Below are 72,089 nucleotides of genomic sequence, written 5' to 3'. Positions count from 1 at the left end.
TGGCATCTGAGACCTTTAAATGTATTGCATCATTACGTTGGGGAATATGCAACGCTTGTATTTCCTCTGCAAGAAATGGATGAACAAAAGCAACATGAAGACATTTGCATGTCAGCATATAAGTTTGATGATTTTCTTCACTGCATTAAACCATTCATCAAAAATCTGTAGGACGCAAATGTATCCTGTTGGAGCTGCAGTGCACCTTGCTGTCACATGCTGATAGTAAATAATGATGCTGATGTCACGTACCAAAATCTGAACACACACAGCACCTGAATTTTTCCTGGTACTGCAACTCACACACGCCTTGTATTAATTTCTGACGATGTGCTCAGAAGGTGCGTCAAAAGAACTGGGACGCGCAGGGCACTCATGATGCATGCACGTAGGCGTTCTGAGCGTGAAGTAAAAACTGCCCCTTACAAGTGATTGGCTGTCCTTAAACGGACTACTCGTTGATGCCACACTAGATGTAATTCTGTTTGTGACATTGCAGGCTTGCCATTTTTATAGGCACACCTGCCACTGGCTTTGAAGTGACTCCTTTTCACATTGCCAGCTCATACTAGGGTGGCACTCAGCTGTAGCTGATGTAACATGTCAGTACCATTAGGTACCCCCCATCAAAGCAGCTATTGCCATCAACAATTTCAAATGTCTTGAAACAGCGCACAAGATTTCAAAATGGTGAGGTGATCTTTGTTTCTGTTGTGATTGTGTGATCGGTGGCAAAAGCAACAAAGTGGGTGTCTTGAGCATTTCAGTGTTACGTGGTGCAGCGTGGATGTTGAGTGCTACGTTATTAGATGGGCCAGCAATGAAAACCTCCTTGTATGGAGCTGCAGATGTATTTCTTGGTTGTCAGCCCTCCTTGAACTGACAGGTCCAGATCTCGCTGTTGGTGTAACACATCTACATTGGGCCTTATCTTTTGCCTGCTCAATTTTACCACCAGTCATGCTTCACACAGCTCACCTGACAAATTGAACTGCAACACTTTTTCCCAGTTCCATGAGCCAGAAGCTTCACGACACATCCAGGCCAAAGCACCTTTGTAGACAGAGAAGCAATGGTGGAGCTGCAGAGTTAGCAGCCTCTCGGCCGTCTTCCCTCCAATGCTGATGCTGCAAATGGCACTCCAGGTCCCGGATGTCAGCCTTGAGACTCTCCAGCAGCTCCTCAGTAGAGTCAAGCAAGTCCATTGCAGGTCTACGAGACACTGGGCACTTGCTGAAGTGGATGGTAGGTCTTCTTTACATCCCACTGCTGACACCAATCTAGCATCAATACCGAGTGCCAGAATGGATTCTTTCTTTGCTCGCTATCCTTAAAAGAACTGCTCACCTTTGCCACACTAGATGGAATTATGTTGGCAGCATTCCGGGCTTCCCAATTTTATAGGTGCACCTGCCACTGGCTTTGAAGCTGCTCATTTGCATTACAGAATGCCAGCTGACACCATAGGTGACACACGCCTGGCAAATGCTACTTGTTAGTGCCATATCAATACAGAAGATAGCCTTTTGTATCAGATCACCCAATTGTTTAGGCAAGCAAAAAAAAGTATAGGAACATGTTACTGACAGGTGTGTCCTTCTGATTGATTGCTTAAACAATAAATAGCTTTGAAAGTGAATTATTGGTTTTAGCCTTGGGTTTCACCTGTGAAGACAGCATTTGCTGTTAAAAATGCTAAACCAACACGAATAACACAGAGCAGGGAGAAACATAAGCTATTCTGTAGCCATAAAAAAGAGAGAAAATCAATGAAAGCATTGCACAAACATTGAGCATAGTCAATACAACAATCTGAGATGTTCTGAAAAAGAAAGAAAGCACTGGTGTACTGAGCAACAGACATTGAACGGGTCGGCCAAGGGAAAGAACAATAGCTGATGACAGAACCATTAAGAGAGCTGTGAAGAAAACCCCAGAAACAACTGTCAGTGACATCACCAACAACCTCCCTAGTAACTTCCAAAAATGCCCACTAGAAGGGAAAACCATCAAACTAGCTAGTAACAAAGGCAAACACATAAGTTTATAAAATAAAAAAGGTCATTTCCACAAAAGTGCTTTGAAACAAAAGCAAGCACCATAGAGTGTAAAAGGCAAAATGGAGTTTTCCAGGCAAACACATTCCCAATGGAGAAATCCAGAGCAAGCTCAAAAATCCAGTAAAGCACAAAAAAAAAAGCACAAGTAAGCTACGTTCAAAATGAACCGCCAAGAACTGTGGGAAACCCCCTGGATCAGTAGAACAGAGAGCAGTTCCTAGCGGTGATTGGCAGGTGGCCCCGCCTCTTAGGAAACCACCCACAAAAAACATGGAAAATAATATAGGCAGCTTAAAGACACAATCAAAAACAAAGAACAATGCACATCATCAACAAAAGCAACATTAGTATAAATAAATGGCAGATAAATGAACAAAAAAGACATGAAACAAGACTATGAACCCCAGCCAGGGGATTCCCTGGCTGAAATATGACACACAGAGCAAGGGAGAAGATGTCATTTTCCACAGTTTGAAGAAGACTTCAAGAGCAGAAATATACAGTAGAGGCCATACCACTAATCAGTAGTAAGAATCAAAAAGCAAGACTGGAATTTGCAAAAAAAAAAAAATGGATAGCGATGAGCCACAAAAGCTCTGGAAGAAAGTTTTATGGACGGATGAGACCAGGATGAACCTCTACCAAAATATGAGAGAAGACAGGATCTGCTCACGATCTGAAGAATACATGCTCATATGTCAAGAATGGTGGAGGTGGTGTCATGGCTTGGGTGTGCATGGCTGCACCTGGAACAGGCTCACTGGTCTTTCTTAATGATGTAACTCATGATGGCAGCAGCAAGTCATCAGATATATTTTGTCTGCCGGTTTACAAAGAAAGGCATCCAAATTAGGAGGAACTTGATCATGCAGGAAGACAATGCTCCAAAACACAATGCAAACTCAACAGAGAATTTCCTCAGGGAGGAAATTAGAAGATTTTAGACTTGCCATGTCAATCACCAGACTTTAACCTCTTGAAGAGGCGACTGAAAGGAAAATAAAAATCAAACAAACAACAACTAAAAGTGGCTGCAGTAACAGCCTGAAAAAGAAGAACAGAAGAAGAAACCAACCATTTAGTGATGTCAATGAGTCGTAAACTATGCAGTTATTGCAAACAAGGTATATGCAACTAAATACTGTATTAAGTGCCATTTGCTTTAATTGACTTTAAGACTATCTGCTCCTTTACTTTTGCTCACCTAAAAAAAGTGGGTGGTCAGGTGCGAAAGCTGCCATCTTCTGCATTGTTTAATGCATCTAGATGTCTGTACCTGGAAATAAATGCCAAAATCCTGCACTCATATTCGTCTTTTGACCTCAGCCCCAAATGTCTTCAGTGCACAGTAAAAACAAATGAATCGGTCTTGCCATTCCAGTACTTTTGGAGGAGGACTGTATTCATGCAGTCCATCGGTCACTCATCTCCACTTTTGGCAACTCTGATGGCTCTTGGCCTTTTCTAAACAGTGAACAGTAGGAAGGGGCAACAAACCTTTCACACTAAGATGCAACATCACTTCACCCTAGAGGCAAAGTGGAAGACATAAAGGCTGCAAGCCCACCACTGTGTATCAAGGGATGGCTTGGTCAATGGAAGGAGAGAGAGAGGCAGAGGTTAGGAGTATGTGCTGATACAGTGCATTGCTGCACCCACCGCATGATGATCCAACTCAGGATCCCAGATTGGGACCCGAGTGTAGCCATGCAATGGGTGACACCTCAGCACCACACATGTTCAGATGCAAGGGAACCAGAGTGAGGTTTTTTATGGTGGCCAGAGTGCCAATTCTGCCACCAACCCAAAAAGTTTTTCCCTGCAGTTTGGAGGGCCTACTTGCAGGGCTGAATGCAGATTAATGTCATACCCAGGACAGACCAATTGCAGGTTAAGGGCCTTGCTCAAGTGCCCAATGAAGTAGCGTTTGGCGTGAACATTCAAATTACTAGTGCAAATCCCTAGCCTCAGAGCCACCACTCCACCCCAATGTAAGGAGTATACCTTAAAAATAAACCAAGCTTTCCCTGACAGGAATTTGTTACATCTCTGTGTAAAACTGTTTCCCATACAAGGCAGCCTAAGGACTGAGGAACCCTTCTCACTGTTCAGCCACTTTGGTAGCTCATCAGGCTACAAGGTTCAACTAGTAAATAGGATTGTCCAAAATGTTGGATCAGTGAACAAGTTTACAATGCAACAGGGCAGTTAACCAAGTAAAACATCACAACCAGCAGGGCAGCCCGCTAGTTAAGCATTTCATCAAGTAAGGCAGCACAACAAGTAAAGGAACTCGGCCAGCAAGAGAACAAATGAAACAAAGCAACCCACCAAGCACACCAATTTACCATGCAAGGCCCAATATGTAAACTAATCATACAGTCAGGCAGCACAACAAGCAAAGGTGCTTGCCCACTGTAGATGCTATACAAGTGATACGGCTCCCTTAACAAAGCAGCTTGTGAAACAAGGCTACCCACTAATATCCAGTGAGGAACATTGAGAAAAATCACTCACCCCTTAGGGAGGTGTGAAGCCACTTCCCGGTGTTGGGATTTGCTGGCACAAACATGACAAAAGGGTGTGAGCCCTCCTAAACGTCCCACAAGATAGATCAGGACTTTCAACATCCTGAACAAATATGGCCTCACCTCAGGCAGCCAGCCTCAACCACCACAGGCAGGATTCAATCCTGCACAGGCCCAAAATGTGGGTCTAGAATATATCTTAAATATATCAAAAACGACTTTCAATGGAGAGGAATAGCATAAACCTCTGGCCTGCTATATTAAGGCAAAGAAAGAATCTTTGTAAATAAATAACTTATTTGTATAAACAGAAAAGAAGCACAAAAATGAGGCAAACAGGTATGTCTAAATAAGCAATCCAAGGCCAAAACAAAATTCAACAATCAAAATCCAAAATCCAGAAGCATAATAATCAAAATATCAGAAAAATATAAAAAAAAAACAATTACTGGCAGTGAAAAACATTCTGTGACAATTAATAAACCACTGCTGAGACCCTCTCCCTCTCACCTGAGTAGAAAGGCTAAGGGTGTCCCCACAGCAGTGACATCAGGGTGGTCCCACCTTTTGGGGTTCCACCCACAAAACACAAGGAATGTAAATACACTTGAATACATAATACATAAATATTAAACAGTTGTTAAAGAACACACTGAAAAAAGGTTTGGGAAAGCCACCCGTATATTGTCCCTGGCTGCAAAAGGGCTTGTAAGAAAGGCACTGATGTGCATGGGTTGCGATCCAGATTGAACAGATGTGTAATGGAAAACACTTTTTAAGCTGAAACTAGAAGTGGCATCTTTTTGGGTGCCGGAAGTGTTGTCAGTCAGGATGCCAGGACCAGAAGTGAAGTCGTTGATATTGAAACAGGCAGGTTTTCCCATATTTGGCCTGTAGAGATAACAGAGGTAGGTTTAGTGCACTCTGCCACTCCCTGGCCTGGCAGAAAATTACCTTTACTTGGTCCACTCAGCTCCCTCCTAATCGCACGTGTGTGACACAGTGAATAAGCTTAACAATCAATATACATAAAATGCTAAAGTTTGTCCATCTGTCACACAATTACTCATGAACTAATGTAGTAATGAGAGAACCTTGATCTTGGCCTTAATCCAAAGGGTATGACCTGATACAATTTGGAAATTCAAAAAAAATTAGGAAGTAGCAATCTGGTAGCCACTTAACTGGTCACTAGAAGAGTTTAGTGCTTTTACGGCAAAGTGATCGAAAAACCAAGTAAGAACCACCATAATAGCAGAAATAGAAAAGCAGTGACATCTACTGAGTGTCAAGCAAATCGCAGAAGGTGATGAAGGAATAAAGAACAAGAAAGAATAAGAAGAAAAGATATTGAAGCACATAGACAGGCAATATATAATCCAGAATATAGCCAGGTGTGTTCAGGAAACTTAAAAAAATTTAGGTAGCAGCATCCTGGTGGCTGCTTTACCGGTGGATAGAAAAGTTTACTGTAATTGAAGCATGATCCACACAAGCCCATCTACTGATAATCCTCCAGAACACAGTACAGAATTTGTAATCAAATTGAAGAATTGTGTTTATGGATTATCAAATAATGAACTTTATGAAATATATTTAATGGAAGGCAAATAGGCTTGGACATCCGGGCTCAGAAACAGCTTCATCCCCAGAGCTGTCACCTTGCTGTACTCAGTTGTTCTCCATAAACAGACTCTCACGATGGCCAGCTCCATGGCACAGGTAGATTAAGATGCAGTCACCTTTCTCCTTGCACTACTGATAATTTTTGTGCCCACCCACAATTTCCAGCATGTATTGTACAATACAGTTTATTTTTGTATAGCCCAAAATCACACAGGAAGTGCCGCAATGGGCTTTAACAGGCCCTGCATTTTGACAGCCCCCCCAGTCTTGACTCTCTGAGAAGACAAGGAAAAACTCCCAAAAAACCTTGTAGGGAAAATGGAAGAAACCTCTGGAAAGGCAGTTCAAAGAGAGACCCCTTTCCAGGTAGGTTGGGCGTGCAGTGGGTGTCAAAAGAAGGGGGTCAATACAATACAATACACAGAACAGAACAATTCCTTAATACAGCATAATAAAAAAAAAATTAGAAGTACGGTTTAACATTAGATGATATGACATAATTAGGTTTGGATATTTTTAGAGTCCTGGAGACCTCATCCATCAAGCTGCCTCCCCATTTGGCCATTCCACGGATGAAAGGACCCCTTTTTCCCATGATTCCTGTGATCCTCCATCAGGGATGTCTTTACCATAGGCAGGCAAACAACTTGGCAGGTGGGCCATGGCACCAATTGCCACATTTGGGTACCGAGAACAGAAACAGAATAGGTCAGGGTTAGTATTCAATTATAACTATCATGTTACTTATGTTTTAGTTCTAATGACTAACAACAGAGATGCAGTCTGTACAGTTAATCAGCAGCTCTAGTCAGGATATGCTAAACTGAAGTAGTGAGTCTTCAGCTGGGCTTTAAAGGCTGAGACTGAAGGGGCATCTCTTATGGAAGCAGGAAGACCATTCCACAGTTTAGGGGCCCTGTAACTAAAAGCTCGACCTCCCACTGTTATTTTATTAATCCTTGGAATCCTAAGCAGACCGGCATCTTGAGATCTTAATGTGCGCTCAGGTTTGTAAGTCATGATAAGTTCAGACAAGTAAGCCGGACCTTGGCCATCTAATGCTTTATATGTTAAAAGAAGGGTTTTGAAATCTATTGTGTATCTCTTACTTGCACTACTGTTGCACTTTACTAAATTCAGCATTATATTTAACCTAAGTAGATTGTAAACAATATGTAAGACCACAATTACATACATCATGCTACATTTTATATAGTGTAATATAATACACTAGCCACATTAAATGTCAAAGACAGGTAATAGTCTCTTGCCCTAAGTGTCCCTTCAGCACCCTTCCTCTGTATCCTTGTACATCTGACCCTCTCTTGACTGGTGTTCCCACTATTGAGTGCTTTTCCATAAAGCCTGCTTCTCATATGCTGCCATTTTGAGACTCCTTGCTTTCCTCCTTTCCGATTTTATACTCCCCATCTTTGAAGATAACTCTCAGCATGTCTGTCATGCCTATACTTGTCTTTGTGTGTCGCACACTCGCACTTCCTTTTTTGATTTCATCACCAAAGCCAAACTGACCAATCACATTAAAGCCAGACTGACCAATCAGAATACTTTTGGGGACCAGACAAGAAGTTAATTAGATAATAGATAATGTTATGTAAATGTGTGCATGTACAGTGAATTCAGAAAGTATTCAGGCCCATTCACTCTCTGCACATTTTATTCTGTTGTAGATTTAATTTTAAACTGAAGAATTTGCCATCTTTGACCATCAATCTATGCTCAATAACCCATAATGACAAAATGAAAACACATTTTTAGAAAGGTTTACAAATTTCTTAAAATTCAAAGCCTGAAATCTCATTTATATAAGTATTTAGACCCTTTGCTGAGGCATTCCAAATTGTGGTCAGGTGCATCCTGTTTTCTTTAATTGTCCTTGAGATGTGTCTACAACTTGATGGGACACCACCTGTGGCAAACTGAATTGAATGGACATCATTTAGAAAGGCACAAGTGTACATCTGTGTTTATAAGGTCCCTCAATTTACACTGCATATCAGGACAAAAACCAAATCATAAAGTCCAAGGAACTTTTTGTAGACCTCTGTGATCAAATTATAGTGAAGCATGGATCACAGCAAGAGGATAAAGCCATTTCTAAAGCTTTGAGTGTTCCCAGGAGCACAGTGGCCTTGGAAATTGTGAAATGGAAGAAGTTTGGAATCACCAGAACTCTTCCTAGAGTTGGTTGTCAAGGCCAAATACGTAACTGGGCAAGTGGGGCCTTGATCAAGGATGTTCACCTCAACAGAGCTTCAGAAGTCCTCTGATGAGATGGAAGAACCTATCAGAAAGATGACCATCTCAGCAACACTCCATCAATCAGGCATTATGGTAGAGTAGTATGAAGGGAATAAAAGGCATATGGCAGTTTAAATGACTCTGAAAATACGAGGAGAATATTCTCTCATCTGATAAGACAAAACTTGAACTCTTTGGGTAGAACTCTGATCACTATGTGTGATGAAGACCAGGCATTGCTCATCACTCTGGTTTAGCTTGGTGGTGGCAGCATCATGCTATAGGGGTGCTTCATCTGCAGGAACAGGGAGAGTGACCAGAATTGAGGGAGGGATGAATGCAACTAAATATGGACAGGACTTTTTAGAAATCCTGCTTCCGAGTGCATGCAACCTCAAACTGGAGCATTAGTTCACCTTTCAGCACAACAAAGACGCAAAGCATACAGTCAAGACAATCCTGGAGTGGCTTCAAAACAAATCACCGCCCATCCTTGAGTGGCCCAGCCAAAGCCCAGACCCCATAGAACATCAGTGGAGAGACCTGAAGATATCAGATTACATACACTTTCCAGTTAATCTAAGAAAGCTTGAGAGAATCTGCCAGGAAGAGTGGGATAAACTGCCGAAATCCAGGGGTGCAAAGCTTGTAGAGACTTAACAAATACGACTCAAAGCTGTAATTCTACAAAGTACTAAATTAAGGGTCTGCAGCTTATATGAATGAGAGATTTCAGTTTTTGATTTTTAATAAATTTGCAAACCTTTCTGAAAACATTTTCACCTTTTCATTGTGGATTATTGTGTGGATAGATGGACAAAAATGGCAAATGTATCAATTTAAAATTAAATCTACAACACAATAAAGTGTGCAGAAAATGAAGGGCTCTGAGTATTTTGTGAATCATGTCATTGCAACATTCATCATGGATCATTGTAGTTATACAATTAACATTTGGTTTGTTTTTACATTTGTGGTCAGTCATAACATTTTGCAGCATTATTGCATGTCCTGAGAGCTCCCTGTGCTTGTTTCATTCATTCTGTTCTAATATATTTACTGTATATTTACAGTTTACAGGAGACCAACTTGAACAACAGCAAACAAAATCAAAATGTCCATTACAAATTACTCATGTTGCAAAATCCACAGTCATATATTCACAATGTCTCCAGCACTTGTATTTTTGCTAAAATATTGTTAAATAAACCACTTCTGGAAAACTGGCTTGTGAATGACATCAGGGCACATTCAAATGAGAATGAGCTTTTGAATTGAAGGCCCGCCTCCTCGTCATTCATTGGTCAGGAGTCCAACCTGGTGACAGTTTGCTCACTGGTTACAATAGTTGTTCATGTGATACCAACATTGCAGAATGTTGTCTGAGAGTGATGTACAGTAAGAGAATAAAAGTTAAAGAAAACTGAGTGAAGAAATGATCAGTGTAGTGCTTGCACAGCAGTTATGAGAAGGGGAATGCAATCAGGAAATGGCATAGATTAATCAGAGTTCAAGCAGATACATAACTGGGAAGATTTATATTAAATAATCTAGGGGGCTTTGCCCCCTGTACGCTTTGCTTGCCAACCCCTGTTTTTGGTTTTCTGGAAACACGCTTTAAAATTTTTTTTTTCTTTGAATTGTTGTTATTTCATTAGTTTCACTTTTATTTCAGAACTTCTGTAAAAACAATATTTGAAATCTTTCGAGTCCCAATATGCTGAATGTTTTAAATGAGATCAGTGAGACATGTGTTTAAAACAATTTTCATCATCAGCAGTTAATCATTTTTTTGCAAAGTAACCAATAAATGCATGTGCGGTAAACCACGTTTTTGAAATTCTCTGACTTAAACTTCAAAGCCTTACAAAATTTACATACTTCTGACATATCACTTACTGTATGTCCATACATTCAATCTCTATTCGCCTTTTCATTATTTCTCCGAGTAATAATTTCTCTTTCATTGCGCTAACGCAATGTTTACTTTCTTTGTTTTGACACAGTCGTTTTTTTCTGCTTTCATTTTCTGTATCTTGCTCTGCATGTGTATCAAGCCTACGTTTGTTTTGAGTCTTTTGAATTCCAGTTTTCATTATCTCTAACCTGCTCTGCATGTGTTTGAACCCTTGTTTTTTAACCTCTTTATGAAGTTTTACTTTGTTTTCTACTCTGTCTTTTATTTCTGACCTTGCTTTGTCCTGCTTTTTTTTCATTGTGACCTGGGGCCTCATGTATAAACGGTGCGTACGCACAGAAATATTGCGTAAGAACGTTTCCACATTCAAATTGCGATGTATAAAACCTAAACTTGGCGTAAAGCCACGCACGTTTCCATGGTACCTCATACCCTGTCGTACGCAAGTTCTCCACTCGGTTTTGAAGAATGGCGGCACCCAGCATCAAAGCAATGCTACTGTTCCTCTGTGGTTTATCTTTCTTTTTCAGATCCACTTTACTGACGCGGCTTTATAAATACACTGAAATTAACCACATATTGTTTATTAGTGTAATGCATCTGATTGTAATTAACCTGTAACAATATAATGGTCCACGGAATGGCCAAACTATTTAAAATACCATAATTGTTTTAGCGTTGTTACTCTCACTGCACCTTCTTTTTCTTCTTCAGCTGCTCCCGTTACGGGTTGCCACATCGGATAATCTTTTTCCATATTACTCTCACTGCACCACTCGGAGTATTTATATCACTGTATCTGAGTGGGCAATCACAGATCTACAGCAGCTGATCAGAAAGAGAATTATCGGTATACAGCATCAAGAACACGCTGCCTCAGCCATGCTGCCTATTTCAACTGCTCTCATCCGACCAACACTTCAGAGCCTTTCCTGTTCGGACCTCGCGGTTCAGAAACAGTTTCATCCCAAGAACTATAAACACACTCAATCAGTCCATTAAGTGCTCCTTGTACAACGCTTTGTACTTATAAGTACAGTTACTTCACTGTAAACTTGCGATACAGTTATAATATTGCACAACCTGAGCCACTTTGTAAAGTGTGTATTTACATATGATGACGATATCATTTTTAAGATGAAATGCACTAAAATATGTTGATTATATTTTACAGATAAAACTTTAACTTAATTTAAATAATCTATATTGTTAATAATTAAACATATGAAGACACGGTGCCGCAGTGCTAGCGAGGAGCTGGCGCTCTGTATACAGATTGTTCCTGCCTCGCGCTGTATTCCTACTGGGATTGGTGCGACACTGGAAGGATAGATTGATAGGATAATTAACATGCACTACGAAGATATTTCAGTGTTCCTTAAAAGTTTTGAAGAATCGGTGTTCTAAGCTTACAGATTGCTTAACGTCTATTACAGAGCTGATTGTGTAGCGATTGGGTATTTGAAGAAAGAAAAGTAAGGACAGGAATTGGAGGTTAGTATGTTTGAAAGAGACAGTACTTCTGTAATAAAACATTTCATTGCAGGTCACGCATGGCGCAGCAGGCATCTTCCATTGAGACATGAACAATCACTGCACCACCGTGTTCCCATGTTTAATAACATGCTTTAACTCCTATCATTATGAAAATTATATCACGTATACTTCTCAGTATTTTAATTATTCAGAGAGCTGTAATATCATGAATGTAATGGATTCTGTGTCCTGATGGACAAAGAGAAAGCCTGTTTAAGAATCGCGTAGTGATTCACACACATAGAGCACATAGAAGAACACATACAAAACAAAGCATTAAACGTGCTACTTTAGTTATGATGGGATTTGAGAAACTAGTAAATTAAACGATTTTAAGATGAAGTTTATGATATTCTACTTTAATGACAAAATAAACTACATGATTAAAGTGGAAATTTTTCCCCACTGTATGCCTTTTTTTTCCTCTGTACCCTAATAAGCTTTCATATGAAACTCAGACGGTGGGCTACGACTCGCCTTTTCACAGTGACTTTGATATTTGACAACTTCTTTTTTTATTTCGGGCACTGTGTGACTTTGTGAACTTCAGCTTTCGAGTTTCTCAGACACTCAATGTCATTTGATCAACTTTCTTTTGTTGTTTATACCACTGTTTAAACCAACAAATAATACATTTTTCCTTTGCCTCCACTTGGTATTCACTGAAATTCTTATATTTCCCCCCGTGCTTTTGCCATTGTCTTTTCACATTTGCATATTCAAAGAGGAATAATTCTGGGAGGAGATGGGGTGGGACAGCAGGTGAGTGCACGAGCATTACTTTTCACGCTGATTGGGATTTATGTAGCGGAAGAACTCGGAAGTTGGCGAAAGCACAGATTTATGCATCTGGATTTTTCTGTGCGTAAGCACATTTCGGCTTTTGTGCTTACGTCATGTTATAGTGCGAATTCTACGCATAGTGTTATGCATGAGGCCCCTGGTCCGTGGTGATTATTTTCCCTTTTAAGAGTAATAATTTCTGTTTGTTTGTGCTACTGCGATCTTTACTTTCTTTTTTTTATACTTTCTAATTTTCCTACTTTCATATTCTCTAACTTTCTCTACATGTGTAGCGCCCCAAGGTTTTTTGTTGGGCCTTTCGAATTCCACTGCTTTCATAATCTCTAACCTGCTCTGCATGTGCATAGCACCAATGTTTATGAACATCTTTCTGAAGTTCTACTTTGTCTTTTACTCTTTGTCTTTTAATTCTGAGCCCGATTGGATGTGCTTTTTTTCAGTTCTGAGCTGATTACCTTATTTTCTGAATTTGCACCTAGATTATTCTTTTTTTTTTGCATTTTTTTTCTCTCCAACACTTTTGAGTCTCTTTTCTCCATGCTGCTTTCTTCTTCACTTAGTCTTTGACGTTTCATTTATAACGTATTGTCCTTATATGCTTTATATGAGCTGAGAGCCCTGCATCTGCGTGTGCTCAAATCCTTACACTCACACGACTGAGTGTTTTGCTGCCTGTGCTCTTATTTCTTGCAAGAATCTCATGTTCTACGTCATCATGAGGCGGTCCTGGGTCAATCAATCTCTTGGCACAAAGTCTCATGTGTATGGTCCCCGCGAGACTCTCCGTGGCAAATCTCTTTCGTCTTGCAGGTCTTTTAAGTGTCTTTTGTGATCTTCACTTGAAGATCACGTCTCATATCCCTAGTGCTTCTCTCCAGGATTTTTTTTATAATAGAGAGACAAATATCAGAACATGTAGTAAGAGTCATGGTTAAGGAATAGAGCGATAACTCATAACTCAGAAAGGGTACAATAAAAAAAATCAAAAGTAAAAAAATAAGCTGTCATTTGTTCTCAGAGGGCAGAAACAGTTATCATAACCTAAACTCAGAAACTAACAATAGGAAAGAGGTGAACATCTTTAGATTTTAAAATTTGTGAATCCAAAATTAGGACGACCAGAAAATGTAAAATGCTGACCTTTATGCCATCATGTGATGACGTCACACATCTCACACTCCCATGTCATCAATACTAGAAATGGCATACTGTCCCAACCATCCACAATACAATCCCAGAATGGCGGCGCTAATGAGGAAAGCAAAATGATACTGTCCGAGAACATGAATATTTGAAACTGGTAAAAACACATAAGAACATAAAATAAATATTATCAATAGATTCCTTGACCTTCAAAAACGCAGATAATATAATTTCTGAAGACCAAGAAAACACTGGAAAAAACTTAAATTATAAGGCTAATCATGATAATCAGTTACAAAGTATACCTCGTGGGCATGCATATCTGAGGTGCTTCAACACGCAAAATGTCAATTCACCAGCGCAGTTTCACAAACCACCGGTGAAATGCCTGCAAATATAACAGACCAAATAACAAGGGGAGATTTGGTTCTTCTACAGCAGGGGTTACCAACCCTGGGTGCCCACTCCACCGCGACAAAGAAGAAAATTGAGTCGTGATTCACCAAAATTGAGTGAGGTGCAATGTCAGTGTCTCGCAGTGTGCCGTCATTTGTAGGTCCTTCTTTAGTTTATGCTCCCGCTCTACTTAGGATATGAAAAGAACCAAAAACTGAACCAACAATTTTCACCTGTGAATAAGCTGGAGAAATGTGTGTTCTTGTGGATTCTTTGCTGTGGGCAGAACGTTCATAAAAGTGAGTACTTTTTTTTTTTCAAGAGAATGGAATTTGGACCTTGCAAATGATTCATAGAGACAAGTGAGGTCTTTCTGTGCAAGCCCTGATCATGAAATGTTATTGATTTTGAAGTTTGTTTGACATTTTTTCCTAGGAGGACTGAATTGGATGCAACACCTCCTGCTTACACTCAGCCCATCTCTCCTGCTGGCGGTCCTGGCAGTAGCGCAGCAATTTTTACTGTGCAGCGCATCGGTTTTTGAACTGCAGTGAAGGTGTTATTGAGGGACAAAGCTCATCTACTGTGTTTTATTGTGTAGTGGTGCACCGGTACCCACTGCTTCACGTTAGTCTCCAATCCCTCAAACTCCTTGATCATTGTGTTTCATTTCCTGGTGGCGCTTGATGCTTCGCAGGATACCCCAACCCCTGGATCATCAATCAAGTGTTTCAGCTTCACAGGGGACACATTTACAAGATTATTGAGATTTCCATCCATCCATTATCCAACCCGCTATATCCTAATTACAGGGTCATGGGGGTCTGCTGGAGCCAATCCCAGCCAACACAGGGCACAAGGCAGGAAACAAACCCTGGGCAGGGTTCCAGCCCACCACAGGGTGGTTACTAAGATTTATAAATGTAAATTGATCAATTTATCTTTAAATTTTATGCACTGGGTAAAAGCTTATTTTTTTAGTTTGATTTGTTGACCCACAGTATTGTAGGTGGTTTAACTTGCATTTCAAAAACTAGAAATGTGACTTCTTCATTTTCAAATTTCGACATTACTTTTGCAGGGGGTGTGAACATAAATCAAACATCTTCTAGTAGTAAGGGGCACAGAAAGGGTTGGGAACCACTGAGTTCTCATTCCCATTTGAATGTGCTCTCCAGCCATCCCAAATGGATTTTCCCAAAGTGGATTATTTAACAATTTTCTAGCTAAAACACAAGGATGTATTGTGCATATGATTGGATACTTGACATCTGGATTATGCATCACAAGGAAAATGGAGTCAGTTTCATGAATATGTGGGTATTGGTTTCTGTTGTTCAAACCAGGTCTCCATTGAAGCCCATTGTATCAGGAATTTTTCATCCTCCATTCAAACATAAGATTTAAAGTTTTTCTCAGCCATCATTACCAAGAATGTGAGGGTCAGTAACATATTAGCCTCCATTTACATAATCTTAGGAAGTCGTAGACATCCCCAGTAACTCAGCCAGAGCACTCTACAACAAATCAGACAAAATCACGTGTTACAAGGACAATTTCCTATGTGTGTGTGACAGTTAACCACCAATGGGTGAACAGTCAGAAGTACAATGCATATAATGGCTACAAATTGAGAAGAAGACAATTAAATTGACAAGAAATGAACAAAGGAAGACTCAAGAAGTGATGGGAAACGGGTGTTCTGGAAAGGGCAGAAGCTCTTGGAACTTTGCTGCCAGCACCAATGACAATTTGATGTTTTATCTTTGTCGTACCACAACAGAGAGAAGAAAGAAAAAAATAGCTCTGTCTTCATTGACTGCCAAAATGCACTGACCTTGCCATGCATTCATGGCACAATTTGAAAATAGTGTTGATAAGTCATGAGGGAGTCACGTAAGCCCTTGTCCGTTGTAATTCCTACTTTTGTAATTTGACATCTTCAAGGCAATAAGATCCAGTCCTTAAATGTGACGTGCACTTTGACTCAAAATGGTGTAGTATGACACCTTGCTTTGTAGTCCCATCTCTCGTTCAGCACGTTAGGCAACCAGACCAACAAAGGTTATGTGATTTGCAAACCAAAAACTGACAAAACATTATTAAGAAACCCTATGGAAGATAGTTCAAACTAAAAAGGCAGTGTGGCATCCTAAACGGCTCACTAAGTAAGGCATCACTCTGGGGAAAAATTGTGAACCAACAACACAGCTTCCAGTGGGAAAACCTGACCAATATGACAAGTGCTGTGAGCAAAGGACTTGAACAAACAGATTAAAAAACTAAGATGGATCAATTACCTTAGTAAGGGAGACAATGGAGTTTAGCAGAGGAATGAATTGCAGGGCGACACATTGAGTAAAGCAATTTAACAAGTGAGGCAGCACTTCAAGAAGAAAGGCCGGCACAGCAGAGGAGACTTCCAAAATGCATTTAGTGAAGCAATGGGGTGGAGCAGCCTAGCAAGTCCAGTGGCTTTGTTCTTTTGAGGAAGCCTTCTGAGTGAAGAGGCTAAAATTACTTAACCAGTGGAGCAAAAGAGCTTACAAAGTGAACACACAGCAAGGCAGACCACCAAGTGAAAAGGATCACACAGTGAGGTAGCCCAAGGAACATAGCAGGCCACCAAGTGAACTAAACATATTTAACCTTGGAGTAAGATCACAGAGTGAAGCAGCTTTTAAAATGGGCTGGCTTTGCAAGTGAGGCTGAGAGACATAAGGAAGATTTTTGGATTTTGTTCCCATGACTTGCAGCAGCTTTATCCACTACCCCCAGGATAGGTTGTGACCTGCAGCCACAGGACGACACCAGAGGCACTTAAAACCCCTTGCCTGCCAAATGGAGGCCAATGAACTCCAGGGGATTACCTATAGGCTAGGAAAGTCCCCTGGGTTATGAATGAAATTCAGGAGGCAGACGTCCCTGGCCAGAAGTTTACAGGCAGCCCACGTGTCCAGTCAGTTCCCACGGATCCTAGGAATTAAAAGCTGCACTTCTCCACATTCCTCTTTAGTTGTCAGCCAGTCCCCCAGGATTTCAACACCCCCTTTTGTTCAAGGCCATTGTCATCCTGCAGGCTGCCAGGCAGTGGCTATTCAGCCGCGCACGCGGCTTTTGTCCCAGGCCCTCTTCTGCCGCTGGCCTCCTGAAACGTCTGTCCATCTGTCGTTTGCTCTTGAGACCAGCTGTTCCGCTCACTGCATTTTAATATTGGTAACAGGTGCAGAGTTCTACAAATCAGCTGAAGAAGGATCCGACGGCTTCTTGAAGTCCGTAGGTCTGCTCAGCTCACTCTGTCCATAACATTGCAGCAGACCAATGGAAAACCTGGGAGTGAATCTCATTTAACCACAAAGTCAAAAAAGGTCTGCAGATATAGAACCTTTCACAGCAGGACTCAGTACTTTAAAGGATGTTAGAGTTCCTTCCACAGTGATACTTTATAAAGGCATTATTTTGTAGTACTTTCATAACATACTTCATATAATCAATTTTTATAGCTCCCATGCAGGTAGACCCCACTAATAAAGCTAGGTAGGCAGGCAGTGGTTAACCCTTTGGACTTCAAACCCTGAGGTTGTGGGATCAAAAATTACTATCTAACCTTGAGCAAGTCACTTCACCTGCCTGTGTTCTATTTGGAAAGATAAAAAAAATGTAACACATTGCATCTCAAATGTTGTAATTCGCCTTGGATAAAGGTGTCCGCTTAATAATAATAATTAAGCTAGTAGCTTATCGAGTCAACATTTACAGTCCTGCTTCTTCAAGCATTTCATACAGTAGTTAGCTGCTTTCCATGTCATCTTCTCCCACCAAATTACATTAAATACTGAGCCCCAATTTTGAATAACACCTTTCACAGATGTTTCTTATTGAGCACTTGTTATTTTATTCAGGAGCTTTTATAGCCACACTCATGCAATTTGTATGCAGCAGCTTTCCTCTAACAAAACACTTCCCTCAGTATAGTGCCTTTCAACATAGCCACTACGTTAATGCAATCAGTCTATTTCATATGACGCCTTTGACAAAAACACTCACACTAAACACTTCAGACTCTTAATCTCATATAACACTTTCACACTCACACATAAGGCAGTCACACTTTTCACATGAGCACAATATAAAGAGAGATCAGTCATTGGCTGTGCCTTTCGCAGTATCTCGACACTCAGATGACAATTCACATAGCCTTCTCAAATATGCTTAATCAGGGTCTCAGAGGCCTGGCAGCATCAGGAAATAGACAGGACTTGCACACCCACCCTCCTATGCTTACACAATGACAATGTAATAATAATAAATAATAATTATTATTATTAATGACCATGTATAATCACAAGGCAACCTAATATGCACAAATAAAGAGCCGTAAGGGGGAAAAGCCACACATTAATAGGGAGAACCTACAAACTCCGTTTACAGAAAGTCGGAGTGCAAGATTCAAAACCAGGGGGTTGGACCTGCGAGATATGTTAATTCACATCTCACTTATCATCTGAAATGGTGGCATTCGCAGCAACACTTGGTCATAAGGCTGTTTACAGTGTTCTCATAATGTCTCTCCGAGCAGACTCATGAAGTAGTTAACACAACCAGTCATTATTTTATACAGAATCAATCCCAGCAGCAATTTATCACAAGGCTTGCCATACAGTATGCACAGTCAGTATTTTATAGTGATGCTTTCGCAGCATTCCCTGAGGAGGCAAGTCACACAGATGCTTGTTATTTAACATAATGGCTGTCATGTGGACACACATTTAATAAGTTTTGTTTCTTCAAAATTGGATTCATGTTATTTTTTTTAATGTATGTAGTTCCTTGTTTGACACATCCTTGCGAGGTACTTCCCATAATCAGCTGTTAATTTATAGCACCTTTAATACTACTTCTTCACATAACACTGCATGTAATAAGCTAGCGATCCATACCGCACATCTTATGACACTTCATGACAGAACACTTCAAATAATCAGCCTTTATTTTATATTTTGCGTTTTATTGCACCTTTTCAAAACATCTTCTATATAATGAGTCTGTAATTCATAGCATATCACCCAGCCAGTGGATAATTTATACTGCATCTTTTATTACAGTTCTTATCATCATTATTATTATTAACAAAGACTCAAGGACTGTTTTTCTAATGCAGATGTGAGTACCATAGGGAACAGTCCTGTCTCCTTTTCTCTTCACTCTGTCCACCTCAGACTATAAATACAACACCAGGTCATGTCGCTTGCAGACATATCAGATGATTTTGCACTTATGGGATGTATTGATAAAAGGGATGAGACAGAGTATAAGAGTCAGGTGGAGAACTTTGTTTTTTGGTGCTGAAAAAATTGCCAGCAGTTTAACATCAGCAAAACCAAGAAACTGGTTATTGACTTTCGCCACACCAAACAGCCTCTGCACCCCGTCACTATATAGGAATGGTCCACTCCTACTAGTACTTGCAGGTCCACATCAGTGACAGGTTGGACTGGTCTCATAACACAGAGGAACTATATGCAAAAAGACAGAGCAGGCTCTTTTTTTCTTTAGGGACGGTACTTCTTTAATGTGGGTACTGACATCCTTTACGTCTTCTATAACCCTGTGATGGCCAGTGGATTTTCTAAGCTGTGTTGTGTAGGGCTGGGCTGGTAATATCACTTCAAGACAGGCCCACCGAATCAACAAGCTAATTAAAAAGGCAGACTTGGTTATGAAATGCACTCTGGAACACAAGGAGGTAGCAGTGGAGGAGAGAATGAGGATGAAACTGAGTGCCATCTGCACATCCTCTCTCTGACACACTAACACTGATGACTTTCAGACAACAAATCATTCAGCAGAAGTGTGTCAAGAAATGCTGCTGATGCTCCTTTGATTGTTGGTTCACGTGTGAGCGCGAGCACCCAGACCATTTCTCATTGATGCTCTGGAGGATCATTAGTGAAAGCACCTGCACCAACAAGAATCAAAAGAAATCTGAGTAGGAAGGAGGGGATAGAATGAAACTGAGAACAAAGAAATTAAAACACTGGCAGAACTGGGCAGCATGTCCATGCTGAACGAAGGAGGCATAGTGGTTGGGTGGCCCCATGGTTCACTCCTGCTGAGCATTAGGAGCAGCGGGAGTAACCAAATGCTCCAGGGGTTATGCCAGACTGAAGGTAGGAGGCAGGATGAAGGAGCCCAGCACTAAGCATCCAAGCAGTTACCCACTGACCAAGACCATACTCGCTGGCACAGGAGGGTGAGCAGGAGAGACAGGGAAGAGAAGAAGACACACAGAGGATAAAGAATGAATTAAGTAGGTTCTGACTTTACTTTTTGCTGGATTTTCGTATATTTATTAGATTTACTTATTTGGTTCTTAACTGTTTTTATAGACAATTATTAATTGAAGACTTGCACTGTACTTGCTTGAACACTGATAGTTTTTGGAATAAAATGTACAATGCACTTTTGCAACCTATAACTTTGTTGTTTGTGTCCTCTTTGTCCTAGTCTATCCTTGGCTCCTGACTATTGATTTCCTGGGAAACAGGTGATACCAAGGCTGCAGGCACTTCAGGACATCTCAGGTGGGAGCTCAACATTAAGGTCCATGCTCTAAAACCATCTGATTTGGGTGAGCTGGAGCAATTTTCCGTGGAGGAATGAGCTAAGATCCCCCCAGAGATATGTGCCAATCTTGTTAGAAACTACAGTAGGAGGTTGCTATCAGTTGTGAGTAAGAAATAATTCACTTCTTCTTCTTCTTTTGGCTGCTCCCGTTAGGGGTCACCACAGCGGATCATCTTATTCCATGTCTTTCTGTCCTCTGCATCTTCTTCTGTTACACCCATCACCTGCATGTCCTCTCTCACCACATCCATCTTAGGTCTTCCTCTTTTCCTCTTGCCTGGCAGCTCTATCCTTAGCACCCTTCTCCCAATATACTCAGCATCTCTCCTCTGCACATGTCCAAACCAACGCAATCTTGTCTCTCTGACTTTGTCTAGCAACCGTCCAACTCTATTATCTATTAATTGACATAGGACTAATAATTTTCTCCAGACAACTGCTGTTTTTCTCCTTGTTTCAGTTCATTGCATCAATACAATATTTTTCTTAAACTTATCATGTATTTTGTCATTATTGTTTTGCAAATTATTACCTTATAAACACTTTTGGTACTAGTCACTTCCTTGGTAAAGCTAAAGGCTTTGTTTCATATCTATTGGGTAGATAATTGTTTCATCTTTAATGGATCCCCTCCTCGAACCGCCACCTTATCGTGGTGGAGGGGTTTGCGTGTCCCAATGACCCTTGGAGCACAAGGCAAACTGGTCCTAGGTGAGGGACAAGACAAACAGTGGTTCAATAAACCTCCTATGAAGAATAAAAACTTTGGACGGCATTTTCCCCCACCTGGACACGGTTCACCGGAGCCCCCCTCTGAAGCCAGGCCTGGAGGTGGGGCTCGATGGCGAACGCCTGGTGGCCGGGCCTGCACCCATAGGGCTCGGCTGGGCACAACCAGAAGAGGCAACGTGGGTCCCCCTTCCCATGGGCTCGCCACCTGTAGGAGGGGCCAAGGAGGTTGGGTGCAGTGTGCGTTGGGTGGTGGCCAAAGGCGGGGACCTTGGTGTTCCGATCCTCAGCTACAGAAGCAGGCTCTTGGGACGTGGAATGTCACCTCTCTGAAGGGGAAGGAGCCTGAGCTAGTGCGCGAGGTCAAGAGGTTCCAGGCTAGATATAGTCGGGCTCACCTCGGCGCACAGCTTGGACTTTGGAACCAATCTCTTTGAGAGGGGTGAGACTCTCTACCACTCTGGAGTTGCCCCCGGTGAGAGGCGCCGAGCAGGTGTGGACATACTTATTGCCCCCCAACTTGGAGCCTTTTCATTGGGGTTCACCCCGGTAGACGAGAGGGTTGCCTCCCTCCGCCTTCAGGTGGGGGGATGGGTCCTAACTGTTTGCGCAGTTTGGAGTACCCACCCTTTTTGGAGTCCCTGGAGGGGGTGCTAGAGGGCATACCTTCTGGGGACTTCCTCGTTCTGCTGGGAGACTTCAATGCTCACATGGGCAATGACAGTGAGACCTGCAAGGGCATGATTGGGAGGAATGAAGCACCCCCAACTGATCTGAACCCAAGTGGTATTTTGTTATTGGATTTCTGTGCTCGTCACAGATTGTCCATAACGAACACCATGTTCAAGCATAGGGGAGTTCATATGTGCACTTGGCACCAGGACACCCTAGGCCTCAGTTCGATGATCGACTTTGTGGTCGTGTCGTCGGACTTGCAGCCACATGTCTTGGACACTCGGGTGAAGAGAGGGGCGGAGCTGTCAACTGATCACCACCTGGTGGTGAGTTGGCTTCGATGATGGGGGAGGATGCCGGTCAGGCCTGGTAGGCCCAAACGTGTTGTGAGGGTCTGCTGGGAACGTCTGGCAGAGTCCCCTGTCAGAAGTAGCTTCAACTCCCACCTATGGCAGAACTTCGACCACGTCCCGAGGGATGGGGGGGACATTGAGCCCGAATGGGCCATGTTCTGTGCATCTATTGTTGAGGCAGCTGACCAGAGCTGTGGCCGTAAGGTGGTCGGTGCCTGTCGTGTCAGCAATCCCCAAACCTGTTGGTGGACACCGGTTGGGAGGGATGCTGTCAAGCTGAAGAAGATGTCCTACAGGACCCTTTTGTCCTGTGGGTCTCTGGAGGCAGCCAATAGGTACTGGCAGGCCAAGCAGAATGTGACTTCAGTGGTTGCTAAGGCAAAAACACGGGTGTGGGAGGAGTTTGGGGAGACCATGGAGAACGACTTCCGGATGGTTTTGAGGAGATTCTGGTCCGGTGTCTCAGGAGGGGGAAGCAGTGCAGTGTCAACACTGTATATGGTGGGGATGGTGCGCTGCTGACCTCGACTCGGGACGTTGTGGGTTGGTGGGGGGAGTACTTCAAAGAACTCCTCAATCCCACTAACATGCCTTCCAATGAGAAAGCAGAGCCTGGAAACTCGGGTGTGGGTTCCCCCATCTCTGGGACTGAGGTCACCGAGGTGGTCAAAAAACTCCTTGGTGTCAGGGCCCCGGGGGTGGATGAGATGCGCCCCGAGTTCCTCAAGGCTCTGGATGTTGTAGGACTGTCTTGTTTGACACACCTCTGCAACATTGTATGGACATCGGGGAGAGTGCCTCTGGATTGGCAGACCGGGGTGGTCTTAAAAAAGGGGACCAGAGAGTGTGTTCCAACTACAGAAGGATCACACTTTTCAGCCTCCCTGGAAAAGTCTATTCGGGGGTCCTGGAGAGAAGGGTCCGTCAGATAGTCGAACCTCGGATTCAGGAGGAACAGTGTGGTTTTTGTCCTGGGCGCGGAACAGTGGACCAGCTCTACACCCTTAGCAGAATCCTGGAGGGTGCATGGGAGTTTGTCCAAACAGTCTACATGTGTTTTGTGGACTTGGAAAAGGCATTCGACCGTGTCCCTTGGGGAAACCTGTAGGGGGTGATCTGAGAGTATGGGGTACCGAATACCCTAATAAGGGCTGTTCCTGTACAACCGGTGTCAGAGCTTGGTCCGCATTTCCGACAGTAAGTCGAACCGGTTTCTAGTGAGAGTTGAACTCCGCCAGGGCTGCCCTTTGTCACCGATTCTGTTCATAACTTTTATGGACAGAATTTCTAGGTGCAGCCAGGGCGTTGAGGGGGTCCGGCTTGGTGGGCTCAGGATTGGGTCACTGCTTTTTGCAGATGATCTTGTCCTGTTTGCTTCATCAGGCCGTGATCTTCAGCTCTCTCTGGACGGGTTCGCAGCCGAGTGTGAAGCGGCTGGGATGGGAATCAGCACCTCCAAATCCAAGACCATGGTCCTCAGCCGGAAAAGGATGGAGTGCCCTCTCAGGGTTGGGAGTGAGATCTTGCCCCAAGTGGAGGAGTTCAAGTATCTAGGGGTCTTGTTCATGAGTGAAAGAAGAATGAAGCGGGAGATCGACAGGCGGATCGGTGTGGCATCTGCAGTGATGTGGGCTCTGCATCGGTCTGTCGTGGTGAAAAAGGGGCTGAGCTGTAAGGCAAGGCTCTCAATTTACCAGTCGACCAGTTTAACCTATGGTTATGTGCTGTGGGTAGTGACCGATAGAACGAGATCGCGAATACAAGCAACTGAAATGAGTTTCCTCTGCAGGGTGTCTGGGCTTTCCCTTAAAGATAGGGTGAGAAGCTCAGTCATCCGGGAGGGGCTCAGAGTAGAGCCGCTGTTCCTCCGCATCGAGAGGAGTCAGATGGGGTGGCTCGGGCATCTGATCAGGATACCTCCTGGATGCCTCCCTGGTGAGGTGTTACGGGCACATCTAACTGGGAGGAGGCCCCAGGGAAGACCCAGGACATGCTGGAGGGACTATGCCTCTCGGCTGGCCTGGGAATGCCTCGGGATTCCCCGGAAGAGCTAGAAGAAGTGGCTGGGGAGAGGAAAGACTGGGCATCTCTGCTCAAGCTGCTGTCCCCGCGACCCGACCTCGGATAAGCGGAAGAGGATGGGTGGATGGATTAACTGGATCTCATCCTGGCAACATAACAAAAGCAGATGAGCCTGCCCACCCACCTAGAAGTGCAGACTGCTTCTACCACCCCCACCACCCTTTGTGCAACAGGTTGACTGGCCTCTTTGACCATTTATAGCTAGGTGGCTCCAAGCGGAAAGGGTCTGGGCAAGTGGTCATCGCTACTCAAACAATTGTTTATCATTACGTCTCTTAGTAAGACGCTCTGCCCCACTCCCCCTGGATTTACAGACGGCGTCTGCTGCCAAGGTCGGCAAAGAGGATTACTCACCGCAAGTCAGGTCGATGACATCACTGAAGGGAGCGGCACGGCACCCAGCCCACTCACAGCATCAGGGACACTATTCATGCAAGGTCTGAAAGGCATTCATGTTATTATCACAAAAGATCTAAACAAACCACAAAAACAAAAAGAATAAAAATGAAAAAAAGTTTCTAAATGTAAGACCTGGTGGCCATGGCAACCAAAAACAATGCAGCTACTAGCAGTACCAGGCAAAGCACAGGGATTTATTTCTGCTTCACGATGGCCTCCGTGAGTCAGAACTCCCCACCAGCCTGTCGTGTGAGCTCCCAGGCTGGATGGGACATTAATGCCATTGCTGTGCTCCAGGCGGCATACTCCGGGGTCAGGACCAATGCAAATGAAGCCAGCTGCTCTGCAGTCCTATAGACAAACGCCAACGCAGTAGCAAGCAGGCAGCCCTGTCTGTCACTCTCTACTGAATGTAGGCCGAGACCGAGTTCATTCCAGAGACAGCAATCCAATGCTGCAGCAAGGTGAACGAGGGCGGCAATAAATGCCAGGCTTGTAGGGAGAACAAAGTGCTTCAAGGACTTATCAGAAATTACACACTGTCAATGAAATGAATTGGGGTGTGGAGAATTTAAGAGGATGGACACAGTTGGCCCCGATCTGCTATTAGAGGGTCTAATTAATAGGGATGTCAACATCCTATCAGTTGAGCGCCTCCAAAAACTACTGAATGAGGAGTTTGGGGATGATTAGGTGGGGAAAAAAGAGCCATCGAAGGCTTTACTTCCTTTCGCGGGGGCCGCGGGGGCGGAGATGGCCTCCTGCGCCAACTCCTCTAACTCCTCTAACTGAATTCCTTTCGCGATGGGCGGGCGAGAACGAGAGGTTATTTGCATGAAAGGCAGACGCCTGTGTACCAAGCGAAGGAGGGGCTGGTAGTAGTGGGGGGTCGAGAAAATTCGCATTACGGCGAAAGTCATCCCGAAAGTCAGTCCACTTCGCCACGTTGTCCCGGGCCCGTTAGTAATCTGCGGGACTAGTTGACGAGGCGGAGGGTTACGGCGGCTGCCGCTGTTGCGTGGCGGTGCTGCGGGCGCCACTCAGCAGTGTACAGTTGAGCTGCGCGGCGCAAAGTTTCCGAGGAGTTTCGAGCTTTTTTTGCTTGTTGTTTTTCTTCTGAGGAGTTTCACCGTTTGTTGCTTTACTACCTGGAAGACGCCAGGGTCACTCTCAGGTCTGTCATCATGTCTTCCATCCTTCCTTTCACTCCTCCAATCGTGAAACGCCTGCTGGGCTGGAAAAAGGGAGAACAGAACGGCCAGGAGGAAAAGTGGAGCGAGAAAGCGGTCAAGAGCCTGGTGAAAAAGCTCAAGAAGACGGGCCAGCTGGACGAGTTGGAACGGGCCATCACGACGCAGAGTCGGGACACAAAGTGCATTACCATCCCAAGGTGGGCTGAAGCGGCAGGCCTGGGCGCACCGGGATCGGGAAAGTGCAGAAGGCCGGGAGGAGTTGTGGAGTGGAGTGCTGCGTTGGATGTTTGGTGGGCTGGGGTGGAGCGGTGCGGTGGGTGTTGAGGAGTTGGCGGGAGGAGGCGGGGGATCGTCCGCGGGGCTGCCCGAGAGCGAGAGGCGCCACAGAGCAAGCTGATGTGGGCGACTCCGTGTCACCGAGAAGTCGGTTGAGAGTTTGAGTTGTTTTGGGACTGTGACGGATGACACCTCATTCCCCAAACAAATCGTCCAGTGCAGGGGTTCTTTGCTCTCTGGTTGTTTGTCCACTTGTCGCATCCCGTTAGGTTATGCTGACAGTATTGAAGCCAGAGCACAAACGGCTAAGGCCTTGTTCGATCACCCAGCTTCTCTTATTGGCTGTACAGGCGCAAACATTGTGGCAAGCAATGTTGGTGTCGATGAACTGTGTACGAGAGCATGTTTAAGTCGGCGCTGTCAGTAATTGTGTGGCAGGCAATGCCATTGATCTAGTTGTGCTTGTAGTACAGGTCAGGGGCGTTTTAAGTTTAGATTGAATCACGGTATTTATCCTCATTTATGGTTGTTTAGTTGTGAACTAAAGGAAGTGGTGTCTTCAGATTTTGACTTTTTAAATATGTGCCTGCAACGGGGGGGTGGGGGGTGATATTGTTCATGTGCACAATACTGTTTATGTTGCTGGTGATGCTGAATGCTGCTGTTGTGAAGGTGGCTACTGTTGTAAATAGTGACGATTGTGGCTATATTCAAAATTTCAGTAGCTTGGCTGTCGCTGTCAATGTGTTGCTGTGAAATATGTACCCTGCATGAAAGAATGTTGCAATTGGTGCTGCCAGTACATGTGTTACAGGCAATACTAGCGTGTCTAGTTGTGCTTCCAGCGTTAAGTTTTGATTGTATCAGGGTCTTTAGACCACCTTATCATTGTCAAGGTATGAACGGAGAGTGAGGTTGGTTTCCATTGTGGTTTTGAGCAATTGTTAACAAATAAATATAACTTAAAGGAATGGGGAAGTGAGTGGGTTGGGAGAGGAATAAATAACAGGACAGAAAGATAAAGGGACTTAAAACTGTGACATCTCCCCAAATCACAACATCGCCGGTCAAGGCACCCTTCTGGTCAGTAGTTGACTTTGGTAGTACTGATCATCTAGACAATATTGTTTTTTGTTTTTCTGTGGTAGCACACGTTAAGTTCAAATGTTTGGTGCTTGCCTACATCGTAGTTAATGGGCCTGTATCTGCACTATATATGGAGACACTTCTGAGGTCCTATGCTCCTTGTCCACCACTCAGAACTGTTGTTGAATGGCCTATGCTGATGCTACCTCTGCGTAGTATCAAATCTCTGTCCAGACTCTTCATGTGAAGCTCTTGGCTTGTAAAATGAGCTGCTCACCAGTATTTGAAATTCTGACTTCCTCAGTGTGTTTAAGAAGCATTTGAAGACTCTCTTGTTTGGTGAATTTATGTCTTATATTAGCTATTACGTTTTGTATCCTAGGAATTGTAAGTAGCTTGTATTTTGTTCTGAACTTTTCACTTGTGATCAGGGCTGCAGAGTTAGTAAACAATACCTTTGACCCCGACTCCTTAATTAATGGTACCTCTGACTCCTCTATTTTTAATTAGACTAATATATTTACTATGTTGATTGACAGCGCCCACAAGATACAAGGTGTTTAATCACTGCCAGCACTATGTTTTAGCCTCCTGACCTGTTAGTGTTTGGGTATAAAGGCTTCTGTGATGCCATTGTGGCTTTTTTAATATTATTTATTAAAGATGTTACAGACATTGAGCAGCATTAAACATAAGACAGACCTTACAAAGTTTAAAAAAAAAGCTGTATTTTTCTCAAAGGGATAGATGAAAAAAATAGTTTAATCGAATTAGTATATGTGAAATTGGGAATTTTAACACATTATAATTTGTTTAGTTGAGATTGGAACTTTTTTATCAACTGAGATTCAAGCAAGCCAACAGTTGCTTCTGACTCCACAGTCCTGTTTGAGATGATCAATTTTGTTATCTCTGTCCTGAAACATTTGTTCCCAAATAGTTCCCCCAGACTGATTATTACTTGATTATATTGACCTCTTTTGGCAGCCACTTTGTATAAAAGCATCAGCTAAGCAAGTAAGTATAAAATGTAAATGTTGCTGGTGCAGCTGACAGAGCTAGGCAATGCTGAATATGGCTGTTGTCAAGGTGGATTTCGTATTAGCCAGGGCAGCGACATGGTTGTGAGTGGTGATGATTGTGACTTTGTTCGTGATTTAGGCAGCCTGCCTGTCACTGTGTTACTGGCATTGCTGGTGGATGATGCTGATACAGACACTGAACGAGAGGATGTTGCAGTTGGTGTTGTCAGTATACGTGTGGCAGGTAATGCCAGCGGCTCTAGTCGTGTTTGTAGTGCAGGTGGCACCTCTCTCAATAGTTGACATTGATGGTTACTGTTCATCTGGCTGGATGATATTGTTTGTTTTTAATGATCATGAATGCCGCTGTTGTCAAGGTTGAGTTGGAATTGCCAGCTTTGGCAGCTGGCTATATTCATAAGTTGGAGAGCTTGGGCGGCCACTGTGTTGCTGGCACTGTTGGTGGGTATTGTTGATACTGATGATGCTGGTGTCACCACAGAGTATAGGTAGTCATTATAATAATAAATGGCATTTTTATTATTATTATTTCCCATGCTCAATTTGCTTCATAGAAATTCAAAATGAACAACAGAATATGCCAATTGAATGCAAATAATAACCACGTTAAACACTAAATAAAAGCTCAATAAAAAAAAATAAAAAATAAACGCTAAATACAGGGAACACAATGTTTTAAATTGGAATAAGAAACAATTAGCTAGAGTAAAAATACAAAATACTACCAGTAGTACTAGGGTGTTATACCGTGTTAGCCATTATGAATGTAGTGAAAAGTCAAGCAAAATGACGCCTTTTATTGGTTAACTAAAAAGATTACAATATGCAAGCTTTCAAGGCAACTCAGGCCCTTTCTTCAGGCAAGAAATCCAAATACCATAATGTGTGATACAAACACACAAAGCATGCCGAGCACCTGGACAGAGAGGGAAAATTGAAAGGTCAGAATGTCGGGGTAAGTTAAATGCTTTCCTGAACAAATAAGTTGTAACCTGCTTTTTTAAAAGAATGAATTGAGTCAGTTCATCCCATTAATTTAGGAAGGTTGTTCCAAAGTCTGAGTGCAATAAAGCTGAAGGCTCTGTCATTCATAGAGCGCAGGTTAGTTTCGGGCACAACAAGTTTGCCAGAATCAGTGGACCTTAATGTGCGAAAGGAATATAGTGATGAATGAGGTTACTCATGTAGTCTGGTGCAAGGCCATTTAAAACTTAATAGGTTAATAATATAATTTAATATTCCGTTAGACACAGGGAGCCAGTTAAGATGGAGCAGAATGATTGTTACCTGGCTGTTGCAGTCTGCTTAAGTACTCTTACAGCAGAATTTTAAACCAACTAGTGATAACAGATTAGAAGGGGGTGCCTGCCAGTAGGGAGTTGCAGTAGTCGTGTGAGATATAATAAAAGCATGGGCAAGTCTTATGAAATCCTAGTACAGCTTTCATGAGTGGATGCAGTTTGCTCTCCTGTCATCAAACAAGACACTATTGGCTGTAGTGCATTAACTGTGGATCAGTGACTAGGTGTACAGCTGTGGAACATGTGCCACTATTTGACACAGCCAATTGGCTGCAAAACTGTGAAGCAGGTGATAACACTATGTGCAGCTGACTGGCTGTTCTGCTGTGTAGCTGACAACCCCACTGGGAGAAGTTAACTGGCTGTGGAGCAGATGGAGCCATTGGATGCAGACAATTGACTTAACTACTGTGGAACATTTGACGTGGTCAGTGTCTGCAGAACTGTGAAGCAGGTGATGCCATTGAGTTTCAAAGGACTAGCACTACAGCTGTAGAACATGGAACACCATCTGGCAAGGCTGATTCAGAGAAGCTAGTGATGCCACTGGGTGCAGGTGACTAGCTGTGCTGTTGTTTGCAGGTAACATGTTAGTGAGCAGTTTGTTTCCTGCACTGCTTTTGTACAGGTGATTCCATATGCTGTTGTGGAGCAGGTGGCACTGCCTGAAGCAGTTTGCTCCGGCAGTACTGGTGCAGTCAGTACAGTTTGGGCTATGTTGATGATATCTCTTTGGATACAGTACCAAGTGGTGGCACATGTTGTGAAAGTGAAATTGCCAGTTGCTCGTGGCTCTAGTTGTAATAGCTAGGTTAGCACTTTGGTTTTTCAAAGAGGTATTGGAACAACCTGGAAGCCATTATTATTGTTGTTGAAGGTGGTACCACAGTGTGTATTTGGTTTTGTTAGTGCAGGGGGCATTTGGCATTGCTATGTTCAGGTGAGCTAGTATCTTGTGGTTATGTATTTGTGTTTCCTACGGATGTGGTTAACTTTGTCTGAAATGGTGATGTTGGCTGCATCATTAAATCGCACACAGGTCGCACTGGAAGTGTAGCCACCACCCTTGGGTTATTTATCTGATGTTCACAAAATGATGGTGCATGTTGTGCGTGTCATGCCTTGACATTTTGGGCCTCTTCCCTGGTGTTCACTCAGTTATGCATGCATGTGTGTGCTTGCCTACTTAGTATATACCTGCCCTTTTGCATGTGCAGGCAGGCTGCCTATGTGTGCACAACACTCTGTGAAAGCCCTTCGGGATGAACTTTGATCAGCAGGTTAGGTTAGGTGAAGTTCAGGCAAGTAGCAAAGATTTCTTAGCCAAGAGATTAAATGGAGACATTATATACACGAGGTGGGGCAGAAAAGTAATGAGACTGATTTTTTATTTACCAAAGTTTTTATTTTTTTCAAACATCAATGTTATCCCCTTCAAAGTAGTTCCCTTGGGCAGCTACACACCGATGGAGACGTTGTTCCCGCTGTTGGTAGCAGCTGGAAGTCTTCAACCGGTATGGTCTTCAGTATGTCCGTTACACTCTTTTGGATGTTTTATAAAGTCCCGAAATGACGTCCTTTGAGGACATTTTTCAGTTTAGGAAAAAGGAAAAAGTCACACGGACTGAAGTCAGGTGAATAAGGGGGCTGGGGAACCACAGGAATGCGTTTTTTCGATTGTCCTTCTGCTCAATTGTGAGGTTTTTTGGCACCATTTTGGCACAGACCTTTTGCATGTGCAAATGTTCAATCAAAATTTGATGAACAGTAAATCTGTTCAAATTTAATTGTTCACTCAACATTCTTAATGTTAAACGACGGTCTGATCTCACAAGAGTGTTCGATGTTTTCATTGGTTTTCGAAGTTGAAGGCCTCCCTGAAAAACTTGAGCTCGGGATAAAGAACGTTCCCCATAGGCCTGTTTTAACTTTTCAAACGTCACACTTGCTGATTCTCCAAGCTTAACACAAAATTTAATGGCACAACGTTGCTCCAAATTCTGCTGTTCCATTTTACGTGACGCACAACCAAAAACACAACTTCGCTAATAGCAGTCACAAAAATCACGTAGTTAACGGAAGGAGTTGAAACTTGCACTGAGCTTTGGGAGGGTACTGATACACGTGCTCTATCAAGGACAACAGCACAGCGTTGCCAGATCGCTTGCAGTGTTGCCAGTCTCATTACTTTTCTGCCACCCCACTATATATATATATATATATATATATATATATATATATATATATATATATATATATATATATATATATATATATATATATATATATAAAAATGAATTGTTGCGTCTTTAGGATTGATCAAATTAAGAACATTTATTTTTGCTATCCTGTGCTCCAGTATGCACATTTCACTGAAAAAGCAGTGGTCTATATACATTTATTTTCCAGTATTAGATGGAGCTAGACTGTGGTGACTTCTACCCATATTTGCATCCGTCTGTCTTGTTTACTCTGAATATGATAATACATTTAAAGTACATAATTGTACATAGCACATTGTAAATAGTGAACACATTCACAAGGTGCCTTACAGGAGTTTTTCATATTTTTACAGTCTGGGGACTCACTATAGTGTTTATGTGCACTCTTTACTACATTGGTGTCCATTACCGGGCTTATTCCTGGTTTGCATCAAGAGTTGACTCTGTCCTACCTTGAAAAATGATTAGCAAGGAATGATAGTAAATGTGTATCTTTAAAATACTCAAGGCAAAACTCTGTAAAATTATTATTTTTTTTAATCTGCCATTCATCATTTCTTTTTTAGAAAATTGATCCCAAGAAGGCTCATTGAATCCAGTTTGACATTTTGTGGAAAACACATGGGCTGTGATTTTTTTATTTTTATTTTTTTTTATCATTTTTAATAGCACACTATGAGAGTTTTGCCACGCCAATATAGCTTTGTAATGTTTCTATCCTTGTGGCTGTTGAACATGTTTACATGGATTATCAACACCTTTTAAAAGTTAAATTATTAGCATTAGTAACTTAAGAGCAAAATATTTTATCATAGGTGATTTCTGGCTGCCAATACTAAAGTTAACTGTTCTCAAGTGCTGGCACTAATATATGCCTTTTGCTTTTTTGCTTAGGAATGAAGCTTTAGGCATTATGGGAATTCAGCTCAAGTGTATTATTTTGTCAAGTGAGCCTGCAAGGGCTTGTGTGTCAGTGGGCATGTGTGTGTAAGACTTTCTCTTCTCTTTCAGTAGTGTGGGCCCCTCAGCCCTAGATGAAAGAAGTCTGGCTCTGGCGCATAGTAATGTAGGAGGGCTTTGCCTGCTTTTTGTGGTGGGGGTGGGGTCAAGTTTGGTTGGAAGACAGGGAGGTAATTGCATTCCTGATATGCATGTCTGTTAAGGGGGGGAAAAGAACAACACTTCCTGTTTATTCTTTCTCTACACTTATGCTCTCTCTTTCTTTTCTCCTGTGTTCAAAATTGGGTGCGGCTGGTTTAACCTATACATAGTCCATTCCACTTTTTCTGGCAGTATAGTATATTGTTTGGCAGTTTTTGAAATTTCAGTTTTATATCATATTTGTTAGTAATGCAATGTCAGTAGCTACTTTTTTGGTATGGCAGTTTCCCAAGATGCTCTGATTTTGGAGAAAGATGGTAATGACAATGGTTAGATTGTCAATGAATCAAACTGCAAATCCACTTTCACATTCCCTTAAAATAGGTTTATCATTAATAAAACCTACGCAGATGTTTCTGGGATGTGGAAGGAATTCTGATTACCTTAAGAAACTCATGAAAATGCTGGGAAGAGACTGCAAACTCCACGTAGGCGGTGGCTGGGGTGGGATTTAAACCTGGCTCCCTGGAGCTGTGACGGAACAGTGTTAACTCCTGCTCAGTTTGGCCTTTGTTTCTAGAAATTCAAAAGAATGTATACCAAATTACTTTTGTTATGAGTTATTTATGTTGGCATAAAATTCAAAAGTGTCATAATCCCATTATTTTGCAAAGCCCAGTAAAGAAATTAGGCAGCTATTATAAAATATTCAGTATATAATTTCTACAATTATCCAGGTCCAGTTTTATTGTATAAATCAAGAAATACGTCAGTGAAAGTGTTTTATCATCTTGAAAATAAATTTTCCGAATTGGAAAGGGGGAAAAATAAATACGCTTAAGCAGGTGGTGAGGCTTAAAACTGTGGTAACTTTCTTTGCCACCATACTTCCAGATAATTTTAAATCGCCTCTGGAGATTCTAATTGTGATTGGTTAGAATCTGCCCATGAATTTGTGTGAAAGTTAATGTGGGTTTGTGGTTCCTAGTGTGGTAAAGAGGATGTGGACAGGGATTGCCTTCTGGTTGTAGTAGTTTTCAGATTTGTATTAGGTCTGCTTTTAAAACAAGTCAAAAAAGGCAAAAGAAACTTATCACAGTTCATTCCATCCCATCCAAGACTGAGCTGATGATCGTAAAAGATGCTGTCCTCTGATATTGTCTCCACACTGCACAGATCATTCTTGAAATAATAGTGTTGGTCTCTGATGGGCTACATTTTTTTTCAGAGTTTGGTGTCAACTCTGAAAAGTTGTTCCTGTTTTTGTAAAACATAAATTTCCTACAGTGTGACAATTTATGTCCCACACTGTTTGAGCTCCTCTCTGCTGTGGAATCTAACAATGACAATGAATGAGCCATTTTTTCCACTAACTTTTGACTTGCCTTTCAGTACATGAGAGCTTCAAATTCTATACAGTGTACTTTTTTTTTCTTTCAATTACAAGAATAGCTTTAAAATTCTTGTTCCTTTCCTTGATTGTATGGACAATCTGGTCCTCTGTATTTCAGTTTCTTTGCAAGATAAAGTAGGAAAAATATTAACCAGTGTAAATAGAAAAAAGTGCTATGCATGATACAGCTTGTGTGTGTGTGTATGAAAGAGTGAGAAAGAAAGAAAAAGAAAGAAAAGTCTGAGACATTCTCCCTTGAAAGCAGAGCTATTGATGTATAATGAGGTGCTGAGGTCACTGTGTACATACTGGAGTGCGGGTGAATCCTAGTTAAGTTGCAGTGTACATAAGAGTACACAGAGCGCTTGAGAAGTGTAGGACCTTTTGGCCCAAGTGTGGGCAGCTCCCTGGATGGGATTTCCTGTTTGTAAAATGAGTCACTCATGAATGTGATGGTAGAGTGGGGTAAAAAGTGTGTGTGTGTGTACGTCTGTTTTTAATTTAAGATTAAATAAACTACAGAAAGGTGAAGGTTTTGGAGAGTAACGTAATATGGGAAACCATAAAATCTGGGGGATGGGGGTATTAACTTCTGTGGGCATTTCAAAGAGTGATGAAATTTGTGCATCAGTAGTATACCAGGATCATCCTCATTGCTTCCACTCAGCCTCCTCTTTATTCTCCCTGGGCAGTCTGTCTACAAATGCACACTTTGCAGATGTTGTACCTGTTTTTCAGTCTGCCCTTGCTTGTTTGGGTGAATGACTGTTGTGTTGTAAAGCGCCTAGGGGGGTTCTTGAACTCTAGTTAGGCGCTATATCAAATACAGGCCATTTACCATTTACCATTGTTACCAACTAGGAGGTAGGCAGATAATGATGTACAATTCCTGTGCTCCTCTCCTCACAGGTCTCTCGATGGTCGCCTGCAGGTGTCTCACCGGAAGGGTCTGCCCCATGTTATCTACTGTCGGCTCTGGCGCTGGCCAGACCTGCATAGCCACCATGAGCTGCGTGCTGTTGAGCTCTGTGAATTTGCATTTCATATGAAGAAAGATGAGGTGTGCGTTAATCCCTACCATTACCAGCGTGTTGAGACTCCAGGTGAGAAGCCTAGTGGCTAGTTTCTCCTCATATTGAGCTTGTAAAAACAGGGTTTTTAACACTGCTTAGTGGCACTTGTAAATGTACTTAATCATTCAGACGTCATTTACTTCATATTTTTTGTTTTGGCAATTTGGTAGAGGCAGGCAGGTAGACTGTAAGACTGGTTGTGGACAGAACAATATAGAGAAATTCCTGTACCTTTTTGTCTTTTTACTTTGTATTTTAAATACACATCTTAATTTTCTGTTGCAGAATCCCAGGAAATTTATTCTGTAATTGGTTTCAGATGTTGACTATTTTTTGTGTTAAAGTGTTTTGTCTTCTGTTAAGTTATTCTTAACCAATGTCCAGTTACACTCTTTAGGTTTTTTTTTGTTGATTGGCAGGTTTACTCCAGACTTTATATACTCTTGTGATTCAGACAGTAAATATTTACAATGTGGCTTTATAAGTGCACTAGCACTCTTGCACACTACACACCACCGTAGATATGGTAACTCAAAATCCTGTTGCCTGATTGACCGGTTCTTTGTGATCTGATTATGGATAGCTATTCCCCATATGTGCTTACAGTATGTTTCATTTGTTGTTTTCAATCCTTAATTAATTATGTATGTTTTTAACATTTTTTTTCTCCAAAATGTATTTTTTTCATTCTGGTTTGCTGCAAGTATACAAAGCTCTGACTCATTTCTATACCCTGAATATATATTGCATATTCTTTCCGGAAAGTTAGGTTAATCTGTTTGGAAATGACTGACTATGTGTACGCAAATGAGGGTTGTTGAAAGAGGTGCGGCCTCTGAGCTATCTTCATTGGGAATGCACACTATTGACATTAGTTAATAGGGGGAAAAAGGCCACTTTCAGGATAACCAATTTTTTTTTTTAATTCGGTTCCCATGTGCAAGATGCTCTCAAAAATTGTGCTGCATACAGTTCTCCAACTGGAAACTTGTGATATACTGTGTTTAATATAGTGGTTAGTGTCACAGTAATCTGTGACATGTTTATTTCTTAATAATAATTTGCAGATTACGGCTTTAAGTGTATCAAATTAATCTTGCAGATCAGCACTTGATTTTTTTAACCAGCAAAGAAATGATTGACCAAAGTCGAAAGTGTTGTGGTAGAAAGTTGCTGGCTTAGTATAGGACGTGAAATGTTTTGCACAGAGTAACTTGTCATTAGGACGTACAGCTGAATCTTTTATGTGAATTTTCTCTTATTTTGGTAAGAGGAGTTGGATTATTTATTTATTTATTTTTTGCCTGATTTTTGCTCTGGTATTTTATGCTGTAGGAAGGTAATTAAAAACTGAATCGTAAGCAGCTTTCCAAGTTTAGTGTGGTAGGCTAATATTGAGCAGTACAATTATGTATTTATTTGGAACAATTGTGTTGATGTATTGAGTGTGCTTGTATGGCTTTGGTCCTGAGAGCTAGGTTGTCAGGAGTCTTTTTCTCTGGGCAGGTTTACCATTGACCAATGGTCTAAAGTGGGGTGGCTGTGTTCAGCTGCTACAATTGTTCTCAGTAAAATTAGCCTTCTTGTAAATGGGTACACCAAAATACACTCCTTGAGCTAGACCTTGGTGATAGCATGTTGACCCTTGTAACTCAACCTCAAGCCAGATTTTTCATATTTGGAGCCTCTGAGTAGACTCGCCACTTACAAGGTGAAGGTTGTAGTCAGAGGAGGAATCTCTCATTTATCTCAGTTGTATGTGACATCTGTATGTACTAGACTTTGGCAATGGAAACTGGCTTTTCAGATGCCAAACATAACTCATTTGGCAAGAAAAGAACCAGAGGTTTTGTGGGAGAAGTAAAAATACCAATCAGGTATTTAACATTGTGACATGCTGTTCATTTAAATAGACACATGCTGCATCTGCATGCCGTAACAAAAGCAGAACAGACATCTTCAGATAAAATGAAGTGAGACAAACCTAACTTAATGTAGACGATGTTTAAAAGAAAGGATGACTGAGTCTTAGACTGGGAACCACATTTCATCAAAAATCACTGTCCCCAGCTGTATAGCAAAGTATTTGATTGAGAAGATGTAATAGCTGAAACTCTAGCTAGCCCAGCTACTAAGCTTTCACTTACAACTGATTTTTGGACTGTGTGAGCAAAAAAAAGAACTTTATCCCAATAATATGCTAGATTAAAAACTGACCGGTGAATCTGACTATATTACAGAAACACAACTTTCAGTTTTATTGAGAAACCTAACTGCTACTGTGAAGACATAGACTCACAGGAAAGGTGTTGCATGTTTTCATCTTAACCTAGAAATCATTTATGCCACTGATTTACCCATTTTTCTGAACTGGTTCCCTGTTGCGTATTCTGCTGATACAGTCCAACTGGCAGGCAACTGGGCATACCCGGAAAATTGGTTCTTTAAAAACAACTTTTCTTAACTGCCAGCCTTACTGGTAAAATGTCTGACTCCTGAGAATTTTGATATTAGAGCTGGGCGGTATGACCAAAATTCTGTATCACGGTATTTTTCTAAATTATCCCAGTTTCACGGTATTCAACGGTATTTTTTTTCCCATGCATGAGTGGATGTTAACCACATTTTCCACTGCAATTACTGCAGTAGACTAGCTAAGAATAACCTGTTCCACTGTCATTAGCATTGTACATTGTACAAAAAAAACATTTTAATGTGCACACAAGTATTAATACAGGTTTGCATGGCCCCATAAAGTGATACAGTCAAAATATAGAAACTTTTTATTGAACAAATTTTGCAAACAACTTAAACTATAATTTTGACAACATATTTTAAACTATCAAAAGAGGCATTTAGACTTAGTAAAACATCCAGAGGTGCTTGTCAAAAGTTGTATTACACTGAACATGTCTTAGAAAAGGAATAAATAGTAAAGATTTTTTGTAAATCAACTACTCTTTTTCTGTTAATGTTAGTCTCTGTCCACTGACACATTAAAGTGACTTTTTAAACAACTTTACCATCATTAAACTGCATAATATTTAAACTAATAAATAATAACAATAAAATAAATAATAGTGCAACTTCCAGTAATAATACTATTACCTCAAGACTTCAAGCCCAGGTGCATTACACAGTATTCATCAAATAAAAATAAAATAAAATAAAACAAGTGCAACTTGGTGATGACATCTTTACCAACTGAACCATCATTTAGGCAAATTGCATTAATATGGACTTGCTTCAAGCTAAGCTATATACATAAATAATAAAACTGCAACTTGCATTTATAGTGCTATTTGTGGTATAGCCCTACGGAATCGTATTAGGGAAACGGTGAAGAAGAAAAAATACAGACACAGGGAAGAAAAAAAACAAACTATACGTGGAGAATAAAGTCGACATGTTGACTTTATTCTCGACATTTTCACTTTAATTTTGACGCTTTTGTCAAGACTAAAGTCGACATTTCCACTTTATTCTCATAGTTTATTTTATAATTAAAGTAGAATGTCGTAAACTAAACTTCATCCTAAAATCAATGTTTAATTTACTAGATTTTATCAAACCCCTTCATAAGTTAATGTAGCACATTAAATGCTTTGTGTTAAGTGTTCCCCAACCCAGTTATTAATCACTACACTTCTTAAACTGACTTCCTCCGCACTAAGAGGAGGCCCAGGCAGCAATCGCCGCACAGAATGCATTCACTTCATGATATTCCTGCTCTCTGAAAATTTAGAATGCTTAGATATATACATGATATCATTTTCATGATGAAATGCATTAAAGCATTTATTAAACATGCACAGTAGTGTGGCGGGAGTGCTGCTCCCTCCCGAGACCCCCTTGCTGTGAGGCAGCAGTGCAACCTCCACGCCGCCATGCCCCCACATGATTAATACATGCTTTAATCATTTCATCATGAAAATTATATCAAGTATTTATCTTAGCATTCTAAATGTTCAGGGAGCAGGAATATCATGAAGTGAATGAATTCTGTGCGGCGATCACTGCCGGCGCCGCCTCAGTACAAGAGGAAGTCAGTTTAAGAAGCACGTACCGATTTAACATGGCTCGGGGAACCCTTAACACAAAGCATTTAATGTGCTATATAACTTATGACGGGGTTTGACAAAATCTAGTAATTTAAATATAAATATTACTTTTATGATGAGGTTTAGTTTACGATGTTTGACATTAATCTTGACATAAACAGCGAGAATAAAGTAGAAATGTCGAGAATAAAGTCAACATTTCATCACACTATTGCACATTACTGTATTGTATTGAAAAAAAATAAAACGGGTACAGCTTGGCTTGCAGTACTATCCAGTAGTATAGAAACAGTATTCACACATTTGAACATAATGGTCCACATCCGACCTTTTTAAACCAAAGTCTCTCCAGGCAACGGAAGTGACTCCTTTTTTTCGGCAAAAGTTCTTCTGTGTCATTATGTTCAACTTTATCGTCAGCTACAGCTTCAGTTTCAGAATATTCTCTGTCCTTTTTCATCCCGCAATACATATACTACCGCATGTACTCCGTTGCATGCCTATTTAGCTGTGTCCATCCATCCATCCTCTTCCGCTTATCCGGGGTTGGGTCGCGGGGGCAGCAGCTTAAGCAGAGAGGCCCAGACTTCCCTCTCCCCAGCCACTTCTTCCAGCTCTTCCGGGAGAATCCCAAGGTGTTCCCAGGCCAGCCGGGAGACATAGTCCCTACAGCGTGTCCTGGGTCTTCCCCGGGGCCTCCTCCCGGTTGGACGTGCCCGAAACACCTCACCAGGGAGGCGTCCAGGAGGTATCCGGATCAGATGCCCGAGCCACCTCATCTGACTCCTCTCGATGCGGATTTAGCGGTGTAGCAGTGAAAAAGAGTACCCACGCAACACCTCCGCTAATGCATGTACTCCGTTGTATGTGATTAGCGGTGTAGCAGTGAAAAAGGTCCCCCCCCTTGAACAGTTTCCCGCTGTGCCACATCGTTTAGGCAATTTAAACCGGTGTTGCGGTATAAGAAAAATCTATATCATAACAAAAATAAAAAACGGTTTTCGGTATGAACCGGTATACTGCCCAGCACTAGTTGATCTGGTAGTTTTTTGAAAAGAAAATGCATAAACTGATCTTCAGAGAGTTTTTAGAACACTTAATGGTAAAACAAATTCTTACATGTGTAATGTTCAAATTAAACCTTTTCAAAGAAAGTTTATTCCTTACACTATTTTCTTTGTTTTGGGATTTCTCTTTATTCATTATTTGTTATTAATCAATCACAGAAGGTCAACTGTTGTTTATGAAATGTGATCAAAATGTGAAACTTCATACACAGTATTGAGTATAGAACCTGATGCTTCAGTTACAATTAGTCTCTCTCTTTCTTGTGTTTTCATGTTCAGAAGCCATGGGTAGATCTGGGAATACTCACAAGCCCTCAGCTGTGTATTATGTAGTTGGAATACGTCTTCGATTTGCAAAGAAGAAAAGTTTTCAGTATTCTTTACATGTATTCAACTAACAGAGTGTTGCTTTTTTTTAAGACAATGGGGTCTGTGCTTGTAAGGATACTGTCTACAGACTCTGTTGTCTTCAAAGCTCAGGAGAAAAATGATCGAGACACCAGATAGGCCATGCTTCAGGCCGTGCTCTGCCTGATTTAAATTCATAAGGGAAGTTTGTTTGATATTAAGTTTGATCAGTTTAAAGTGCACCTTGAACTGCATGATTGTGATTATGGATGGGATGGCAAGATGTAGCTGAGGTTTGGGAAGTATTCAGGTTGGGAACCTAAGGGGAACATTTCTGCTTTTTTGTGAACAAAATTTGACTCCTTGTTTTTTTCTGACTGTGATGTCTTTTTTGCCATGCATTGTTGTAAACCAGAGCATAAAGCAGGATGGAATGAAAATCAACATCTGTAAATGTAAGGACATGGTGTTCTCTTGTAAAAGGGTAGCTTCATCACTGCAGCTAATGGATAGTACTGGCAGAACAAGAGGTAAATACTATGACAGAACATTTCGTTTATCGGCAAGTGTGCCTTCCCATTGCCTTTCATTGTTGAGTGCTTTTCATAGTAACCTAAAAGCTAATCACATACAAACAAATGCATAGGATGTATGGGTTTGGTCTCTGTGGGGAGAAGTTATCTTCAGTCAATCAAGAGAAGCTAACTAAAGTGATATATTCCTCAAGTCAAGTTTGTATAAAAAGAACATCTAGCAACAATCATTACAGCACCAAACAGTAAATAAAACTCGATGTGAATAAAGTGAGCATCTCAGGCTTATAGATCACAATGCTAAAGGCTCATCGGAGAGGAAAAAAGATAGTTTGTACATTCTTTCGTGGCACATGAAACGTGCACTGTGCTCCTCCATTGTGATGTGAATGGGAGACACAAAGTTGAAATTTTTTAATTTTTTTTTTTAAACTGGTGTGCTCTGAATGACCAGCATTACGTAGCTGTGTAATCTACTGTATATGTGTATGCTACAAGTTAGTCTGTTCTCTTTTTAAATTGACAGAAGCTAAAAGTTGAAATAAAATTCTTGCTTGCATATTTCCTCAGAATAGTGACAATAGTACAATAAAAACTTTGACTAACACAAACAAATGTATGCATATAATCAAAAATGTTAATTTGTTAAAAATAATCTGAAAACTGTTTACTCACATGGTATCACTTAATATTTTTGTAATAGTAGAAATAGATTTCAAGTATCAGAAGTAAATAATTTGACCTTTTGCGATATGTGAATCCTTGTGAGACGAGGCCTTACTTTATTTTTTAAGGCTGTTAACCAGTCATTGAGATCAATAATAATTATTAAATACCAGTAACGGCACACTGCACAATAACGTGCAATGAATACGCATAACTTGAGCATTCATAGTTTTCGTACTGTTTCTCTGTACGTTTAGCGTTTGTTTGCTCAGAGGTTGATGCACTTGCTGCTTCCTGAGCAGCTCTTTTCTCCACCCTAGTAGCCCACTTCTTCTCTTCTTTCGTCTGCATCTTTTTGCATTAAAACTGATTAAGTCAGTGTTTGTGTTGCAATTACTTAGTACGTTTTCTTTAATTTTTCACTTAAGCTGGCACTTGTGTCTTCAATCTGCCTCAAGGGGGTGTAATAAGAAGAGACTTGAGGCATGGCAAGGTTTGGGGCAGCCACCCGTTTAATGTGGTTTCCTGGCTGCAAAAGCAATTGATTCATGTAAAGCAAGTTTACACGACAGAGTCCAAAACAGAAGTGCCTCCCAGAGCAAAGGCAGGAGGCTTTATAGGACGGTGGGCGGAAGTGATGTCGTCCTCGGGGCCGGGACTGGAAGTGATGTGTCCCGCTTCGAGGTGGTGGCTTCTGGTGGGATTTCCCGGGAAAGACCTGTAGAGAACTCAGAAAGAGCGTTAGCTTACCCCGTCCCCCCCGGGCAGATGTATAATCAGTCCACTCTAAGCCCTTCAGCTGCCTCCAATGCACACGTGTGTGACAGGGGGAAGTGACGACCGAGATGGTAGGGATGAGAATGGCGCCCGTACACATGCGCCTCAGGGCTGCCCTGCTGGCCACTGCCGAGAGTTGATTCTACAATAAAATATAAAGAGGAATAACTTTGGAGGTCAATCATCACCCTGAAAGCGGATAGTAGATGTCACTAGTATATGTGTACCAAATTTCACGTCAATAGGTCAAATGGTTTGCGAACTACAGGTGATTTAAAATCCTGGACAAACGATCAGCCACGGTAGCGTGTTATATATAAAGACTTGTGTATAGCTCTTTTCTTACCTATTCAAAGTGCTTTACATAGACAGTGGGGGAACCACTTCAGCCTCCACCAATGTATAGCACCCATCCTGATGGTGCGTTGGAAGCCATTCTTGCATCTGTACTCTCACCACACATTAGCTATCAGGTGCTGAAGGAGTGATAGAGGTAACCAATAAGGGACAGGGGATGATTTGGACTGCTGTGGTTGGCAATCCAGTCAAGCTAAATCTAAATACTAAGGGTAACCATTGATAAAGCATTTTTTATAGGAAAGCATTGCAGCTTTGCTGACATTGGAGGTCTACCATCTATTGTGGAAACCACAGGTGGACCTGACAGGCTGCTGTAACTAGTTGCCATGTTGCCTCTTTTGTTTTTTTTTTTTTTTTTTTTTTGAATGTGCTCAACATCTATGCTATTTGTAATGTTTATGCTTTCTTCCAGATAGTTTTTAATGTTTGTGTCTGTTTCACAGTATTACCACCTGTGCTTGTCCCCCGGCATACTGAGACACCAACACAATATCCGCACCTGGATGATTATAGCCATTCTATCCCAGAAAACACCAACTTTCCAGCAGGAATTGAGCCACTAAGCAACTACATTCCAGGTGTGTTTTCATCTGAGCTGGTATGCTTGAGACATTGCCCCATTCCACTGCTTCCAATCCTTTCAGTTTAATAAACATTTTGAACTTCCTTGAGTTGTTTGCAAGCGTTTGTATAACTGATTAAAGCTCTGCAGCCTGTCTTCAGTTGTGCTGGTTTTCCCATACCATGCCTGTGCAACTGATGGCTCTTGTGTCTGTCTTCAGAAACTCCCCCGCCAGGATACTTAAGTGAAGATGGAGAGACGAGTGACCATCCTATGAATCACAGCGTTGACGCAGGTAGAATGTGGGAGGAAAGCATCAATATGCAGTATTCTCCAAATATTTCTAAATAAGACTTTTTTTTTTTTTTTTCCAAATCATGCTGTTATTAATTTAGCATACTTTTTATATGATAAATGATATTTGCATGTTCTTATTTAAGCTTTTCCCGTCACTGTGTGAATATTTAAGCAAGTTTGAGTTGATGTAATGCTCTTTGCCTTAATCTGAACTTTAAAGCCAATTTTAAAGAACCTCTAAGTAACGTGTTATATGCCTCTTTCTTTACCAGGTTCACCTAATTTGTCGCCCAATCCAGTATCTCCTGCACATAGCAATTTAGGTAAGGTGCCAGTTTTCAACTTCAAGTTTTTCTGAATGTCTGAGTGTTCATATCAAAGAAGTGAAGTTGTTTCCGCTCCAGTGTTAATCTATTTGGGTAACCTTCTCAGTCTTTTGACAGTATTTTAAATATCCCAGGTACAGTATTTTGCATTCTTTTCTAGATCTGTGTGTATGTGACAAACCTTGTGTTATGCGGGAATGCATGATAAAAAGTCTGATCTCATTGTGTATATCCCTGTTGTTCATTCATAGATTTGCAGCCCATTACTTACTGCGAGCCAGCCTTCTGGTGTGCCATCTCCTATTATGAGCTCAACCAACGGGTGGGAGAGACTTTCCATGCATCCCAGCCTTTACTGACTGTGGATGGCTTCACAGACCCATCTAGTTCTGAGCGCTTCTGCCTGGGCTTGTTATCCAATGTTAACAGGAATTCAGCTGTTGAACTCACAAGACGACACATTGGTAAATGACAATGTTGTAAAGTCAAACAATTATTTATTTATTTGTGGAGCTTGTGCAATTTTACTCCATAAGCAATTTCATATCCTGTTTAGCTGACCCTCTGCTCTTTCATGTGTGGGACAGATGTGCCAGTAATAACGTTGTTGGTAACCAAGTGATGCCAATAGTACATTTTAGCTTCTTTCTTTTGCAGGCCGTGGAGTGCGATTGTATTACATTGGAGGAGAGGTATTTGCAGAGTGTTTGAGTGACAGTGCTATTTTTGTCCAGAGTCCCAACTGCAATCAGCGTTATGGATGGCATCCAGCCACAGTCTGCAAGATCCCTCCAGGTGGGATAAAATAAGCAGTATTCATCTTTGCATCTACATTGACTAAAACAGGTGTGAGAGCTTTTTCATGCTGTCCGTAACTTTCTTGTCTTGGATTGTCCATGTCCTCCTGATTCCTCACTACCTGTCACTTCTGTAATGGCCTTTCTGTTGCTCCTGCAACCTCCTACTCTGATGTGCTGAGCTCTACACTGGTGTGATCAGTTCCACCAGTTTTATTTGATTTAGGTATTTTAAGGGGTTTAGCAATGTATGTATCTTATTGGAGTTCTCCATTTTCTAGTTGTACAGTGTGTCATTTGCTTGATCTGATCTTGTTGCAGGTTGCAACCTGAAAATATTCAACAACCAGGAGTTTGCTGCCCTACTAGCACAGTCGGTGAACCAGGGTTTTGAGGCTGTGTACCAGCTGACCAGAATGTGTACCATACGAATGAGCTTTGTTAAGGGATGGGGAGCAGAATACAGGTAATTGCATGGAGCCAGTGGGTGGAATGTGTAATTGACAAAATTGAAATCTGCATGCGCCTTATTTGTTAACTGTGAGTACGGTTTGCAAATGGCACTTTGCCCATCTGTGCCGGTGAATTTTTCAGAGTAGATTTCTACTTGCTTTTATTAGGGTGCTGCAATTTATGTACACTGAAGGCTTTTCACAGGCATCCACTCTTGACACATCTCTAACTCTTGTTTCCCCAATTCAGAGCTGTTTCTGAAATTTAAGCTGGATGTAGGCCAGACTCCTAATAATTTCCAGATACGTAACTGGTAGCTTTTTAAGGAGTCTCTAATAAGTAGCTTGCCTCATTATACAGTAGAAGCTTCACTCCAGATCTAATGGAGAGAGAGAGAGCTGGGGGCTTGCACAGAGTTAGGCACTTTCACATTAGCACTCTTATTTAGGTTCCACCTTACCCTTTGTCAGCATAGGTTGTCATAAATACTTTTACTAAAGCAGGTTTTTATACGTTTAAGCCATAACAACCTATGGCGCAGGAAGAGTAAACTGGTATTGTATGACATATGTCATGAAAATGTTTACATGTGCATCAGCCACAACAATAAGACCACTGAGAGAAGCAGTGAATAACCTTGATAATCTTGTTATAGTGGCACTTGTCAAGGGGTGGAATATATTAGGCAGCAAGTGAACAGTCAGTTCTTGAAAATGGTGTATTGGAAGTAGGGAAAATGGGCAAGTGTAGGGATCGGATCTTTGAAAGGGGCAAATTGTAATGGCTATGCGACTGGGTCAGAGCGTCTCCATACCAAAAGGTCTTGTGGGGTATTGCAGTGGTTAGTACCAACTAAAAGTGGTCTAAGGAAGGGGAGTGGGGGCGGGGGGGTATTGGAAGGAATGGTGAACTGGCACAGGGTTATAGGAGCCCAAGAATTATTGATGGGCATAAGAAAGAAAGGCTTAGTGCATTTAGCCCAATCAATAGAAGTGATACTGTAGCAGAAATTGCTGAAAAATTTTAATGCTGGCCATGTGAGAAAGGTGTCACAACGCGGTGCCTCTCAACTTTCTTTGTAGCTGCAGATTAGTCAGACTGCAAATGCTGACCCAAAAACACCTATAATGGGCACATGAGAATCAGAACTGAACCATGGAGCAATAGAAGAAGGTCACTTCGTCTGATGAATCACGTGTTCTTTTAGCTCATGTGGAGAGCCTGGGTCATGTACATCGCGTACCTGGGGATGAGATGGCAGCAGTATGGGAAAAAGGCAACAGGCGGAGACAGTGTGATGCTCTGGCCAATGTTCTGCTGGGAAACCTTGGGTCCTGGCATTCATGTAGATGTTACTTTGACACAAACCACTTACCTAAACATTGTTGCAGACCACCTCCACTTTTTCATGGTAGTGTTCTCTTTTAGCAGACAAATGCACCCTACCACGATGTAAAAAAAATATTCAGAAATGGTTTGTGGAACATAATTAAAGGAGTTCAATGTGTTGACTTGGTCTCCAAATTCCTCAGGTGTCAATCCAATTGAGCATCTGGGAGCTGTGCTAGATACCCAAGTCTGATCCATGGAGGTCTTCTGGCACCACTTACAGGACATAAATTATCCCCTACTAACATCTTGGTTCCAGATACCACAGGGCAGTTTCATTGGTCTTGTGGAGTTCATGCTTCATTGGGTCAGAATTATCTTGGTCCCATGAGGGGAGCCTATATAATATTAGGCAAGTGGTTTCAATGTTGTGGTTGATTGGTGTGCAGTTTTTTTTGTGAAAAAGTAAGTTTACCCCATAGAAACTGTTGACTTTTTCCAGCATATTTGTATAGGCAAAATTGGATCTTCATGCAAACAGTGCCCACATTTAAAGGTGTTATAACTGAACAACTTACGCATCAAATGGACATGGTATATTCATTAAGGTAATCTAATTGAACAAAAATCCAGATTTGCCTTGTGGAAAAAGTAAGTACACTCATGTTTATTCCCAATTTGAATCCATAAATTTAAAATTAGGTGTTCAAGATTAGGTGCCAATGATTAGATCCTCTATAGGGAGTATGCAGATGCAATGCATCTTATTGAAACTGCGGATGGCTGTGGTCTGCTGTTCTCTTTGCTGACATGTGTGGTGTCTTCCAGTCATGATCAAAATCCCTCTCCAAGACCTTCAAAACAAGGTTGTGGGTGCCTCTGAGTCTGTAAAGGAATTTTTAAAGAGCGGAAAATAATTTGAACTCAATCATTCCACTATAAAGACAATCCTCTACAAGCAGTGTCAGTCTCACACAATTGCTGATATGTCCAGCACTGGCTGGCCCAGCAAAATCAGCCCAAGAACTGACCATGTGATACTAAAAGAAGTCTTCAAGAACCACACTTCCATTGCAGTATCTGCAAGTAATTCTTGCATAAGTTGATATCAAAGTACAGTCATCTGCAATAAGAAAGGGTTTGCACAAATCTGAGTTGCATGAGAGGTGTGCAAGGAAAAAAAAGCCTTTGCTGTCCAAAAAGAAAATTATAGCAAGACTCTATTTTGCAGTTGATCATCTAGTCAAAGACCAGGGGTCAGATTTATAAGAGTTGTGTATGCACAAAATGAGGCACAAATTGTACATAAGGAATTCCACACAAGAACATGGGTATTCACCACAGAAAATTGACAGGAGGATGTGTGTTTATGATGGCTCTGGCCTATCCATATGTAACATTTTAGAGAAACTAGGAAATGGAGCCACACCAGCTAAATGATTGACATATTAAACCGCAAAAATGATGAACTGATGTAGTGACTAAATTGTAGTTCTCTTTTAAGGGACTAATGCTGTGTATTTGCACTGAAGAACTTTTTTTTCATTAGTTTATATTGGCTACCAGTTGTTTAGAAACTAAAACCCAGATACACTTAACTCACTGTGTATAGAAAGCTCTAAGTCCTTTCAGCCTGTTTATACCCTAAAGGTTTCACACAACACTGCTTATTTGGTGCTGCTTGAAGACTATGCAAATTGTTGTAAATAAAAGAAATTAGAATATTTTTAGGGATATTTTTTGCCCATGTCGATGACTGGCTTACGAGCCGATTTAAACTTTCAAGAGACTTTCTCTTGGAACTTTACAAACACAGCCTGAAATTGGGTTTACCTGTTTATATGCGCAGGTTTTATCAATGATTGGCTTTCTGGCAGCAGGCACCTACCAGACGTAACTGGATGACAGGTCAGGAATATTGTGCCCACTGTGCTGGAAGCCATAAACGAGTGCTGAGGCACTACATTCAGTTTCTGTATAGTTTGGATGCCACAATAAAAAGAAAATCTGCAGCAGAGTCCGGTTTTCCTAAAGTAATTGTGGCAGTAAACAGCACTAATAATTGTAATAATCACACCTAACAAGAATGACTTTGCTTTTATTAATCATAAGCAGTTGCTTTCCATTCACACACAAATCATCTGTGATCCCAAGATGAGTAAAGTCATGGCTTGGTGGGTTGGGCCAGTCCGTGCCTCATTTATTTTGAGACAAATTGAAGCTGATCAGACGACTTCCTGAAGGTGCTGTACATGATGATTAGTTTGTTGGTAAGGTAAGTGGCAAATCCGCAGTATTTCATATGGCCTGTACGGGTAATTGTATCAGCAATCATGTCATTCCATAATGCCTGCCAGTTCAGATGACCTTACTCCTTTCCCAGACCTCCTGAGCAAAAAGGAGCAGTGATTCAATGCAGGGTGGAGAACAGCGGAGAACTTCTCAAGGCAGCCACCCACCTGACAACTGTATTTATCAGCCAATGAACATCTGCACTGTTGTGATAACATATATTTGTTATTCCTGGGTGATAACCAGGTGGGTTTTGAGAGGCGTTCATGATACACATTTATAAGATGATTGTAATTATATATGAGGGTAAATTGTGTGGAAGTGTACATACACCAGGTTTTATAAATCTTTTTTGCTGTGTACACAGTTCTGTCTTTTTTGGTGTGTAAATATGTTCACATTTGAACTAGTGGAATGTTTTATAATTGGGACACCAGGCCTTTTGGAACAATGGGTGCTAGACACATAAGGTTTACAGTTGTTTGGCACAAGCCGAAGAAAATATTTCATGAGGAGAACCTTAAGGTAGCATGGTAGTGGAAATGTTATGGTTTGAGGTTGCTTTGCTGCTTCAGGGCATGGAGTCATCTAAGACATCTGCATCATTGCACAATATGCATGTGGAGAATGTGAGGTCATCTGTCTGAAAGTTTAAAGTTGAATTGGAAATGGACCTTTCAAAGCAATAAGGACCTGCAGCACACAAGAAAATCCATCGAAGAATGGCTCAGATAGAAGAAATGGATTGTTATGGACTGCCTTAGCCAAGCCCCTGCCTTGAATCCCATTGCCACGATACACCCACAAACATCTTGTAAGTGAAGGAATTTTGCATGGAGGAGTGATCAAATATTCTATAGAGTCAATGGTGGAGATGGGTGGGTAGTTAGGGAAAATGGCAACGAGAAGTAATTCAAGTAGCAAATTTGCCATTTTACAGAAGCTTCTTAAATAAATTATATATACTGTATATACACACACACAATGGTCACGGATAGATATACAGCCTGCACTTGCAACTGGAATGATATATAAAACTATTAAGGACTCAAGTTTAAGGACTTGTTGGTATAAAGGAGCCCCAGTGGTGTTTCTTGAGACACGTCTGCTGAATACTCTGTTGGCTGAAAGTTCTCCATGCAGGATTGTTCATAATGGCCACAAGAAAACGTGTATACTCCAGAAACAGCCTGTCAAGGGTCTTCATGATGTGAAATGTCAAGAGCCACTGGGCTGTAGTCATTAAGTGAAGAGGCATCTGCTTTATTTGGAGCAGGAACAATACAGCATGTTTTCCACAGCAGTGGCACATAACGAGTGGCAGAGGTTACCACAAAGTTGGTCAGAACAGGCCTTAAATGGAGGTCTGACTCCATCTGGTCATGTGACATTTCCTGTGCGTAGCCTCCTCAGTTATAGAGAGCCCATACTGATGGTCAGATGTGGACTCGGTACTGGTCAGTTCAGTTGAAGTGGTAGTGACTGTTGAGGTAGCAGAGACAGTGTGGAAGGACAGGTCATTGGAGGAAAGTGGTAGTGGAAGGGAAAATCTTTTTTTTTAAATTGGTTCAGGGCGTTAGCTTTGGCAACATCCCCTTCCAGCACCTGAGCCCTGTGTTGCTTGAATCCAGTAATTATGCCCTGTCCATTTCAGACATCTTTCAGGTTCTTCTGTGTGACCTTGTTTTCTGTTTTGGCTTTGTAAGCTTCCTTTCCTTTACTCTGTTTTTTTTCTGTTTTTTTTCTGCTAAATGAGGGAAATGGCAACTTCTAAGGCCAAGGGTGGACTTACTTTTTCCCAGTAGCCCATTACATTTATTGATAACTTTAGTTGAATAAATGTTGAAAAGGCAAATTTTCCTTGTGTTTTTGTTCAAGTATTTCACACTTATCCATAGGTACTGTTTGCATGAGGGTCTATGAGTTGCCTATTGTAATATGATTTTAAAAAAAAAAGTTACTTTAAATGCCTGTACTGCTGTTAATGCGTTTTCATAAGAGTTTTGTTACTTAAAAACTAGCTCTAGGTGCTAAAACCAAAGACAACATCTATCTACCATATATGATGTGAATGTTTATAACCCATAATACCCATACATGCCTGTTCTGCTCCAGTGTTGCACTACCCCACTGTGTTTTGATGCTTGATACCCTAGCTAGAAAAATGGTGAGTTTTAACAGTCTGGGTTGGACTGCTTCTGTTAAAGAGGCTTCACTGTTCACTCTCTTTTTCACTCTTGCAGAAGGCAGACTGTGACCAGCACTCCCTGCTGGATTGAGCTGCATCTGAATGGGCCACTCCAGTGGCTGGATAAAGTCCTCACTCAAATGGGCTCACCAACTGTCCACTGCTCTAGTGTCTCATAGAGCACTTGTGAACTCGATTACTCACAAAAGGAAACCAAGGCCTATCCGGATACTCGGCTACTTTGAGAAGAAGGACTCTGTTGCTGTATGTTTCTGGGTAGTCCAAACACAACTGACAGCACTTTCAGTGGCAGCAGCCAATTTCATTGGTCAATATCAATGTATCTGCCTTTGTCAGACCCCCTCCTCCTCCTCCTCCCCCCTTCAACTGGTAGCAGCTGTGAGTGGAAAAATTTTTGTACATAAAAGTCTCAACCAACTTAAAGCTGGAACCAATATATAAAGTTGGAGACAAAACTATGCTGGAAGGGCTGCAAGGCAGTTAAGTCAGAGGTACTGCTTGCAGGACTGATGCCGATGGATACATGTCTCTAGGCCTCCCTTCTCCAGTAGCTGCCCACAGTCTGGAATCACATGGACAGGAGTGCAATAGTTCAGACTGTGAATATGGTGTGCTGAGCACAAGTAGATTTTGCTTTTGTATAAATGCCATCACCCTTATTCTCCCCCCCTACGTGGACAGGAGCCTCTAATAGAAGATGGGGAGAAAGGGCTTGGGCCCAACTCAAGCCCCTAAACTGGAAACTGACATTAAAATACTACAGTGGCAGCTTTAAATCTTGGACAGTGATTACATCTTCTCTTCAATACATTTTATATTGCACCTTTCACGGTAATACAGCATTGCAGCTTAATGCCCTTCCCCCTAATGTGGAGCAGATGGTGATTAGGCAATGCATTACATATAAATAAATAACAGCTCTTGGGCAAGAGGACCCTTTGGAGCAATGCTGGAGGCCATCAGATCTATTAAAGCTATTTTCTACTAAAGTAACGCTAAGAGTCACTTTCTCTTGTCTTTGTACTATGTTTGTCCTAATAAACTTTTTATCTGAAATGTAAAGTTGAAAACCAGACTATCATTCATCTTTTGACCATCAGTGTAAAATATTCTGACCTACTTCCCTCTAACCAAACAGCATTTGAGGTGTGGACTTAAGTCAACATTAAGTGGTTCAAAAGCCATTTATATACACAAATTTTATTTCTGAAGTATCCTCATTCCAAAATAAATGTGCCAGTTTAGCCATCGTCATCAGATGATAAACCTTCAACCTCTTCTTGCTCGCCACCTATGGCCATCCAGAAAGCTTTAGCCACCTATAAAAGAAGCAATCACTTTCTTTAATTAAGAGGTTAACAGGAATACTACGAAAGTCTATAGAGCCCTTGTCGCCTACCTTCTCTGCATGGAGCTTCCTTTCTGCGTGGGGGAGTGTGGCAGCCTTGTCTACAAATGATAATAGTGATACTGAATTGGCATCATAGTACAGTCACTGTGCCAGTGCAATACAATATACAACATCCTTTACCTTTCATTTCTTTGAGCTTTGTGAACAGCCGCTCAAAATTGTCCAGATCAGCTTCCCCTGTCGTGAGATTGGCAAGTTCCTGAATGTCGACATTCAGGAGGGCATCTGAAAGGTTGAAAAAGTAAATTCTTAAGTTACACTAACACACTAAAATTCAAAGGGACTTCTGCTAAAAGGAGGACTGAGTGAAGGTACCCGTTGTAGAGTCCTGAGGTGTGCTGTTACTACTTGGCAGCTCGTTGGGTTGGTCACCTGCTATGCTAAACTGGGGAAGAAAAAGCAAAATAAACTTTAAAATTACATCAAATGGGGTGGAGGAAAATATATTGCCAAGCTGGAAATCTGCACACAACAAGTTTACTAACATCGGCTTGCTGGATGTTGGAAGGACCAAAGCTGTGGTGAGAGGCAACCAAACTGCCCATCAGGCTTAAACTACAGTGTCCCTCTGAAACAAAAACAACAACAAAAAAAAAAAAAAATTAAGTTCCAGTTTACCTTTTTTTAAGCTAAATACCTAAAGAAATAATAAGAATTACAATGCAGTGAGTACCAACAGCCTTTAGACATGTTAATGGAATACTGCACTCAAAAACTTTTTCCTACAGATCATCTACCCCATGTAATTTGTAGGTGTGGCCAAGAAGAAAATTTGACTTTCATGTTTTTATGCAGAATGGAGAGAAAAAAAGTTTAATATAATAAAAGCCATTAGTGGTCAATTCTGTACAAAGGCAAACAATGTAAAAAACATCCATGGGGGAAAAAAAAAACCCTTGTGTTACTCGTGTCACATAATCCACATTATTCAGTTGTTAAGCCATATGCTCAAAAAGTGCAGGCCTTGTTTTCCCCCAAAATAATGTGAAACTAGGAAACACTTGGATCTCTGGTACTCATAGAAAGGTGGCTCATGCTCTTTTTTTCTTCTAAATATTATGGACTTCTTCAGAAAGGTGTTGGAAGCCACCTGGCAAGGGGATGGGCCACAGTTAGCAAACTGCTCAATATTCAGGCGGACCTCTCTCTCGCTTTAGTATGTGCTGCAGTGTCCTACTTTCTCTCCATTACTACTTTGCAGTCTGTGAAATGGCCATTCTGCAGGAGAACGGGAGATTAAATGTTTTTCTCAGCCACCCCTACAAACAACATTGCATAAGTAACATCAAAGAAAGAGAGGTTTGGGTGGAGTATTCTTTTAAGTTCCCCCATTGAAGTTTCCACCTCCAGAGAAACTTCTAATCCTTGCCCAGTATTTTCTTGCCATTGTAGGAGTCTACATACCATCCTTCATTTCCATGTTTGACCAGACATTAGCGTTTAGTGCCTGAACGATCCGCTTCACACCAGTGGACTCTGGAAAATCATCTGGAAGAATAAAAATACAAGATAAACAAAAAGGCTTTCTGGAATTTGATTCGACAACATCCACAGAAATGCCACCGATGCAAACACAATTGAGCAGATCTGCAAATTCACAGTCCAACTCTTCTTGCACTACCAACACACTCACCATCTTCATCAGGCAGTACCTCTGGTTCCAGTTCAACCAGTTCAAATCCATGTGCAATGCACCACTCTTGGGCCTTCTGTCTGCTTACACCTGTTTGGAGAGAAAAAAGAATAAAAGTTGTTGTGACTTCAAAAGTTAACACTCCTGCACGTTCCCCGGAAGAAAGAAAAAAGCCACCACTCTTACCAGTCTCAGAAACTCTGTCACAGACTAGAATAAGGACATCCAAACACAATGGCTCTATCACAGGAAGCCAAGACGTGACACATTCCAAACCACATTTCTGAAAGAGAAGAAGAAAGCTGAACAAATGCCTGCCAACACCTGTCCATCCAAGCTCAACACAGTCTCTGACAATTCACAGGTCTCTGCCCTCCAAGAACAACCGGCAAATAGAAAATCTCCGCTCTACATTCAACATCTGCAAGATCAGACCATATCCAACAGAATATGTAGCACGACTTGTGGTCCAAGATTTTGGTCTTATCACATCTGGGTTACTGCAACTCTCTCCTGGCAGAAAAACCGACAGGTGTCACCAAGCCACTACTGACGATTCAAAATTCAGTGGAACATCTGGTGTTCAACAATTCACTCCTCTTTTCAAATCGCTTCATTGGGTCCCTGTATGTACCATTAAGGTTCAACTCTTTGATGCTTGCCTACAGTGTACTCCTATATATGTGGAGACTCTTACGAGGTACTTACTATGCCTCTTCTGGACCACTCAGCTCTGCTGATGAACGGTGTCTGCTGATGCCAAATCTCAATCCAAACTCTAGCTGGTCGAACAAGCTGTTCACCTCCATTTGAACTTTTGAGTCTCTCAATGTACTTGGGAAGAATTTGAAGGCTTGCTTGGTGAATTTGTGTCTAATGGATACCCATTAGGGTTTCTTTAATCTCAGAGTTGGTATGTAGCTTGTATCTGCGATCTAGCTATTTCAGTCACTACCCAAAGCTTGTGAACGCAGTGGACAGCACGGATGTACATTGATCGGTAAATTGGGAGCTTTGCCTCTCGGCTGACCTCTCTCTTTACCAAAACTGATGGATACAACATAAGCACGACAGTGAACGCTTCTCCAATCCAACTATCAATCTTCCACTTCCTTCTTTCCTCAGTTGTGAACAAGACTCAAAGATAACTTAAAACACCTCTGCCTGAGGCACCGCCTTAGCCCCAACTTGGAGTGGGCATTTTACCCTTTTGTGGCAGAGAACCACAACCTCAGACTTGGAGGTGTGTGGAGTCTCATCCCAGCCGATTCAAACTCTGCCTCAGACTTGCCCCAGTGCACATCGCAGGTCACATCATCCGAAAAAGCAGAGATGCAATCCCGAGTCACAGAATTCCTGAGGATACACTCCATCCCCTGGCTGTACCTTGATGTTATGAATAGAATGGGTGACAACGGGTAGCCCTGGCAGACCCACACCCACCAGGTCTGACTTTTTGCTGGCAATCCGAACCCAGCTTTCACTTCAGTTGTGTAGACTGAACAGCCCACAACAGCTGGCTCAATACCCCATATACTCCTACGGCACCCCCCACAGGTCACCCGTGGAATTCGGTCCTGTGTCTTTTTCAAAGTCCCTGGATCCCCAAAATAAACATAAAATAAACTTTACCTATGGCTTTTAAACCACACACATTTAAAAGTAAGTCGTTGATACTCAAAACCACGAAGAACATGATATAGTAACCAATGTCTTCTGTACGCAAAGCGAGATATTATTCTTGGCACTTAATTGCCTGATTCTGGAACTGCACTGTCTCAATATCAACGTGCCCTCACCTTACAAACCCTCTTGGTCATTGGCATAACGTGCTGGCACCACCCACCATAGCTGCACGCTCTGTGTTAGTAGGGCACCATGGTAAAGCGTACTGACACCCGTGGTGAAGCCCATTGACAAGTTGCCACTACTTCTTCCCAAATTTGCTCCCGTGCCAATAACACTACGTACTGCGATAACTGCTCACCACATGACTGTTGAAGTACACGGCGAATGCCTGCGCTGCCTCCGCTATCTCCGCGGTCAGCGCCGAGCGCTCAGGTAGCACGCACAGGTGCACGTCGGCGCGGTAGTACTTGTTGTCGATAGTCCAGGGGTACCGGCACACGGCTGTGTCATGAGATAAGGCTTCTGCGGGTCCATCTTCTCCAATTATTTCTGCAGAACAGAAAAAAAATGGGCACTAAGTCACAGGCTGCGAAGACCATTAAGAGTCAGTGACTGGACATGATGCATGCAACTGACTTAAAGAGCCCAGCGAGCGACTTTTCGTTCAGAGTGGAAAAACGAACCCTCCCCCCCCAAGAAATGATCACCACCCGAGTTACACAGAAGACGGTGTTCCCTAGGCCACCCCCTCCACGGTCCACCCTCGTGCCAGGCTCGGCTCTCACGCTCAGCTAACTCCTCAGCTGGGAAGTTCAAATCGCAGCTCGTCAACAAGACGCAGGGTACACCGCTCATGGCTCCTGCTTGAGTTGCCTTTTTCAGGGAGAAGATACTTCCGGCTGTCGAGACTGTACCACTTCTTTCCAAAAAGGGGGGGGGAGCACCGGTGTTACCGCGCAGGCGTCTTTTTGACCCGCCTTCCACTGCTTCAATGAAGATGCCAATTGGTTCGTTCAGTTTTCAATCTTGGGTTCCTGTGTTTGTTCAATACTCGACACGAATATCAATTCGACCTGGAGCTGAATTGATTTTTTGCTAAATTATATTATCAATAAGCATTAAAAAATCAGAAGGGTTTTTTTTTTATAACATGCAGTGTTTCTATGCAGGTACCGACTCTGCTGTTTTAAAAACCAACGAGGCCTCAGAGTACATAAAAGACGAAAGCATTGCTAAGTGACAGAAAGAGCGCCAGGTCTTCGCCACTCATTCTTTTTTTTCTGAAACTGTAACGCGCAGACGGCCCATTCCTGTAGTATCATGCAAGAGCCCTCTCTGGACGGGGCGCCGGTCCTCACTCATTCACACTCATGTTTACATGAGCACTTAGTTTTATTAAGTAGTCTAACTAGTACGCCTTAGCGGACACTAAGACGGCACCGTGTACGTTGTCGAGGCATGCCAGGTATGACAAATAAATAAACAAATTAAATAAGCGGAAAAGTCAACTGACCAAGGTTCCCAGAACTTAATTTTCTGGGATATTGTATAGTAGGAATGGGCGATACTGTTATTTTTGAAATGGATACGGATATATATATATATATATATATTTTAGGTATCACTTTTTCAGATATCAAGTATATTTTAATGAGCATAGGATTTTTATTTCAGATGATAATGATAGTGTTTTGGAATGGCTATTATGTCAGTCTATATTGAAATTAAATAATATCACGATACAAGGTCATGGTCAGCATAAGAAATATATTACACAATACATATTAATAGAATAAAGTAAAAATACAAACACAATCAAGATAATGTCATAAAGATTTGGTATTTTTTTTAATACATTAGATTCGATTAGATAAACATTGTTAATCCCAAGGGGAAATTCAGATGTATACAGCAGAAGAAACATGAAAAACAAGAATACAGACTCACAGGATAGGTAATACAGTTTTTCTTCTTTAGTTAAATATCTACAGAAAACGGTATATTTTGAATTTGGAAATTATTGCTACAGAATAAGAGTTCCCATTAAAAATACTGAATAGATAAATATGTGTACAAATCTTTTATCATGCAGTTAATTATGACGACTTTCAGCAAGGTTGGATTCTTTTGCATGCCACTGTATATCTTTCAAAAATATAAAAATCGGTTTTAAAATATATTGAGCAATATTAGGAATGATATACTTCAAAACACATATATTACACATACAGTATCTTTAAATATACTGTAAATTCTAGTTTTTTATATTAGAGTTGATAAACTTTATAAACCCCAAGGGGAAATTGAGAAGCATACAGCAGCAGAAACATAAAAACAAGGACACATACTAGTCAATCAATCAAACGGTATATCAAACTACTTAACGAGTGGCCCAGGAGGAAACACTGAATTGCCTGATAGCGGTAGGCAGAAAAGACCCCCAGATGCGCTTCTTATCACGCCGTGGTGTAATGAGTCTGTGTCTACAAAGTGCTCCAAGAGAGTGCCTGCCACCTGGAGGGGACGGAGGGCATTTTTCATGATGGCGTCCAATTTTGCCACCATCCTACAGCTTCATGTCCAAAAACGGACAGGCTTTCCTGATAAGTTTTTTTTATTTTTAGTATATTATTTATAATATACTATACAATGTATTTCACAGTATAGAGATGTTTCAGCATATTTTAATATATATTTGTCTGTTTTTATATTAACTTTCCATTAATAGAATATTTGCTTTGATATTATGGATGTATCAATAGTTACAATTGTTAGTTTGACAGCAGATGTAATCATCTTTATACACTGATATTGAATATACATACTGTGTATATACCTTTAATGAATTCCTATTGAAATTTCAAAAAACATCAAGCTTGCAGTCCATGTTTTAGAGTGAAATACAACATGTCCTACACGTGCTGACACCAATAAGTTGGATTTATAGGGAAGCCCCACAGACACGTGGAGAACATGTAAACTCCACACAAGGAGGAGCCGGGACGCAAATCCCGACATCCTTTCTGTGAGGCAACTGCGCTACCACTGTGCCACCGTGCTGCCCCCAGGTAAAGGTATATAGATGCAAGCAAATATTATATTGCATGTCATATAAACAATATGCAGTATTTACAAATATGCTTGTTACAGTAAAGGAAATGTATGTTTGATTATATTTTAAATATAATCTTGAAAAGATACAGACTACAAATATTTTTCATTATATTGCAAAGTTTGTCCAAATATTTTTTGTGTATATTGCGATATATTTCAATTTCTTAAGGGTTCCACACCGATCCAGCTAGAACAGTGTTTTTCAAACAGTGCGCTGTGGCACAATGATGCGCCATGAGAGCTACCGTGAAAATAATAATGTAGTGCACTTGGGTCTGAACCTGAGAAGGGCAAGCTCCACAGGTGGTGGAGATATAGCTGCGGAGGACAGGGCAACCTGGAGAAGTTGGCATAAAAGCAGCTCCGCGATTTCCATGTTGCAGACAAAGCACGTCGGACACAACACCAAGCTGCTAGGGTCCATCTGCTTGGGTTTGTGGTCACCAGCGAGTCTCACTCTGCCCGTATTTAGTGGGCATACGAGTTGCCTCTCTGGCAGAGATGGACGAGCAAAGGGACCAAACAACTGGGAGATGCCGCCAAAGTGCTAAATAAGTGTCCTGTCTGCAAAGGCTGATATCCCAGGGGCTTTTCGGGTAACTAGCCCCCCACCTCCGCGCCCCGGACTGTTCCGTCCAGTCTCCCCGTTTCGGACAGTTGAGCACGTGTGTGAGATATAACATATTTTTGGTTAGCAGAATAGTGGTGTTCCTTGAGATTTTTTTTTTATTTTTTTTTTACAAAAAATGTGCCACCCCAGACAAAACGTTTTGGAAACACAAGCTAGGACATTATAAACAATGCAAAAAGACGGACTCAGCCAATGTAAATATAAAAGGTTGTATCAACATAAAAGTCCCAATACTAAGTAAGTGATAACATACTCATGCAAACACAGCGCTCTCTAACTATACCCAGAATAAAAATTAAAAAGGGTAGCATGCAGCTACGTCGTGCCACATACACTTGAGTGCCTTTTATGAAATAACCAGATTATTTAAAATAGATTAAATAGAAATAACCAGATTATTTAAAACCTATATGAAAAAGAACACAAATTCATCACCGTGTTACACTCAGAAATTCTTTCCAAATCCCGATAAAAAAATAACAAACGCAGTGTGTAATGTTTCGATTGATTCTAGAGGATATACAAAGTGAAAAATAACAGCTGAGCCAATTAAGGTTAAGAACCAAATAAAAAGCAGAAGCAGGTCGAGACGAAAACCTCCAGCCGCAGCGGTCATTCACGCAGCTTTAAACCTCTAATATTTTTTCAGGGTCTCGAGGGCCGAAAGAGTTTATGCAGTCCTGTACGGGACGCCGGTCCATCGCAGTACCAGTTCATTCACAGGGTAGTGTTAGATTAGACTAGCCAATGTTGTACACCTCGGGGACGTCTCTAGCTTTTGGGAGCGATCATGCAGATAACTGGAGAGGAGATTTCAGGCCGGGAAGAGCGGGGTGAGGGGTCCCCCGTGAACCTTTTAGCGCAGTCGTCCAAGCACGTAGAACATGTCAGGGAATGAAGCGGGCTGGACACATAAGCCCATGGGAAGGGGTAGGAGGGGGCTCGCGAATATCAGGGGCACCACTGGTTTATTCCTCTAGGAATGTGGAAGGAAAACATGAAAATGCGACGCAGACAACCGCCGGAACCAGCGTGAACCATTAAACCACCATCTTACTATAAAATTGGTTTGTATGTTTAGTGTTAGGAGTTTGAAGAACCTGTTTTTTAAAAAAATATCTATCTATCTATCTATCTATCTATCTATCTATCTATCTATCTATCTATCTATCTATCTATCTATCTATCTATCTATCTATCTATCTATCTATCAATACACATTTGATTTTTTGTTTTAAAAGAAATGGTGTTTCTTACTATATTAGAGTTGTAAATATATACTGAGATTGTAAATGGGAAGTGCGCTGTGTTGAATTGAATTTTTGACATTTGCCCTTAGGGGAATTTTTGAAGGTAATGAATGTCAGTTCAGTAAAAAATGATACAATGTAGAAGCAACTAAATGTGCTTTCTCTTTATGTGGGTATTTTTAGATTGTGAAATTCACTTGGAAGGTTGGTATGATAATAACATTCACATGTCAACAAGGGATTTTTCCTTCTTGAAGGCTTTATTGGTAGCTATTCACATGTAAAAGTTACCAGTTTAGAGACTTTCTTTCTTTCTTTTTCAAAATACATAAAAATACCCTGGTAGCAATAAAGGTATGGAATTTCTAGCTCCTGTAAGTGTTGAACTAAAATAGAATCCTTCATTCTTTCATTTCCCAGAGTCACTGCAGGGCACTAATTAAACATGGGTGAGATGCCAATCCATCCCGGCATTCACTGAGACATGCAGATTCATGGCAGAGTCTCCAGTCTAAATAGCAGGTTGTTTTTTTTTTTTTTGTTGAGCCTGGAAACCCACATGCACATGGGAATAATGTGCAAACCCTAAAGAGAAGCCCACCAGAAATGTATTGGGTGCTAAATGCTGTGAAGCAGTGGTGCTTTTATCCCACCCAGTAAAAATGTATGTGTCTGTAGGATTGACAGCCAGAAAAGAAGGAGCTGCAAAAAGACAGATAGAGGTGAAGTGCACTATAAGTTGATGAATGGATAAATCAGAAAAGCATTACTTGAAGCAGATTAGCTCTGTTTACGAAAGGCAGATATAAAAGCATGTAATATGGCACTATTAAAGATGTGGATAGATAGACAGACAGATAGACAGATACAAGATCGATAGATAGATATCTACGTGACATTTAGGAGCATTTCACTGTGCTATATATGACACAGATGGACAGTTAGTGACAAGTTAGAGACAGACATACATACAATCTTCCTTTTAAATGTTTTCCGAATGTTGTAAAATCTCCAGCTGCTCCTCCTCTGTACAGATACAGTATCTGTTAGCTGAGTCAATATCTTTTTTGCCTCCAGAGTTGTTTCTTCACTCAGTCTGTTCAGTTGTACTCACCAGTTTTCATTCAGACACTCTGATTCCTAATTTTTTTCTGCCAATTCAGAATTACCTAGTGGTGCATATTTTACTGTCCTTCCATTCTGTGTTCCTTCGCTGAAGCAGTAGGCACAGGGTATCATCGGGATGCCCATCTCAGGCCAACATGTTTGCATGCCTTAGGTTTAGCCTCACGGACACAGCAAGAACAAAAAGGGCTGTCCAGCTGGGGGTCTTGCCTGTGAGGCAGCATTAGTACCCGTTGCACACTAGTGATGTCTTGTCTGCCATTCCATCATGTAAAAAGTGTGTCTGATTTTATTTTGCTTATTTATTTTATTTTTTAGAAAAGTATTTTGTGTTGCTGAAGGGTTAAATATAATGATTACATCTGTCTGATGACTTTATGTAGTGGACAGATATTGTTGGTTTTCATACTGTGTATGTTTAATCTGTTTCTGCCTTGCTATTTGTGTGTTTTATCAAATCTGCATTAGTTTACCAGTTCAGTATTTAGTAATTAGCATAATCTATACTTGTATTTTAACTGAGAACTGCTCAAGCACTCTGCACCTGCACTCAGTTAAGAACGTAATACAAAAAATAAGTTGTATTGGATTGTGTATATTAATGAATATTCACCAATCCATTGTAGCACTCTCTTTTCCTAAAAGCACTAGGCACAAGCCCTGGTCCATGTGATGGTCACATTCACACAACCTTTGCATGTCTGAGGAAACCCGAATGGGCACTCAAAATTTATACGGCTATGGGAGGACATACAAGCTGGACCAAGATCTGCATAAACCTCATTAGAGAATTGCTGTTTGCTGATGTGGTGGCCCTGAGTTCACATACTGAAGCGGCCCTCCAGCAGCTGATCATCCGTTTTGTATATGCGTGCAGGGTGTTTGGGCTGGCTATTAACATTCAGAACACCAATGTCACAGGCCAGGATGTCCCTGCTCCACCTTTGATTAGCTTTGACAGCATAGTGCTTGAAGTCACTGACCACTTTACTTACATGGGTTCCATAAGCAGCAGCAACCTATCACTCCATAGTGAAATTGACAGACGGATTGCCAGAGCCGCCGGTGTGATGGCCAAACTGAACACGAGAGTATGGACCAGCAATCAGCTGACCCTGAACACCAAACTGAAGGTATACCAGGCATGTGTCCTCAGCACCTTGCTGTATGGCAGCGAATCCTGGACTAGTAATGCCAGGCAGGAAAATCATCTAGAGAGATTCCACTTCACTACCTCCGACACATCCGCTGCATCACATGGCAAGACAAAGTTACCAACACCGCTGTACTGGAGCAAGCCGACTCACTGAGCATGCATCTCCAGAGACGACTGTGCTGATTGGTACACGTACATCGAATGGCAAGCTGGCCACAGGACATCACCCAGTGGGCCGCCCAGCACTGCGGTATAAAGATGTCTGCAAGCATAACCTAAAACTGACAGGCATCAACACAGAGAATTGGGATCAGATCGCAGGCAACCAAAGTAGCTGGCGCTGGATCATTCAAGAAGGCATCAAGAGAGGCAAAGAAAGATGCAATTAGCAGCGAGAGGACAGAAGGCAACGTAAGAGTAAGAAACAACAAATTCAGGCTCCAGTTTCAAAATCCAACCTCGTATTCAGTACCTACAGAAGGGACTTCCATGCAGGGATCAGATTGCTGAACCACTCCAGATATTGTACTCAACAACACTAAGATAGACTGACCACGGTGCAACCATCATCTTCTGAGATGGACAGATGCCTACTATAGCTGTCTGGCTTGGTGCTGCCTCTGTTCAGCCTAAGGCCAATCTGCAACACATCATCAAAGCCTGTAAAAGGATCATAGGCTTTAACTTACTTACTTGAAGTCCTGTATGAGTCCATGGTAAGAAAGAGGGCTGTATTGCTCTCACCCAAGGCATCACCTGCTCTAAACACCTCCCTCCGGCAGTGCAGTGCAGTGCAAGCTGAAATAACAAGGCAGTTCAACAGTTTGTTTTCCACATGCAGTTTTTCTTACTAATCAGGTCTGAGCTTCTACTCAGTATCTATGTATACCTGCACACTAGATTGACAGGACATTTTAATCCTACCACCTCTTTATTTTGTTATTTTGTCCTTGTATACTGCATCATAATTTATCATTTAATATTTTATTTTTTTATATTTATCTTTTGTATGGTGTGTTGACCATGTACTGTATATTGCATCAATGCTACCAAGACAAATTCCTAGTGTATCTGCCCAATAAAGTGAATTCTAATTCTGATTCCGAGTCTGTCCACTGAGCCACCTTGTAAGTAAATATAAAACAGAAGCCTCACCCAGCAACAATGCTACAATACAGCCTGCTATCTGCCTCTCTCTGTGTCAGGACATACATGTCAGCGTACCAGGTCAGTAACCTGATAAACATGGGCACAATTAATCGGAAAAGGTTTATTCCTGCCTTCTGCCTTGTGCTTTTGTGATAAATGTCAATGACCCACTTCCCTACATTCAACAAGTTTTGAAAATGAATCAGTGAGGGTTGTGCAAACTGCGATGCAGTGGATTAAATCTGGTGCCCAGTCGGTGTCTGTGCTGCATATGCACATTCTCAGAGCTCATTTGCTATCCTGGCTGGCAGCATTGGACTCAACCATGAATTTGCCAGGGTGTCTGTGCATTACTGGGCAAATTGTCACACACACACATACAAGTTTGGAGTCACCAACTGACCTAACCTGCATGTCCTTGGGAAGTGGATGGAAAGCCACACATACACAGGGAGAAAGTCCACACAGGCAGGCAGAGTCAGAATTTCATACAGGAGTTGTGAGACTCTGCAACACTGTTTATATTATATTATAATATATTTTATATTATAGTCATCATCGTCCAACCCGCTATAACCTAACACAGGGTCACGGGGGTCTGCTTGAGCCAATCCCAGCCAGCATAGGGTGCACAAGGCAGGAACAAACCCTGGGCAGGGTATGCACACATACACGGGACAATTTTGGATCACTAATGCACATAACCTGCATGTCTTTAGACTGTGGGAGGAAACTGGAGTTCCTGGAGGAAACCCACGCAGACACGGAGAGAACATGCAGACTCTACGCAGGGAGGACCCGGGAAGCGAACCCAGGTCTCCTAACTGCGAGGCAGCAGTGCTACGAGTGCGCCACTGTGCCACCCATATTACATTATATTATATTATATTATATTATATTATATTATATTATATTATATTATATTATATTATATTATATTATATTATATTATATTACTGCGGTGGGCTGGCACCCTGCCTGGGGTTTGTTTCCTGCTTTGCGCCCTGTGTTAGATGGGATTGGCTCCAGCAGACCCCCGTGACCCTGTAGTTAGGATATAGCGGATTGGATAATGGATGGATATATTATATTATATTATATTATATTATATTATATTATATTATATTATATTATACTAACCGTCCCCCATGGCTTTGCCTGCATAGAAGTGAAACAGGACAGCGAGGAGGGCCCTGTCCAGCTCCCCACTCCTGATGTCACGCTCCTCCCCACCCCTCGGCTCACAGCCTCTGTCTTGGATTAGTGCGAATATATCACTCCTGCAAGCAAACTATGATTCTAAGTGCAATGAGAGAAGTCTCAAAATCAACCGGAATGTTCAAGCAAATTCTAGAAAAAAGCCTGATCTAAATTCATTAAATAGTTCTCTCGTTTGCTAGCTAAGCGGATGTAAGATATGCCTCGAGGCTGGTGCATGAGTGAGGAGGGACCCAATCTCGGTCCACTGTGTCACTCTCGGATCCGCGCAAATTATTCGGTACCACAAGCGAACTATGATACTTAGCGAGATGAGAAAAGTTGCAAAATCAACCGGAATGTTCATATTAAGAAAGTCTCCCAACTTTTTTGGAAATGAGGTTTGTAATTTTTGTGGCCATAATGTTTTTTGCACTTTACCGCTCTTTAATGGTTCTTTACTGGGTTGTGTAGTTCCTTGTAGAGCCATTGCTTCACAAAGCACCATGTCATTCAGGGACAGGTTCTTTGCATATGAAGCTTTTTCTATGTGCTTTGAAAAACTTCCTAATATATACAAAAAGAAAAAAAAGCCTCTAATGTATGGGAGGCTACCTGGCAAGACACCAACAGATTAAGAAAACCCAGACTCAGCCTGTGTTACTGTATGCAGCAAGAGTCCTTAGGACATCCTGAGCCACTGGTGTTTCACAAATCTGTTACCATCTAGTCCTGTTTATTTGCTGTATGGAGCCTGTTACAGATCTAAATAAATGAAGGTTCCTTCTGGAACCTTCATGTGGATGAGTCTTTTGGGAAGCAAGTATAGATCCCCTATTGCATCGGTCTGAAGAACCACTCTGGCACCATTATTTTTAAGAGAAACACCGATTGTGAGTGAGGTCTTCTCGTCCTCACAAATGCACTGCAAAAAATGAAATCTAAGCAAGTGGAAAAGTATTCATATCATGACATTTTATTTTATTTTCCTCATTGTAAGAATTATTGACTTATCAAAAAATCTGTATTTACAATTATTTAGCTTACTTTAAGAAATCTTGTCAAGTAAAGTTTGCTTATCCCATTGGCAGATTTTGTTGCTAAATAAAGGCAAAACAACTCCCATTTAAAGAGTTTTTGTCTAGTTTTTGAATATGGATTTTTTTGCAGTGTGCTCTTTAGCTTGGGCACAAATCCCTACGGACTCACTCAAATCTTGTGGAAAGCCTTCTCAGAAGCTGCTTATAGCTACCAAGGGTGGCAACTCCATATTAACATCTGTGGCTTTGGAATTGGATGCCCAGTAAGCTTACATAAGAAGTGTGAACTCAAGTGTCTACTAACGTTTGGCCACATAGTGTATATGCAGAAATGACTTCTAGAATTTTACAGTGTTAGTGACTGCGCCAAGTTGGAGTGTTTCATAGACAGATAGATAGACGTTACCCCAAAAAGAACTGAAGTTCTTCAGTGAGGCATAAGATGCGTAAATCTGTTAAAACACAAAGTTGGATTTGTGAACCCTGCACCCTAAATTTTCTGTTATATGTAGAAAAAAGGCAACAAAAAAAATGTTTTTGGTAATCATCAGAGATTACAACAAACTTTTCTAAATCAGTTTTTCCAGCTGATTTCAGATCTACTTTCATTCTTTTCTAGTCACGTCACCTTTTTGAGTTTGGAGTAATGTTAGTTTACAGTGTACTTGGACCAATGAAGTAAATGTTTCAATATCGTCAGTGTGAAGTCAAATAGGCACACACTGTGGCCTCGATATACTGAATGATGTCAGTCAGCTGCCACTGTGTCTTCAGAAACGTTCAGAGTGCGAGTTTCTGGTGTAAACTGCGTCTGGATTGTCACAGCACAGCATCCAGCAGTAGTCAGCCATCATACTCTCGTTCCACAAACCTTGGGGTCGATGCTCCATTAACTGAATGTCCTGGTGATAACGTTCTCCTTGCTCGTCACTCACCATACCACGATTTGCTAGAAAGAACTCTAAATGTGAGTGCAAGACGTGTATTTTCAATGCCACGCGACAGCCCAGTTTCTGGTATGAATTGAGCAGATTCTGACCTCCTTCCATGTATACAGGAGACTTATGGCTACCCAGGATTTTTTCTCAGAGTCACTTGTATGCCCCCCAAAGCTTCAAGCTTGGCTGCTGAGAGAGATTCTTTAAAACCATCATCCTGCAAAACGGTCTTAATCTGTGGACCTGTAAATATCCCTTCGTACAGATGACATGTGGAGCCCAAGATTTATCCTGGTCACCGAGTGGACAGCTGAAGTACAATTTGTAAATCTTCTTCAGATCTGCGGTAATTGGGAAACATTGTGCTTTTGTCGTGAATGAACCACACATATAACAGAAATTATCTGAATGATTAATAAAATTTCTGACATGAGGAAATCAATCACAGTTAATACCATCTGTAACATAAAAATAAAGACAGTTGTCATTAAATCTTGTAATATGCTTGGGCTAATTATAACAAATATATAATGAGCTTCATCACAAAACCTTAACATGCTAAAGAAAAACTAAACACAGACTTGACATCAGCCTGAAAAACACTGCAAACCCCACAAACAGTGATCTCTGATGAAAATGGCCAGTTGACTTGTGTAATTAGAGAATGTAGCACGAAACAGTCACAAGAGCACACCCTAGTGGCTCATATAATCACTGCTTGCCTTGAATGAGCACTCGTTACTCTGACTTGGTGTATCCAATGTTGTATTAAACAGAAGCCAACCCTGGGCAGGACTCGAGGGCATCAAAGGGTACCCTCACCTTAGTGCTGCCAGTCGACCTAAACTGTGAGCGCAATACCAGAGTACCTTGAGAAAAGCTTGTGAAGGCACAAAGAGAATGTCCAAGTAGCAGCCATGCCTCTGAACTGAAACTTTAAAGCAGGAACTCCATGAACTGTGCCATTGTGCCACACCTCACTTCCTGAACCTCTACACCTCAATCACAACAGCATCCTGAATAACTGGACAAAAGTTCAATGCTTGTGAATACATGTTCACGATGTGCACTCTCTGGCCACTTTATTAGGCACACCTGTTCAACTGCTTGTTAACATAAATATCTAATCAGCCAATCACATGGCAGCAGCTCAATGTATTGCTGCATGTAGGCATTGTCAAGATGACCTGCTGAAGTTCAAACAAAGTATCCGAATGGAAAAGAAAGGAGATTTAAGTACCTTTGAATGTGGCATGGTTGTTGGTGCAAGACAGGCTGGTCTGAGTATTTCAGAAACCATGCAATGGGTGGCACCTCAGCACCACACTAGTTCAGATGGAATGGAACAGTGCAAGGCTTTTTTATGGTGGCTGGAGTGCCAATTCTGCCACCAACCCCCTAGTTTTTCACTGCAGGTTGGGTGACCTACATGCAGGGCTGAATGCAGATTAACATCATACCCAGGAAGGAGGAATTGCTTTTGGCATTAACGGGATTCGAACCGGCAACTTTCCGATTGCTACTGCAGATCAAGGTGGAATGCTAATTTATTGAAAAGTGAATGGTAAAATTTGTTAGAGTGGTAGCGAAGGAAAGTTTCCGCCACTCCAACTAAATGACAGTAAATAAATATTGCTTTATTTTGCAAAAGTATTGAGGGTGTTCGGCAATAATTACTGTGTTATTTGGTAACTAACTGTACTACCCGTGTAAGATGGTGTATTATCGTAGTCTTTCCCTCTACTTACCCTTTACCTGTTTTCTCAAGGGTAAGTGTACTTGACAAGTTCGTTACTGGGTTGGTCTACTGCTGCACTTTGAGTATCACACACATACATAGCTATACGCATACACACAAACCCTAATCACTACAGTGCCCCATGAATGACACGCACACACATGCTGATTAACCTTTAGCACTTTAAACCAATCAAGTGCTTTAGGAATAACACTTCAAGAGATTTTTTTATTATCGGCACAAACAACATACAATGTTTTAATGATATCTCAGACCTAAATATTACTTTTGGTCTGCAAGAAAACATTTAAACATACATAGGCTCAGCATCCTCGACTGTAGACTATTTACCAGTCAAGAATGCCTTACTTTACGTACTGTTCCCTACTATTGAGTGGAGCTCTCACTCGCAGCCTTAATAAACCTAATAGCAAACCTCTGGCTGCACCAGGTGCTCAAAGAAATCTACCTTATTACTTCAATCACTCTAGACATTAAGTCAAAGCATAGGAAGTTAAAAGCAGCATGGTATTTATTACAGGAACAATAATAATACCACTGGAACAAAGAATAATAGAAAATAGATACTGATAGGAAAGTCTGGATATATGTATAGTCTTTAGAAAAAGCTTACGAAAAAATTACAGATGACAAGGATGAATGTCGCAGGCGGCTTGTGATCGAGCACTTGTAGCTGTTCATGATGCTTTTCTGATGACCAGTGACGTCTTCGTCCGTTCTTCTTCCTCCTTCCTTCCTTACTCACTTACTCACTCACTATATTGCTTCTGAGATGAGGCATATTTATTCTAAAATTGTACTGGGGGGTTTTGCAAGATGTGATTGTTAGATATTCTGAGTTGGCTGGCTGTCAATATGATGAATGAATTCACTGTTCGTTTTCCCAAACAATAAAACTTTTTTTAATGTTCTCTGGGGTATCGGCAGATCTTCCTTTCCCCGGCTAAAAAATAATTAAATATCCATCCTTTCTCAGATTATAAAGTAATTGAGCCAGCAGCATTTCTTCCTTTCTTTGCTGGATCAGCTGTTTTAAAAGTGAGACATAGCTGGGTAGAAGACATGCTTTGATTTGCCCTGAATGTAGTTCATCTGTTGTCTTGTCTTGAACAAAATATAATGGAAATATAAACCAAAATGTAAAGATTTTGTACCCCACAACAGATGGGTTGAAATTTGTCCTCAGTATTAACATTTGCAGTGCATCACACAATGTGTATGTCAGTGTTATGTGCTATTTGTTATGGTCTTCAAAAAGCAACATGAATGTTTGTGATGCACCATCTGTTGGAATGACAGAGGCATAGCAACTGGACAGACACACAGACTCATCCTTTATTAACGTGGATAATAAATTGTACTGCTATTTCACAAAGATGTGACATGCTGCTACCTGTTTCATTGTGCACGCACGTCCTTCAATCATCTAGTGACAACTATTGATGCAGAGATTAAGCACAGGCCTAGTGGACTATCAAGTGACAAGAAATGAACAAAAGTTGTGTATATATTTAGTTTTAATCAGGTAAAGGCTTAGTGAGTTTAGTAAAGAGAAAGAGACAGAGACAGTGCAGAGCTGTCATTCCTGCCTCACAGCACCTGGGAGTCTCCATGGAGGTTGCATGTTCTCTCTGTGCATTTGTGGATTGATTGGTATCAGTGAATGTGTTTCACTGGTAATGGCTGCCTGTTTTAACAGTGAATATTGGAACTGTGTTATGTGCTGTGGAGTAAATAACATCCACTCCCATTTTCCCTTCATCAACCCAAGCCCCAAAAATTCAAGGCATGAACATTAGCCACATCAGATCGCTCTATTTCCAAATATTTATGCCAAGTAACTTGATTAAAACTAAACTGACAACTTATTTCCGATGCTGCAGGCAGAACACTCGTTTCTGATTGGCTGTGCAACTGAGCCCTGCAAGAGGACCAACATATCATCCACCATGTTTGCTTCATTCCTTACACCCAGTGCTACTGCAATTATCACTGACTCCGGGAGACCATAAACTGGGCAGATTAAATATACCCCTTGGCACATGCAGGATTTATTGTGTACTTATAACATCTGTTCAGTTTTTGGCACTTAACTGAATGACTTGCTCACTAGCTGTCAGTAGAAGACCGGAGGATGCACATGCATGATGTTAC

At 41.5% G+C, this 72,089-nt stretch overlaps 2 protein-coding genes across 3 annotated transcripts; one reads left to right on the top strand and one right to left on the bottom strand.

Annotated features, from left to right (window-relative positions):
• Positions 1–25,982: 25,982 nt before the first annotated feature.
• Positions 25,983–52,973, top strand: smad3b (SMAD family member 3b). 2 transcript variants are annotated; one of them, XM_039773513.1, is made up of 9 exons: positions 25,983–26,528; positions 35,663–35,856; positions 44,082–44,216; positions 44,421–44,495; positions 44,770–44,820; positions 45,075–45,287; positions 45,481–45,618; positions 45,942–46,086; positions 51,938–52,973. In XM_039773513.1, exons 1-9 carry the CDS (start codon positions 26,323–26,325, stop codon positions 52,059–52,061), a joined length of 1,281 nt encoding a protein of 426 aa, XP_039629447.1. In that variant the 5' UTR covers positions 25,983–26,322; the 3' UTR covers positions 52,062–52,973. The 2 variants fall into 2 exon arrangements, with proteins under 2 accessions (XP_039629447.1, XP_039629448.1); XM_039773514.1 differs by lacking the exon at positions 51,938–52,973 and having other exon boundaries at positions 25,985–26,528; positions 45,481–45,669; positions 45,942–46,032.
• A 111-nt stretch (positions 52,974–53,084) lies between these two features.
• On the bottom strand, positions 53,085–57,509 carry aagab (alpha and gamma adaptin binding protein). Its single transcript, XM_039773515.1, has 10 exons — positions 57,362–57,509; positions 56,935–57,125; positions 55,134–55,230; positions 54,948–55,037; positions 54,719–54,802; positions 53,800–53,882; positions 53,630–53,699; positions 53,435–53,539; positions 53,303–53,352; positions 53,085–53,222 (listed from the first exon to the last, which is right to left on the bottom strand). The coding sequence occupies exons 1-10, from the start codon at positions 57,429–57,431 to the stop codon at positions 53,145–53,147; spliced, it is 918 nt and encodes a 305-aa protein (XP_039629449.1). The 5' UTR covers positions 57,432–57,509; the 3' UTR covers positions 53,085–53,144.
• Positions 57,510–72,089: the final 14,580 nt, after the last annotated feature.

The sequence above is a fragment of the Polypterus senegalus genome, chromosome 12 (assembly GCF_016835505.1).
Source record: "Polypterus senegalus isolate Bchr_013 chromosome 12, ASM1683550v1, whole genome shotgun sequence".
Classification (NCBI taxonomy): domain Eukaryota; kingdom Metazoa; phylum Chordata; class Cladistia; order Polypteriformes; family Polypteridae; genus Polypterus; species Polypterus senegalus.
Note: the sequence above shows the minus strand (reverse complement) of the source record. Positions and strands in the feature narration are given on the sequence as shown.

Excerpts from the sequence above, each read along its gene's own strand:
- smad3b (XM_039773513.1), top strand. The coding sequence starts at position 26,323 with ATGTCTTCCATCCTTCCTTTCACTCCTCCAATCGTGAAACGCCTGCTG. Across the intron at positions 26,529-35,662 it reads AAGTGCATTACCATCCCAAG|GTCTCTCGATGGTCGCCTGC; the intron begins GTGGGCTGAAGC and ends CTCTCCTCACAG. Across the intron at positions 45,619-45,941 it reads AGTCTGCAAGATCCCTCCAG|GTTGCAACCTGAAAATATTC; the intron begins GTGGGATAAAAT and ends ATCTTGTTGCAG.
- aagab (XM_039773515.1), bottom strand. The coding sequence starts at position 57,431 with ATGAGCGGTGTACCCTGCGTCTTGTTGACGAGCTGCGATTTGAACTTC. Across the intron at positions 53,700-53,799 it reads CCAACATCCAGCAAGCCGAT|TTTAGCATAGCAGGTGACCA; the intron begins GTTAGTAAACTT and ends TTTCTTCCCCAG. Across the intron at positions 53,540-53,629 it reads ACCTCAGGACTCTACAACGG|ATGCCCTCCTGAATGTCGAC; the intron begins GTACCTTCACTC and ends TCAACCTTTCAG.